Source organism: Nelumbo nucifera, chromosome 4 (assembly GCF_055504915.1).
Source record: "Nelumbo nucifera cultivar China Antique chromosome 4, China Antique-T2T, whole genome shotgun sequence".
NCBI lineage: Eukaryota > Viridiplantae > Streptophyta > Magnoliopsida > Proteales > Nelumbonaceae > Nelumbo > Nelumbo nucifera.
In genome coordinates, this window is record NC_142652.1 from 79,576,027 (window position 1) to 79,648,115 (window position 72,089).

Here is a 72,089-nt window from a genome sequence, read left to right on the forward strand (position 1 = left end):
TTGGTATTTACATAACACATAAAACAATATAAAACTGAAATATAAATAACAACTAGAATAACAGATTGACCATCAGCTAACCCTAGAATGACTAGGTGCATTCTACCCTACGGACAGAGTGGGACCACAGCTGTGGGGCCCACATGAGTGTTCTCTACATTGTAGATGCCACCACTTCCAATTCCTGTAAATGTCTTCAGCTGAGAAGTCTTTAAACAAATCCAAAGTTTTCAACCATTGAATAGTCACAATAATTATCCTTTTTACAATTGCTTCCTTGGATTTCTCCACTCCTTTAAAGATTCTATTGTTCCTTTCTTCCCAAACTGACCATAAGATAGCTACTCTTGTGGCTTTCCACATTAATCTTCCACGTCTCTTCGGTTGCCTGAAAAAGCGGGTGGTGAGGTGGCTCAAGATAGTTTTAATTTAGGAGTAAAGGAGGCTCAAGATAGTTTGAGATCAGCAAGAGCCATTGGGGATGTTGTCAAAGAGGGTAGTGAGGTGGTTGAATTTAAGACTTATGAGAAGAATGCAGTTTTGGAATCTTTTAGTAGCTTTGGTGGGTGGTTGCATGGTTTGTATAATCAATGTTGAGAAACAGTCACATGATGAGATTCTCTATTTGGGAATGATTTACTTTTTTGTTTGGTTGCAGGTGGACTTCCCCAATGAATGTGCAAAGCTTGTTTACTTCCCCTCCCTCCAACTGGTCAACAAAAAGGGTAAGGATGATGTGGAGATGTGTTAGGGCTGCTGTATATTGGACTATTTGGGAAGAAAGAAGTTCAAGGATTTTCTTAGAAAAGGAGAGAAACTTGGAAGCAGTGTTAGATGCGACTCATATAAGGGTACTACATTGGTTGAAAACACTGGATTTGTTGCAGAATTCTCAGTGGACGATTTGCTAAGAAAATAGAAGGAAATTGCAAATTCAGTTTCAGTCAGGAAGGTCTCAAGTTGCTACTGGAACCCTCCACTTCTTGGTTTTATGAAGCTGAACTTTGATGGTAGCAGCATAGGCAATCCAGGGCCCTTGGGTATAGGGGGAGTTATAAGGGACGAAAAAGGAAATGCGTTAGCCATGTTTTCTGGCCCAATTGGAGTGGGAGATTCTTTGAGGGCTGAGATATTAGCAGCTCTTGAAGGGGTACAAAGGGCTAAAGATCTGAAAGTCAATAAACTGATCATAGAAGGAGACTCTGGAACTGCAGTGAGATGGCTAAAAGAAGACAACTCTAGGCTCTGGAACTACAACAATGAAAAGAGGAAATTTAAATGGCTGACTAAGGACATTGAAGTATGATGCACATGGGTAAGGAGAACTGCAAATTCATTTGCAGATAACTTAGTTAGGCAAGGGTGAATAAGAGTTCTATTTTTTGGGTTCAGTTGTAATTGTTCTTTGTTGGCATTTGTGGGGAGTTAAGATATTTTAGCTCCCCTCTGTAATCCTATTCTTAATTAATGAATCTTACTGTTACTGATAAAAAAATCACATGATGAGATTAGTAACTTTGGACGTGAAAAAAAGGGGGTTTCAAATGAAGAGGGGCAAGTGGAGAGGGTGGAAGTTAGGGAGGTTTGGGAGAATGTGGGGGTAGAGAAAGGGAATGTATTAGCAGACAAAGGGAAGATCAAGGGGATGTGGAAAATCAAAGGAAGGGTGATAGGGTTGAAATGCAACTTGTTTTGGATGGAGGCAGGTTAAAAGAGGGGTAGGCTCTAGGGTTGAGAATAAGGTCAGGTGTAAGGATTATATCATAACCTCGACCAACTACGGTTGAAGAATTGTTCTGGAGGGATCTGTCTTTATTTTGGTTTTTGGTGTTTTTGTTTTTGGGAGGTCTCATTTAGTTTGGGAATTGATTGGGGTGTTGAGGGTTTAGAGTTATGATTTGGTTGGGTGGAAGATGATTTTTTCTTCTCTCATGTGCCTTTTTGTCACCTTTCTTGTAATCTTCTTTTTTCTTTTTGCCATCTAAAAAGATTTTCAAGTGTTATTTGTGGACAAGTCTATCCATCCACATGTCTCTTATCATGCTTTGTTGTTCTTAATTTGGAATGTCTGCAGCACTGTTTTAACCTCTTCCCATGTTAATTAATGCTAAATTGATATTTTCATTGATATCTTAGATTTTTAAAAGTTTAGTTCAGATCCTTTTATACAGAACCTAAATACATTGGTTAACATATATTTTCCTTAACATTTTATTTTGCTGATGTATATTTTTAACACTTGCCCTCAAGTTGGAGCATCTATACTTCCTAGCTTGTTGGGGTCAATGCAAGGCTCTAGTGAATAGATATACAAGTTGATTATTTGATTTAACAAATGGGGTCTCTACAGCACAACACCATTTTGAATTATCTCATGAGCAAAATGACAGTCCACCTCAATGTGCTCTTCTTCTCATGAAACATTGAGCTTGATGCAATTTGTGTAGCTACCTAATTATTACAGTGAAGATGCATAGGAAATGTCATTATGATTCCCATCTCTTGCATAGTTGTTAAGGTGCCTAGTGATATTAATTTCATAAAATAAAAAACTAAGATATTCCTTGTTCTCTAGTTTTATATACAATTCAGCATGCATGTTAATTGGAAAATTAGCAATTTTCTTTATTAATAACATTATATTTCCTCTCAAAAATGGAAAATCAACATATCTTGGACAATAATATATCAATTATATTAATTTATACTTTCAAAACTGATAGTAATATGATAAGTATTTAATAAAGCAATTTCATTTACTCATCAAAAAAGCAATTTCATATCAAATCAGCAACTAAAGAACGTTATGTTTTTATATGGTAAAATTTAAGACAGAGAATTATGTAAAAGGGAAAAAGACCACGGTGGAATTACTGTTTTATTTAATACAAGAGAGAGTAGAAAAAACAAAAAAGAAAGAAACTTCTCTATATTTCTATTCCTTTTTTTTCTTTTTATTTTCTCAAAACCGTTGGAAGTCTTAAATTTCAACTGTAAAACTTTTAAACAAAGTATGAATGATTTGTATAGTATATAATAGAATGTAGTAACATGCATATTAGTAAGATGTAACAATATGAATGATATTGTAATTAGGTGCACCCAGCCAAGTGTGCCTCCTAGGTGACACCTTTGACAACATTTCTCTTGTAATAAGCTCTTGAGCTACATCATTTCTCCTATTGCATTCATTGCATAATATTTAGCTTCCACACTAGACTTGGCTACAATGCTCTGATTTTTATTTTCCCAAGAAACCAAGTTTCCACTAAGAAAAGTACTATACTCAGTTGTAGAATCTACAATCTGTAGGTGAACCAGCCCAATTTGCATCAGTGAAACCTGATATAAATAATAGAGGCCTCTAGACTCAAGCCCTCTGTTTCTTAATCTTTAGGTCCTAAAGATACAATAGAAGAGTAAAAAGTGGCTAAGCAATTCTATATGATTTGGTAAGTTTGCTAATAGACATGAAAAAGGAAACTGAGGGACATATAGAACAAATGTCAATTGAATATTAGGGTTAGGACTAACTTGTCCTATCCCATACTCACAAGATGATATACCATTAGCCATAGCCAAGGTGGCATGTTGTGAAGGAGTAGATGAAAAACTAAAATGAGAATATAATGTGGGAGTACTTGTCATGTGGGTCACTCTAAAGTCAACGACTCATAATGACTTGCTATACATCGCTTGTTTGTTGGAGCCAATACCTGAAGGTTGTGCTATAGTAGTAGTAGAGTGGATGCTTATACATCGCTTGTTTGTTGGAGCCAATACCTGAAGGTTGTGCTATAGTAGTAGTAGAGTGGATGCTTATGAAGTGCACATGAGCATCACATATTCCTCCTGAGTGATAGTCATAGTTTGACTATAGAGTGGATGGCTGTGGAACAGATGTGTCATCATGAAGTGATGCGTAGTTAGCATAACTATCCCAACTGTATGGGGTCAGCTACATGAATCCTGTTTTGCTAACTACATCGCTTGTTTGTTGGAGTCAATACCTGAAGGTTGTGCTATAGTAGTAGTAGAGTGGATGCTTATGAAGTGCACATGAGCATCACATATTCCTCCTGAGTGATAGTCATAGTTTGACTATAGAGTGGATGGCTGTGGAACAGATGTGTCATCATGAAGTGATGTGTAGTTAGCATAACTATCCCAATTGTATGGGGTCAGCTTCATGAATCCTGTTTTGCCACACCATTTTGTTTTATGTCATATCCATTGTTAAATTATGAGTGCTTAAATCATTTGTTACTACAATTCATGTCCTTTTTGATCTGCCCTTAGCCCTTTTAGCCCCTTCCCTTCAACTCATTGTTTTAAAAGTGTAAGGGCCAATTTGCACTTGAGGCACAAGGTGCAAAGCGAGGCACGCACCTTTTTAAGCAAGGCGCAAAATTACAAAAAAAAGCAAAAAAATTTAAAAAAATGCAAAAAATAAAAAATATTAAACATAATGTTAATAAAAAATATAAACTTAAATTTTAAAATAAAATGTTTTAAAAAATCTATTATCTAAAATGAAAATACATAAACATAACATGTAAAGCGTATTCAAATGAAAATTTAAAAATAAAAGCAAACATATAAAGCATTTTCAAGCATGTAAAACCGACAATCTCTTTTTTTCCTTAATTGCATTGCTTCAAGTAGCTAATGTGATGTAAAACATATTGCACTCATGATTCTATGATTTGCCTTTGTACCACGCCCCTCGAGGCAAGCCCGAACAAGTCTATGTTAGGGTCTGAAATTCTTATTTCTCACATAAAAAATAATGATTTTATAACTTTCATTACCTTTTAAGAAGGTATTTTATTGCAATGAATTAATGAACAACATTAGCAAATGGGGGGGGGGGGTATCAGAGCTTTGATGAGGCGGAGCCCCCTGCCCAGCCGTTAGACTAAAAAAAAGCAAAAAGCACAAAATTTTAGAAAGGCGCACGCCTGGGCTGAGGTGCAAGGCACAGTGCGCCTAGGATCTGGGTGAGGCACATACTCCAAAATGCGCCTTGCCTGTGCGCCTTTTAAAACACTTCTTCAACTTGCAACAAATTACTTTACCTTGCTTCTTAAGTAATTGGAAATAAACCTCAGTATATCCCTAAGGCTGTGTTTGGTAAGAGCAAATGTAGACCTGAGGAATATTTGTACTCTGGTTTGGTTTTGCAGTTGTTTCTTGTTTGGTAAGAGAATGTCTTTGTACTGAAAATGAAAGTAAATTTTCTTTTTCTGAAATTTGGTAAGAATATGTCTTTGTAAGCAAACCTTGCATTCAAAGTTGGTCAATGTAAAACAGGTAGTAGATTCCAGTCTTGAAATTTGTTTTTGTACTTTGTACCCATCACAACCAAACACAATGCAAAATTTATTAATGCAAAACCAAACTAAGTTTGCATTTGTACCATCAATGCATATTGTTTTTGTACTCTTTCCAAACACAACCTAATGTCCACAATGTGAACACCATGCAAATCTCTACAATATTGAATCATGTTCTATCACAATGAATGCAAATCTAGTATGTTTGTCCTTTATTGAATGACATATACAGGATCTAACATCAATCACCAAGAAAGAGAGTGGGAGGGAGGGAGTGTGTGTGTGCAGGATCAATGCTTTGATTCTATGTACAAATGCTGCAAATGTAAAATGTTATTCAGATTAAAGTATATAGCCATTAGAGTGGTTCACTGGCTAAAATCCATGGAGTTGTTCTCTGATTTTTCGGTGGATGATTTGATGAGGAAGTGGCTCTTGCTTCAACCCTGAAATCAAGAACTAGTAGTTCTTGGCTGCCACTGGAAGATGGGTACATTAAAATTAACTTCGATGGAAGCAGCAAAGGAATCCAACCCCTTCAGGCATCAGAGGCGCTTTCAGAAATGAGTTAAGGCATGTGATGGCACTGTTCTCAGGTCCAATAGGCATTGGTGGTTCCTTGAAGGCTGAAGTTATGGTATGGAAGGGGTGAATAGAGCAAAGGAGCTGAATGTACAAAAACTGATTGTTGAAAGAGATTCACAATTGGTGATCAAAATTATTACTAAACAAGGGGAATGATTTGTAGGTTTACAAAAATGAGTTAAAAGTTTAAAAGGATAACCGGGGGCATGGAGATTACAATTCAATGGGTACGAATAATGGCTATCAGCATGGTTGGTTCTTTGGCAGAGCAAGGGGTTGAGAGAAATCAAATATTTTGGGCTAAGTTGTAATGCTTTGGTTTTGGAGATAAGCTGTTTTATCTCCATTTGTTCTCTATATACTTGTAATTCTCTTAACATTTAATGAATTACCAATTATTGATAAAAAATGGTATTCAGATTAAAATAGCAGAGAAGCAAGGGAGGTTAGAGAGAAAGAGAGCTGCCAATTGAAGAGAAGAGAATTGTCTCCCAAGCAGCCAGGCTAGTAATTTATAATGAATCTTAGAAAAGAAAAATATTACCCTCTCAGACACAAGAAAGAATGACAATACACTATCAACATGTTTGTTTTTTTCTTATTGTTTTTTTTTTCTTCCTGTTGTTCGCCATACCTATGTAATTTCATTAAAGATGATTTGATCATTTTGATTTTATAGGATGAACAAATAAGAATAGTTCATCTAAAATTATTGCATACATCCAAGTTTTTTAATTTTGTTGGTTTTCAATTCTGGAAGAGATCTTTACTCTCTCTCTCTCTCTCCATGTCTCAAAATCCATATATAGGGATCTGGATGCTCTCTGTGCAACATCTGAGAGTTACCAAAAATTTTCAGAGGCTGGAAATCAGATTTGAGGCTATGTTGTCTCCCATCTGTGTTGATTTAATTCAACCAAGCTCGTCCAGTATTGGGATTGAAATTGAGTTAATTCAATTTTGAGATACGTCACCTAGTCCTCTGGTCATCCAAATTAGTCCTTGACATTCATATGCTCAATGATTTGTTCTAGTGTTTTTTTCCCCTGATAAGAAATTTTTGTTCTAGTTAGTACTGGTAAAACAATTTAGTTGGATCAGAGTTGTGATTGATATAATTGCTTTTCTAAATGATCCTATTAAATTGTTTATATTTTGGATATAATATGTTATGTTAATATCTTGAACTGTTACACTCAGGGAATTCGTGCATCAGGCTATTATTCCAGGATTGCCGGATGACTTGGCCTTGAGATGTTTGGCGAAAGTGTCACATGGATATCATGGGCTGCTTGAAACTGTGTCCAAGAGATGGAGAGATGCAATCCACAGCTCAGATTATTCCAACTTAAAAGCTAGAGAAGGATGGTCTGGGAACTGGTTGTTTGTTCTAACGGAAGGGACTGACGTCCATTGGATTGCTTATGATCCAGAAGCTGATAGATGGCATCCTCTGCCTAAGCTTCCAAGTGCCAATCCCAGCTGGCACCACTATGGGTTTTCATGTGTAAGTGTGAATAAAATGTTTCTGGTGATTGGCGGCTCCTATGCACCACATGATCCAGTATTTCCCCCACAGAAACCTTTGGTTACAAATGATGTTATGCAGTTTGATCCATTCAAAAAACAATGGAGTAGGCTAGCCAATATGCGAACGGCAAGGTCTCACTTTGCTTGCAGTGTTGTCTTTGGTAAGGTTTATGTAGCTGGGGGGCGTACCTCATCATGCACTAGAGGATTAGCTCTTTCTGAAGTTTATGATCCATTAAATGATAGGTGTGTTCATGAGACACTGATTGTTACTATATTGCAGTGCATAGAGTGCTTTTATCTAGTTAAAATAATTCTTTAGCAAGCAACTGACATTGCCTTCCATTTATATAGTACCTGGCATGTGTATAAAATCCACCTTCACCAGTTTCCTTTTGATGTTTACAGTTTTGTTTCAGCTCTAGATTGAACATTTTATTTACTATTATTTAGTGTCCAGGTACAATGCCTTCTATACAAGGTTTTGTATCATATAGTACATAATGATTTTACAATTTTCTGACCAAATGTTTCATGACATTGCCATAAATACTATTGTTCAAGTTGTTTCCCTTGCATTCAATGCAGGTAATGCTTTAGGAATTGGGAATTTGAAATTTAAAACCACCCTTGATCAATTTCGTAATTTCTTTTAATTGTTTTTTCATCCATCTTTATACATTCTGTACATCTTCTCAGTCTCTAGTTTATGTTTGCTGAAATTATGTTTTCCCCTTGGTTTGTCATGATTATCAGTATTTCTGCTAATTGCTCCATCTCCACCATCCCATCGGAGGACTGATTTTCAGCACAAATGCTTGCAAAGCTAAACTTTGTTATGTTCTGAAACATGATAACATGATTCTTTTGATGTGCTTCCTATATATGATTATGGTGCTTTGTTGAATAAGTTATCAACATAACAAAATTTTCATCTTCAGTTAATATGCATATGATAGTTGATGTGGTTGTCTTTGTTTTTCTTTTAAGTTTGTCTTTTCTTTCTCCGTACATTTTCTAAAATCAACATATCTTTGATGTTTTGTGTTGTTGGAACACTGGCTGATATTCTCTGACTGATTTAGTTCCTCTTGGTGTTTATCTCGTCTTTCTAATATTTTCTAAAATCTGTTCCATCCAGTGTTGCATGGTCACATGGACTCTCTTCAATGGATGAAGTGTCTGTTACATACATGTTGGCCCGTGACACTCCATCGATTATTGAAGGAAACTTCTATGTAACATTTTTTCTTTTTTTTTCTTGTAGTAGACAACTTACAATGAATGCATTTTTCCTATAAAATTTTATTAACAAATATAACCTTTAAGACCTTTTCCTATGGTTTACAATGTTAGATTCAGCAAAATATGGATTATTATTTTAATGGTTTAACTTTTCTATAGATGTATCCAACAGTCCTTGTTTATTTGTCTTGATGAGTTGGACTTCTACGCGCATCATCCAGCTATGATTCTGATGTTGTCTCTGTGCAACACTGGTTCCATCAGCTTATATTCTTGTAAGACCACTTGTAATTGGATACATCTCATCTAACTAAAATTATTTTGTAATTTTTAAAAGGAACCATACCTATTGATAGAAAAATTGTTAATATAAATTGAATTGATGTCCCTAAAAAATACATTGGCCTTGATGAGCAAGTCGTCAGCCTGGAAGTGCTAAAATATTCACTTTTCTTCAATCAATATAAATATGGTTGTTGACATGCAGTAATGGTATACTGACCAAAAAAATAAGCAATAAGATATTAGATCATGGATGGAAAATTTTCAGTCACATGATGTCTATTGCTTAAAGCAATGTGACATGTAGGAGTTGAAATTATCTGTTTTTATATATATTTAATCTCTTTGGATTGTTTTTCAGCAACATAATGGCTTAAAAACTTCCATCGTTCTTCCATTTGATTATTGCTTTATTTATTAGGCAAGTCTACCTGGTAGTTTCTTGTTGTCAGTGTTATTGTGTAGATGACATTGTCGAATAAGAATATTTTTGATCTCTTTGATTTTATTTTCTGCTTCATTTTCTTTGTTTTTGGGAAGAATTTTTATTTTAGTGTTGACTAAGAATAAGTTGCAGATGGGAAGAACTACCCCCAATGCCCATCCCTCGTATGGATTGCTTGGGCTTATCATGCAAAGGCTGTCTTCATGTTCTGAGTGACCATTTGGGATTTCCAGACCAGAACACTTCTGAAGTTTTCAATCCAGTGGAAGGAACATGGCATACAGTGGAGTCTATTTGGCCTTTCTCAAGGGCAATGCAGTTTGCAGTTACAGTGGTGCAAGATGATCAGGCATATGCCATAGTTGATTGGGGTGAAAGCTCAATCAAAACCAGGGATAGCAATCAAGGAGAGTGGTACAATCTAGGTTCAGTTCCTTCTGTGGTTCTCCCTGACCATTCCCGGCAATTGGAGGCTTTTGGTTATGGTTTTGCTGCAGTCAGCCATCATCTATATGTTATCGGAGGTAAGGTTCTCAAGTGGGTGGAATCAGGCGCAGGGAGATTTGACATAGTTAAGCTGGATTTGGTGAGATTCTGTGACCCCAGAGTTCTTCCATTGAAATGGATGGAGACTCGAGCAATGTGCGGATCAGCACGGGGGGCTATACTAGGTTGTGCTTCCTTGGAAGAATGAACTTTTCCTAATGTCATTTGCAAGGTGATCTAAATTCTAGTCAAAATTAAAGAATCAACATGCCACAGGAAAAAGACAATTGATTTCCATCTGCAGGACTTGCACATGGATGGTGCACATTGAGATAGAATGAAAGGCGTTACTAGATCTCAGCTAATAGTTGACGCAATTCAGTGAGTTTAACCTTGAGTTTGTTTTTTGGAGAATTTCTCAATTATAAGAAGATACGCCAAACGATCAAAGAAAAAGATAAATGATAGATCATGCTGACCAGGGGGGAACAGGGAAAGGAAAAATGAAAGCTGATTGTGATGTTAGTTCCTAGATGTTGGTCGGGTAACCTGGGGCACAGTAGATTGTGCGAATTGGGCTTCATACTTAGATGTTAGATTGGGCGAATTGGGCCATTATCTCTGCTCCGAAATGTTTTATGTATTCTTTGATTCAAATATTGAAAATTGTCTGGATTCTTTGGTGTATAAATCACAACTTGTATTTTGTCATTTACATAGTATCGTTTTATTTATTTACATCTCTATTTCTGTAAACAAAGTTTTTTTTTTTTTTTTCTTGACAGAGTTCATCATTTGAGGGGGGGGGGGGTGCCATTGAATGCTTTTGTTTTCACTTTTTTTTTTTTTAAGTTGCCACGTCAATGAAAAAAAAATCATGTTGGATTTTGTTTCAAAAAACAAATTTTTAGTATGTAAATTATATAATTAATGGAACATGGCATTAAATAATCAGATGAAAACATATTATTTAAACCAAAATTTGTCACAAAACATATTATGGTCTTGCTGCATTAAGCCATCATCTATCATCTATATGTTAATTGGAGGGAAGTTTCTCAAGTGGGAAGAATCAGGCGCTGACTATAGAAATTATATGATTAATGGAGTATGGTATTAAATAACCAGATGAAAACATGTTCTCTAAGCCAGCAATTCAAGAACAGGTTTCTATTTTCAGTTTTCAAAACAAAAAGCACAACCGAAAATGCGCTTTTTATTTATTTTTCTTTTTTTTTTTTGTTTTAGGGTAAAAAACAAAATTTTCCCCTGAAGTTTATGACAATCATAAAAACATCCCCTATAGTTTTATTTTAACAAATATCTTCTTGAACGTTTGAAAAACTCGACAAAAGCCTCCCTTCCGTCACTGAACCAAACAGAAACTGTACAAATTTACAAAATAACTCCTGACTATTTGTCGGAGCATCATTTAAAATGCCAAAATTGCCCTCATTCAAACAAAATCTTCCAGAACAAAAGAAAAGAATGAAAACTCTAACACTTGTAGTGGCGCCATAGTCAGAGAATAATTTCCATTTTTCGGCTACCATTCTTCATTGGCGACTATTCTTGTCAGGCGAATGTTCTTCTATTTCCCTTCTTTGTTTGAAAACTCCTTCACTCCATTCGTTTTGAAGCTTTGGCAAGTGTTCTTCTATTTCCCTTCTTTGTCTGAAAACTCATTCACTCTATTCGTTTTGAAGCTCTCAGTTTCTTCACTGAAACAATTCAACACTTAATTTTTCGAGTGAATCTTAATTGTTGAATGAGACTGAGATTATTGAGCCTTTGATTCCATCAGTTTTCTTCTTCTCGCACTACCAAGTAGCGAAAAATTGAATTAGTAGTAAGATTGTGAAGTAAGGATTTCTGTGGTTTCTCTAATTTAGGGTTTCTACTTTGCCATAGAAGAAGAGGAGGAATGCGTAGGCCTTCTCTAGAAATCGAGCATTCAAACCATGACTAGATGCAGGAGCTTAAGGAGTTCCCAAATGTTCAACAATGCGAAGTTGTTCCAGATCAAATGAATGATTTGCAGCTTGTTGAGGGATCACCCGTTGTTCCAGGTCAAATCAATGATTTGCAGCTTTTCCAACCTCATCAATATGGTTGGAAAAGGGACTATTGTGACTGAAGAAGAAGCTATATTGATGGAAGAGGTGGGGGTTGAGATGGAGATGGACACAGAGGAGGCCGAGGTTACAGGGAGTCAGAGACTACCAAAAGTGGTGGGAAGCACAAGCAAGGACGGAAAGCGAAGGTTCAGCTCAGATATTCATTGAAAAAGGATATACTTAGGGCACTCTCATGCCCAAACCTTGATATCCATAGGAAAATAATTCACATTGCTCTTGAACTAATAACACCAACGAATATTGATGAGGTTGTTCTTACATTGAAAAAAGGAAGTTGTAAATACTCAAGAGTTCAGAGCTTAAGAAGAATGGAGAGCATGGACAAATGCTTGATCAAGCCGTACAACTACTTAGAGAAGAATCTCCAAATAATTATTGTCTGTGATTTCTTCTATAGGTAAGCCATACATGGTTCCTTTAGTTCAATTGGGGGTGGGGGGGAGGGGTTAGGGTTCCTCGATGGAGTTTATGATCTGTTTGGTTGCCGAGAAGGGATGGGATGAGAAGGGAAAATTTTATTTTCTCAATTAGGGTGCTTCTGTTTGTTTGCCGAGACCTTTTATCCCATAGAATTTGATTTCCAGTGTTTGGTTGATGAAAAAAATTTGCAGGATGTTTGATTTAAGCAAAAATATATCCAATTCCACAACACAACCCTATCCTATTTACGGGATGACCTAATATTGTTTGAGTCTTGTCATGGCAGAGCTTTACCACTAGCTTCGGCTACCTAGTTTCTTTGCCAATAATCCAAATATTAAACCAGCAAACCTAAGCATTACAACAATGTGGAGTGACTAGAGTGAGAGGTAGATTTACCGGTGTCAGATTTGGCCTGAGGTCGAGTGGTTCGTCGATGGAGGTATTGTCTCAAATGTTAATGCGTTCCAACGAGGAATATAAGTTTAGGTTGTCTGGTATGAATGATGAATAATAGAGGAATTATGAAAACGGAAGGATTGATGAGGTAGAATGGCCGAGAGAAAGCAGATTGCCGCTGCTGTGAATTGCAACGACGATTGAGAAGAAACAGAGAGGGTGAAAGAGGAAGGGGTAGTCGTTGCCTGCTGCTGGTTCACCGCCTCTGTCAAGAGCCTCGAGATGATGAACAGTTCGGAGAGGGGAGACAATACACCAGAGAGGGAGAAGGTTACCAAGCTGAGAACTGCTGCCGCCGGCTCGTTGTGTCCAGACGAGGAAGATAAACAGTGCCTCTGGTTTTAGTTGGAAGAAAGAGAAGATGAACAGTTGTTTCTTCTCTATTCAAACTCAAATGCCAAAAGATAGATCTGAACGACCAAGTTAAGACGGAACTGGTGATGAGATTTGGAGGGGAACCCATCCAATGGAACAAGTAAAAAATGGTATAGAAATGTACATAAATGACGAGAGAATGCCAAATCGAAACTTACTTGATGATGAAAACGCCGGAGATGCTGGAAGGAAGGAGAAGAAGTCTGGTAGGTCCCTCTTGACAATATTTTCTCACGGTTTGCCTTTCTTAGTGGGGTCTCACCAAAACCTATTGATTTTTGGGAACTCACGACCCTTTTCCCCTGGTTCACTGATGGGAGGGAGTTTTTAGTTGAGTTTTTCAAAAGTTTAGAGGAGATATTTATTAAAATGAAACTATAGGGGAGGTTTTTATGATTCTCAGAAAATTCAAGGGAGGTTTTTTGTATTTAAGAACTAGTTTGTTTTCAAATCAGTTGGATTTTGTTTCTAAAGCTTAGGGTCCTTGGGGTCCTGTCAATGCAATGTCTAGGGAGCGACAGATGTCTATAACCTTACCTTTGTACATACAAAGAGACTCTTTTCAAGATTTGAACTTTGGTCAACCATTGCACCAATGCTAACTTCTAAAGTATGATATTATATTTCATTTCTTATGTTGTGTTTAAAAATAAATAATGTTTTTGAAAAAGATAGGGCTTCAAACAACTCTGAAGGAAGGAGTTATGGGGGATGATAGATTTGAAGTGGACCCTAATAAGTGCCGGTGTTAAGGTTTGAAGTATTGATACGATATACTTACGGAACATTGTATCCATTTCCATAGTGATGGGTACATGGCACAAATGGAATGGTGTTGGTATCTATCTATTCACTTCGCATGGGTCCGTATGGTGGTATGGACTATACTTTTGTTGGTTTCACTTTTCTGACACATTTTCTTACTCCTGGCTCCAAGCCTTTCATTTCCATCCAAGGTTCAAAATATCGATATGCCTGATACTTGTTTTTTTACTTGTTTTTTATTTTTTTTCAAATAAAAAATATCGATATGTTCGGTATGGACTGTAGGGGGCGTATCGGGCGTTATGAAACTTATTTTTTTTACTTTTTTTTTATTTTTTTTCAAAACTGGTTCAGGGGAGATGGTCTAGGACCCCTCTATCCCCTAAACTGGTCAGACCCCCGCCCGATACACCCACTATAGGGGCGTACCAAAAGGGTCCTGGAATGATACGTATCGGCCAATACGGTCCGATACATAATGATACTTTGAACCTTGTTTCCATCCTAGATGTCTAAGGGAGAATTTCTATCTATAAAAAGGACTTGAATCTTGCATTCAAAAAAAAAAAAAGAAAAAATTCATTATAATCAAGAATAAAAAGTAAAATGTATTTTCTTTTCATTTAATTATTCAATGGGAGATCTACATATTTGGGTGTTTGAAATGCATTGATATATTGATATTAATGTTTTTGTATTAGTAGATTTATAAATTTTCCTAGAAAAGGGAAAACGTAGGAATGAACTATAAGATGGATCTATGAAATCCATTTATCATTATGTAAAAAATAATTTTTATTTTTTTGATAATTAGAGAAATAGATATAATAAGAACATAACAATTATTTTAGTAATTAAAATTTATGAATTGCATATGATATGGGAGCCAAGTATATTGGTGGGGTCCTTGGCCCCCCTAAACTTTTTGCTAAAACCATTATTTATATAGTTAATAAGTGGAGGCAGGGTAAAAAAAACATAAGAAAGTGCCCCCTCCCCCCCCAAAAACAAAAAGAAAAGAAAGAAAGAAAGAAAATTTCTGGTTCCACCACTACATGTATCTTAGAATTTCTGATAGCTATGATAATTTTTAAATCAATATCATATATTAGTTAATATAATTTAAAATTATAATAACTAAATAACAACATATTTATTATTTTGGTTTAATCCCATCCTAGTAAAGTTTGGGGCTTAAAAAGATTGTTGTAAGGAATGTTATTATGACTGCTAATAGGTCATTAGTAGGCTGTTAATGGGCCTATTTATGTGTTTTTCTGTTAAGTTATAATTAGGTGCATACTTGTAATATTGTCTTTTATTTGAACACCCTAATATATAAGTCAAGTGGGGTGCCACCCCTATCACCTTTTGACAATCCTTTCTTTATTCTTTGCTATCTTCCTCTCTTCTCTTCTTCTTTTCTATTTTAGATGGAACCAGGGCAGGTTTGACTGCAAGAGGAGCTCTAGTTCATCCTTTCTCTCCTTTCTCTTTCTCAGTGTTCTTTGGAAAAGATGGTGGCCACTCAAATCTGAGAAGGACCTGATCGGGTAAGGGTTTTCTATGCTATGTTCTTTTCTTCTTTGGTTGTGGAATCAAGAGGGTGATTGTTTTGGGTGTTTCACTCGTATCCTATATGGTTGTGCTCTAAGGTCCATTCGACTATAATGTAAACATGTTTTTTTGGACCTCTAGTATTCAGGACTGTTACATTCCATTGTGCTGGTTGAGGCCTATTGCGTTTCCATTCTACAAGACACATGACTGTTATAGTTTTTTGTAAAGTTCGATTGTTGTGTTCTTCTACACTATTTTTTTTTTTTTTATTTTGTTAGTGTTTGGAGGTTTCATACACTACTATTCACTTCTTGTGGGAGGTGTTCAGTGTAGTGTATTACGAAGGAAGGCTGCGGGCAAAGGGTAGGCTAAAGGCTATGGTTGACAGAATGATAGATTGATGTTCTCGTTATGAGTTACACCTCTATTTATAGAGAGAGATCTCAAGGTCCCGAAAGGAAGGAGCTAAAAGTGTTTGATTCCCAATAGGGAAGGGAATCTTTGATTCGGTATCAGTTGTCAGGGAACACCGCTAGGGTTTCACCATGCGTCTTCTGAGATACCTCAAGGAAGAGGTTTCCTTTTGTCTGAGGATTCTTATAATACACGTGGGCTACTTCCTTTTGTGAGTCTCCTAGACTGACGTGGCATGAATGATGTCAATATTAGTCTTACGTGCCTTATCTAATCTTACTGGGCATTTTGTCACGTGCGGCGTTGGTGAAGCACGTGTTTCTTTGCTTGTCTCTGACCTACGATGAACTTGAGCTCTTCATAGACTCACAATAGTTTTGTGCTCATCGCAGGCTTGCAATGGCTCTGATTTTGTCTTTGATATTGTGGCTTTGGGTCTATCGCATGCCTGCAGTAACCTTGAGCTCATCATAAGCTCATTTTAGGCTCTGAGTTCATCGCAAGCTTGTGTAGACTCAGAGCTCATTTGTGGCATTGGTTTAGCACCTTCTGTGCTACTACAATCATGGTGATCAACATGTACTTACAGATTGTTAGTCAAGGAAAAAGGTGGGGGGGGGGGGGGGGAATCAAAACCGATTACTCTCTTGTTAGCGTTGTTATTTGTTTGTTTGACTCAAGGGTTTGTTGGGCTGTTTGAAGTGGATTGTTAATTACAACAATGTTGATTAATGATTCAGCCATGCATGAAGTCACTAGAGGCTAGAATATGGTTAACCCAGGGGCTAAAACTAGGGTTTCCCTATTGCTATTAGTCTATTACAATCCTTGATGGACTGAACTACTTGGAGTGGTCCAAAAGTGTTAAGATGTATGTTGGGTCTAAAGGAAAGTTTGAATACTTGTTTGGTGACATTCTTCAACCCAAAGAGGCTAGTGTAGCCTATGATAAGTGGGTTCAAGAGAATTATTTGATCATGTCCTAGCTTATAACTTCTATTCATCCAATTCTAAGAAAGAATTTTATGGGGCTGAAACCGCAAAAGAGATGTGGGACTAGGCTAAGGCCACTTTCTCTAAGAAAAGACACTAGGCTCGTATTTATCAACTACAAGTTGAGTCCTCCAATTGTAAACCTGGGGAGAAAAGTCTGTCAGGTTGACATTCTTCCCTTACCTCCATGTGGATGGAACTTGATTATTATCAGAGTGTTGACTGGAAGAATGAATCAGATGCAAGAGAGTACTTGTGAATTAATAAAATATTTTTCCTTTTTAGTAAGTCTTAATCTTAGTTATGAGCCCATTTGGGTTCATATTTTAGGGAGAAAAGAGCTCCCATCACTTCAATAAGTGTACTCATTGGTGTAGTCTGAGGAGAGTAGGAGGATAGCCATGAATAATTTAGAGGGGGAGTAGCAAGAGCTCAATTTGCCAAGGGAGGTAGTGCAAATAAGGGTGGTGCAGGGATAAAGAAGGCTGAGGAAGTTGATAAAAACAAGTTAAAATGTACTCATTATGGTAGACCCAGACACACCAAGGAGACATGTTGGGAAGTAAAAAAATTTCTAGTCCTTCCAAAAGAAGCCACCACAACATTCTGGGAAGAATTATAGCTCGATTAATGTTGCTTCTGGTGGTTTATCTCAAGAGGGTGTCTCTACTGGTTCTATCCCTAAGGAGGGACTATTGAATAGTGAATACGTTACGTAATCAATTAGAAGAATATGGTAGGACTCTTCGTTAACTTGAGGAGACTTTTATCACTCCTACCTTACATGTGTCCACTTAAGGTAAGCAAGCTTCTGCATTTCACGTGTCTACTTCATCCTCTAAACCTTGGACTATTGATTCTAGGGTAATCAACCATAGGAATGATAAGCCTAATTTGTTTTTAGTATATCATTTACTTTCTGGTAGAGATAAAATTAGGCTAGTTGATGGTTTACACACCACCATTGCTAGCTAAGGTGTAGTGCCCTTACAGAATGGGGTTCTTCTTCATTCAGTTTATCATGTTCCCAAATTTCCTACTAGTCTTTTGTTTGTTAGTTATATTACCAGATCCTTGAATTATAGTGTAACATTTTTTCCCGATTTCTATGTTCCCTAGGATTTGACTTCTGAGAGAACAATTGGTAAGGGTTGTGTGGTTGATGGCCTCTACATTCTAGATGATGTTGCAGCTTCAGATTCGAATAATACAACATGTTTTGTGAATCAGTATGACAGTCCTTGTAATGATGCCTAGATTTTGCTTGAGTCATTTGTCTTTTTTGTCTTTAAGGGTCTTGTTTCCAATTCTGTTTAAATTAGTATATGAGTCTTCATTTTAGTGTCCAACTTGTCTTTTAAGAAAACATTGTAGAACAAGTTTTCTTCCAAGAAATAAAATTGTTGAATTTCCTTTTCAAATTCTTTAGTTTGATGTGTGGGGTCCTATTAGTATATGAGTTTTCATTTCACTTAGTTTCATGTGAAGTGCAAAATTTTCATTCAGACAATGCTCGAGAATACTTTAGAGATGATTAGAATTAGATTTTTCTAACATGGTACTATTCATCTGAGTACTTGTCCCAAGACCTTGCAACAGAATGACATTGTTAAAAGAAAGAAGAGACATCTCCCTGAAGAGTTCTGAAGTTTGATGTTACACATGTATATTCGTAAGAGGTTTTGGGCTAATGTTGTGTTGAAAGCTACATTTTTTATCAACCGTATCCCTATTTGTGTTCTTACGTTCAAGGATTCACACCAACTCTCGTTTCCTAAGTCCACAATGTTCTTTATTCTTGTTTATACCTTTGGATGTCTATGTTTTGTCTAGGATTTGTCTTTGTCTCATGGTAAGCTTGATCTACATTTTATTCATTGTATTTTTTTTTTGGGTATCCCACCTCTTAAAAGGGATACAAGTGTTATGATCCCTCTTTCCATCGCACCTTTGTCTCCATGGATGACTTTCGTTGAACACCAGCCTTCCTTCCTGGTTTCTCCCCAAGGGGAGAATAGTATGTTGGAGGAGAAGCGTATTCTGGTTCCCACCTCCACACGTAAGTCTTCTATTTCCCTTATTGCTTTGCATCATTCTCATTCTCCTATTTGTGCTCCTGTTCATTATGTTTACTCCTGTTCTAGTTCTGGTTCCTATCCTCCGGAGCAATATACGCCACCATATGAAGAGGATCTTGAAACTATTGTACTAGTGGATTATTAGGAGGCAAACTTGAAGAGTAGTGTATGTCCTTCTAAACTAGGTAATGTTTTTTCTTATGACCTTATTTGTGATCTTGATCTTCCTATAGTTGTTCAAAAAGGTACCCATTCATGCACTACTTAGCATTCCATTAGCTGTTTTACCACTTGTAGCAACTTATCCTCTTCTTATCGATCTTTTCTATCTGCTATTTCTAGTGTATTTGTTCCTAGTCTGTTGTAGAGCCCTGAATTCTCCTGAGTGGAAAAAGACAATGCTAGAGGAACTTGACGCTCTTCATAAGAATTGCACATGGGAAAAATATTGGAGATGCAAATGGGTGTTTACTGTTAAGCATCATGCTGATGGTTTAGTGGAAAGATATAAGACAAGGTTGATGTCAAAAGGTTTTTTCTTAGACATATGGAGTTGATTACACGGAAATGTTTACTCTAGTTACCAAAATGAACTCCATTCGTCTCCTCCAATCCCTTGCTGCAAGTTTGATTGCACCAATTAGATGTAAAAAATGCTTTCCTAAATGGTGACATCGAGGAGGAGGTCTAGATGGTTCAACCTCCAGGTTTTTCTTTAGAGGAAATAGAAGGCAAGGTTTGCTACCTCAAGAAGTCATTGTATGGTTCGAAGTAGTGTCCAAGGGCTTGGTTCGTCAGATTTAATAATGCAATCAAGTGGGTTGGTTTTAGATAATCACAATTGCCTACAATCATGTGATGTATGAAAGAACAAAACATATCGAAGTCAACAAACATTTCATTCATGAAAAACTTTAAGTTGGTGAAGTCTGCATTTCTTATGTAAATTCTATGGATTAGTTGGATGGCATTTTCACCAAAGGTGTTTTAGGTACCCGACATATGGATATCTGTACAAAGTTGGGGATGATAGATATATATAACCCAACTTAAGGGGGAGTCTTGTAAGGAATGTTATTAAGACTGTTAATGGGTCATTAGTGGGCCTGTTTATGTATTTTTTTTTTCTGTTAAGTTGTAATCAAGTGGGGGCTGCCCTTATCACTTTTTGGCAATCATTTCTTTCCTCTTTCCTCTCTTCTTCTCTTCTCTTCTTCTTTCTATTCTAGAAAGATTATTTATACAAAATAAAAAATATTATTTAGATAATTGATTGGATTTGCATTATTAAGAAGTTAAACCAATTGCTTAATTTTTATGACAGTTTATCAAATTAAAAAGAATAAAATATAAAAAAATGATTAAATAATAAAATATAATTGCTTTTTGATTTGTTTATTGGACTCTTTGATTTATGAATCTTGTATATTTACATTTGATGGATCTAGTATGTCTTTAGATTAGTTATATAATACACTAACCTATATATTGAAAATAAATTTGTTGTATGATATCAACATGTTCTAGATTCTTGGACCTTGGTATTGTTGATTGCAAGGTATTTCTTCATATAAACTATTAAAGTATGCATTTCTTATGTGGTTATATTTTATTTATTCATGGTTATATAAACCTTAGGTTTAGTGTTACTAATGTATTCATTGGTGTTTCCCTAATGTATCAAAGTGTACTTATATCTTCTAATTGTGTCTATGCATTTTTAAAGGGTATCACAATATGTAGCCAAGTTTATTGATACAATATGCAATGCCAATCTTTTGAATCTAAATATGGTGCCATGCTTATATGGTCATCTATTTTAGATGAGTTAAAGGCTTATGTTTTTGGGTTTGGGGCTAGGTTTGGGCCAAAAAAGTTGAGTTCAACCTAAACTTGGATTAGGCTTGGGATGATGCCTAAGTAACATGAGATTGCCTGAACCTCAAGTAGCACTTACTATGCCACCAACTGCTTATTTATTTATTTTTGGGTAAATTTCTTAAACTATTCTTATGGTTTAGCTAATTGACTAAGTATATCCCTACAGTTTGACTATTGTCTAATGCTACTCTGATTATTTCGGAAAATTACCATTTCCGTTAAAATATTGACGAAAGGGTTGAAATGTCCATTTTGCCCTAAAGTCAAATTGGAAGCTCCTCCGATTCTTCTCATGTCAAAATTATCCCTACCCTACGTTTCGGAAAGATGTGGATGGGTTCTTCTCATCTAACTCCCTTAGTTGAGATTGTACACTTTACACTCTCGGTCTCAGTAGTAGCAGGTGACACAGCAAGAGTAAGCTTGTGAGTTGTGACTAAAAGATACGTTGAAATTTCTCTCAACACTCGATCAAAATCACCACCGCCGCTACAACTTCCAACAACGGTAGTGATCCTCTTCCTTCACCCGTCCCCTCTTTGTTCTCCCAAGCCTTCTTGTTGAATCGTCGGTGCTAGGCCACCAGGGTAAATATCATGTCGTCTTCAAGCTCGTGACACCGAACAGAGCCGGCAATGAGCTTGCTCTGATCTCTCTCTCTCTCTCTCTCTCTCTCCTTTCTTCCCTCTTCTTCTTCCTCCTCTTCTCTCTTCTTCCTCTCCTTCCCCTCTCTTTCAGTCTAATCCTCTACCTTGTTCAAAATAGAGTTTCACCACCTCACTCCCACTCCTCTGAGGGTCACCCAGTCAATGTCACAACGAGTAGCAATAGTGGTCTCAATCTAGATGAATGACACTTAAAAGAGCTTCAGGTACATATTTCTCAACCGAGGCGAATGCTACTCATAAGAGTTTCGTAGCCTAGGTGAATGCTTGGATCTCTTCCTTCCTCATTACGATCTCTTTCCTTTCGGTGATGGGTTTTGGCACTGATATAGTCGTTGTTGCTAGTGAGAATGATCACCGCTGACAGATTAAATATGAGAGTTGGTTCACCCCCTCAGTCCCATTCCTCTGTTGGTCGTTCAATTAATGCCACGACAGTCCTTACCTGTTACAATCTCTCTCCTTTCAGTTCTAGATCACATATTCTCTCTCTCTCCCCCCATCTCTCCTTTCGATTCTGATTCTAGATCACATATTCTCTCTCTCTCTCTAACTGTAACTCATTTGCACTGAATCTCAGATACTTCGTCTCCTTTGCATTGCTTCCTCTGAATAACGAAAATGAGTTGTCTCTGAGATCAGAACATTAGTGGCATGCTCGCGGTGGTCGAAAGTGGTAGTAACATTAGTGGTAATAGGTGATGGTACTAATACCAATGGATCGAACCTCAACATCCTCGTTCAAACAGGTTTGTCAATGAGTAAGTCCATTTTGGAAGAATCTGCTACTGCTTCTTTTTCTTCTTCCTATCTTCGACTCTTAACAATCCACATGTTGGCAAGTTTGGTGTTTATGCATCTGAAGCATCATGGCGGGTTGGTTCTCTTCTGCCTCCTCCGTTGGCCACTTGGAATTGATCCCCTTGACTCTGAATAAAGTGATTTTGTTCCCGGAGGTCAACCGATCTGAGGAGTAGAGGAAACAATGATTTGGTTGTGCTACCTTTGGTTAAGGACCGAGCTAGCTCGGTTTACTGGTAAAATTGGGGTTTAAAAGAATTATTAAGTCATGTGTGTATGATTTTTTATGGAATATTAATAGATGTTAACAGTAAAGGTAGAGCTAGTCAATTGTTAAAAACAGTAGGAATAGTATTAGATAATAGTCAAACAGCATGGATATACTTAGTCAATTAACTAAATCATAAGGGTAATTTAAGAAATTTACCCTTTATTTTTTTCAAACTTTTCAAAAGAAAGGTTCAGATTCAAAACCTCATCGACCATTGTACGATTAAACCATCAAATTGCTAAACCCACAGCAACGAGTCTAACCCTTAACCTCTCAAATCTTATCATTAATAGGCATCAACCTATTCCAATTAATCTTGTGTCCGTTCCGCTAATTTGAATGCTTAATCTTTCCATCAGTGTTTTAAAAACAAACCCAAAGGTTCAACCCTTTTTGCCTCCCGGGTCATTGGTTTGACTATTTAGGTTGGACGGATTAGACTGTAACATAGCATCCTATGTAAAAGAGTAAATCATTGTCCCATTTGTAAATTTTAATTCCATGGTTTGAGTGTTTTCTCTTTTGAATTTTGTTTTTTTGATAATTGGGTGTTTGTGTGGTTATCTCGCGAGGGGTAATTGACCAACTTACTCGAATTCTTGCCCTACTATTATGGGTTTCTTATCTACTCATTAAAAACATAATCCGTTCCTGCTTTGCACCTTACCTGGATAAGTGCTGTTGTAGAAGAAAATTTTATTGAAGGGGGCGTTCTTTTTTGTTTTTTTTTTTTTTTTGGATTTTGATAGAGGGAAAATTGGTCAATGGGATTTTGGTTCTCATTAACTAAGAATCCCATTTTCCTTTTTTATATTTATGTGGGGATCAAGGAAAGTTCATTTTCCTAGGTATCACTTACCCTCCTACGTGGGTAAATAACTTTTCCACCTGGGGGAAGTTGCTAATTTGAATGGGACAAAAATACCCATTTTAATAATGAAAATTTATGGCTAAAATGGTCATTGGCTTATTTACGTGGGAAATAAAAGAATATGGACAAATGTACTTACTCGGATAAATAACTTATGGAAAAGCGAATGGGGCTTAAAAGTTATCTAACAACTTTTGAGAAAGCACAGACCCAGGTAGGCCTGTAAACGGAGTGAATTCAAATCGAATCAGACTATGTTCGAATTCGATTTCGATTACAAAATAAGTGATTTGAATTCGATTTGAAATTCGTCAGATATTCATAAATCCCAACCGAATTTGATTTTGATTAAAATATCAAATATCAAATCTATTCGAATTCGACTGATTCTATAAATATTAGAAATCCTAAATCTAGAAATCATATTACACAAGAAGGAACCCTTTTGTTGTGTCTTGTGAGCAAAAAAGAAAAAACCTCAAAAGACTAGAATAAGAAGAAAATAATACCAAAAAACACCTGAAAAATCTAAAAATAAAAAAGAGATATGAAGAAGTAATAGAGAAAGCTATGATTTGAATGGAAGAAGTTAGAACGCCATGAAGCTCATTTGTCTTCGACAAAACCTAGTGCTCGCTCCTTTTTTTTTACTCCTACCTCTGGTTGCAAGTTTAAAAGCAGTGAAAATGAAGAATGATAACACGACTAGGGGAGAGGGAGATGAGGCGGAGATAAGAATGGGTCGATAGGTTAGAAACACTGAGAGTTGTAGGTTGGGAGATGAGGAGAAGAAAAGTCGGTCAAAGTGAAAGAGTTGCAAGTTAGGAGATGGGGAGAAGAAAAGTCTTGTCAAAGTGAAGTGGGGAGAGGGATGGCTAATGTCTCGATGAAGACATGGGGGTTATATCTTGATGAAAAAAATAATATAATAATCAATTGACTGATGTATCATTAATTATTTTTTTGTCAGTTTTCTGGACTGTGTATCTTTAATTGTCTCCATAGTACTCTTACAGTTTTTCAGAAAGTGGTGTAAGAGTATTAAGAGTATAAGACATAATCTTATATTACAGTATATTTATATATATATATATATATTATATTATAATATATTATATTTATATTTAATCAAATTTGAATATCTATCAAATCGAATCAACCTATATTTGAATTCGATCTGATAAATTAATTGGTATTAAAATTTAATTCGAATTCAATCATTAAATTAATCGAATAATCTGAATTCGATTCGTTTACATTGAATGTCGAATTCAAAATCGGATACTCGAATACCATTTATGCCCCTAGACCCACGGAAGCATGTTACCTAGGTATCAAAAAATGAAAGGCCTAAATAGCTGGAAAGAAGCCTTAGTGAGAAAAATAGCTAGAAAGAAAGATTAAAATTAAAATCAAGATGCACTTTGTGTTTTTCTGGAGACCCTTTGAGCTATGTATCGTGTGTTACTTTCCCAATTAAAACTCCACTTCAATGATTCCTACAAATTGAAAAGTAAGCACTCAAAAGATTAAATTCAAGAATAATTTTGGATGGGATGAACATGGGCCTGTTAATGATATTTGAAAATCTGAGGCCTGGTTCGATATCCAATCTGATTATCTTAGATTTGGATAATGTATTTATGTAATTCGATTGGATTTGAATGTTACATTTATTAATTTTAATATATAAATTTTATATAATTATTTTTGGAATTATTAAAATTTATTCTATATATTATATCATATATGAATATATATATATATATAATAAATTTAGTATGTTTTATTTATATTAATTTATTATATATAAAAATTGAAATTTGACTATTTAAATCTGATCGAATTTTGGATCAAATTCGGATATAGGTCCTATAATCGAATCAGATGCGGATTTTATTACATCCAATCCGAATCCGATCCTAGATGAACATCCTCTTCCCTCCATGCCAAGTCCAGATGCGGATTTCCCATTCAGTTTTTCAACGGTTTTGATTGGTTATAGTGATTTTTCAAAAGGGTTTGACTATGATATGGAAAAGATATGATACATGAAAAACTTTTGACCAGTCAACTGGAATCATAAACGTGGTAGTCAATCAGGTGTTATTTATCAAAATTCATGGGGGGTTTTGATTGGTCAAAACTCTTCCCATATCATATCTTTTCCACATCATAGATTTTCCCTTTTCAAAAATTTAAACCCTGAGGTTCTGAAAACTCGAAATGGGCTTCGGTTCCTGAGTTCAACAGTCTGACTGTTCGGTCTGATCCGGGTTTTAAAACATTGGGCTGAATAATAAGTCTTTCCATTCCCAGTTGCGTCCTCAGGATGGACAAAAGATGTTACACCCACTAAGTCCATCCACTCCACCTGGTTGGTATGGATGACAATGTCCCTACACACTAATTAAAAAAAAAAAAAACTTAAAAAGGATAAAATATTTAAAACTAACCTCTAAACAAATGGATATATATATATATATATATATATGGCATCTTGATCCTGCTTCATTTTGCTGGTTAATGCTGTTTGTGTAGAGAAAATTAAAACTTCATATTAGTGAAGTATACCGAGAGAGAGGTCAGAGGCCGGAGTAAGGAAATTGGATTGGATCGGATGGTTGGACTATTTAACCTGGGAGTCAATCAAGTAATCGGTTCTGTTTCACCTTAAAACTGCTTTTTGGCCAAAAATGGTTGATTCGATCAATGATTCATTGACTCAGGCGATCGAATTGTTGACCAATTGACCTGAACAACGATTTTTGGCCACTTTTTTATTTGTATTTGTATTTGTTTTTTATTTTTTAAGTCAGAATGGGCCGTCTATTTAAATCGGATGGTCGGACCATTTGACTCAAGAACCAGTCTCTAGAACGGTTCCATATCCGGTCCGATTTTTAAAACCTTGGTGTAGATCCCAGGAGAACAAATAGTAGTGGGGAGTGGGGACCCTCTTGGTCCTAGGCCACTTGATATGATCAATGGGTATCTGTCAGATGCAAAATTTCAGACCTGAAAATTTGGATATATTGGACGTTTTAGAGGGGACCAGATCTAATAAGCACAACATAGTAAGTGCATTCAATGAACGCTTAATAAATATTTTGACAACTGTCAAAAGTTGTTTTTAATCTTTTTAAGGATAAGCTAAGTGTTCACTGAACATGCTTACAATGATGTGTGTAATAACTTAATATGATCAATATTGATCATATTAAGCTAATCAATGTTTTGCATCCAAAATGACATATTGATCATATTCATATTAGAAATGCTATTGAGTTTCTGAATTGTAGCCTTGGTCATATTTACTTGTAATATAGAAATGCTTTCGAGTTTTTGAACTCCCTGTTAAAATTTAAGGTTGCGTTTGTTTGCAGGGTAAATACCAGACAAGTATAATTAAACATTCTGGTTTTGTAGCTGTTTAGATGGAGTATGAGTAAACACTGAAATCAATGTAAAATTCCACTCACATTGATAATCGATGTAAACTACAACTTCGATAAAAGTGATATCAACATTTACATCCATAATTCTATTGTCCATTTACAACTAAGGCTGTGTTTGATTGCAATGCAAATAAATTTATACTGATGCAAAACTATGGTAGTGCAAATGATTTGAATGTAAATTCTTACCTATTTTTGTTTTAAATTTTAGCTTATTTTGTTTGATTTCAGTATAAATGAAGTAAATTAAGACATAGAACAGAATAAAATAAAATCCAAAACAAAATTAAATAAGAATTTACATTCTTTTACATTTTCTCTTCCGTGCATTTATACTAGTGCAAATAAAATCGCACTACAACCAAACACAGCCTAAAAGTCAAAACTATTACCCGTCTCTCTTTCTCTCTCTTCTATAAGTGCAGAATGAAAAGCTTACTTGGATAAGTGTTATTGTAGAAGGGGGCGTTCTTTTTTTTTTTTTGGATTTTGATAGGGGGGAAAATTGGTCAATGGGATTTTGGTTCTCATTGACCAAGAATCCCATTTTCCTTTTTCATATTTATGTGGGGACCAAGGAAAGTTTATTTTCCTAAGTATCACTTACCCTCCTACATGGGTAAATAACTTTTCCACCTGGTGGGAAATTGCCAATTTGAATGGGACAAAAATACCCCTTTTAATAATGAAAATTTATGGCTAAAATGGTCATTACCTTATTTACCCGGGAAATAAAAGAATATGGACAAATGTACTTACCCGGATAAATAACTTATGGAAAAGCGAATGGGGCCTAAAAGTTATCTAACAACTTTTGGGAAAGCACAGACCCAGGTAGGCCTATAAACGGAGTGAATTCAAATCAAATCAGACTATGTTCGAATTCGATTCCGATTACAAAATAAGTGATTTGAATTTGATTTGAAATCCGTCAGATATTCATAAATCCCAACTGAATTCGATTTTGATTAAAATATCAAATATTCAAATCTATTTGAATTCGACTGATTCTATAAATATTAGAAATCCTAAATCTAGAAATCATATTACACAAGAAGAAACCCTTTTGTTGTGGCTTGTGAGCAAAAAAGAAAAAACCTCAAAAGAGTAGAATAAGAAGAAAATAATACCAAAAAAACCTGAAAAATCTAAAAATAAAAAAGAGATCTAAAGAAGTAACAGAGAAAGCTATGATTTGAATGGAAGAAGTTAGAACACCATGAAGCTCATTTGTCTTTGACAAAACCTGGTGCTCTTGCATGATTAACAAGATCCTCCTCCAACTTTCAGATCGATTTCAATACTTTTCCTCTTGCATGATTAACAAGCCTGTTGGTAAAAGTAAAATATCTGTAACCTTAGTATTGGTTGTAGTGAGAGAACTTGTTTAGCAATTACCTTTTGGTTTACTTAGAATTTCCTATTATTTTTATCTAATCAATGAATTCTATTTTGGTTGTTGTATGAGGTTTTCTGTATTTTTCAGTTTTTCTTTTGGGATTTTTTGTGGTTTTCTTCTTTCTATATTTTCTATTTTTGCAATTTTTGTATTTTTATGTATTTCCTCAAATTTTTGTACTTTTAGTTTTCTTATATAAATCACAATTTTTTCTGTATTTTCTTATTTTTCTTTCTTGTATTTTCTGCATTGTTATACTTTCCTCTTTTTCTTGGGTACTTTTAAATTTCTTACATTTTTTTTTTATTTGAAATGTTTTCTAAAGCTAATGCTAGTGGTGATGATGAAAAATACTAATGCTAACATAATGTGGGAAGAGTGCCGAAATCTGAAAATTCATGATTAGTCTATCTTGCAAATAAAGATTAAAATATCGATATTGGGCATATTATATGTATATCATTACACCCAAATATGCATGGATATATACATCAATATTTTAAAACATTTGGAAGCATGGGATTATAGATGTTGTAAGTACATGTTGTTCACCATGATTGCGATGGCAATGAAGGTATCAAACCATAGATATAGAAACACCTGCGACGAGTTCACGACTCGGCACGAACCTACGATGAGCTCAAAGTTACTACAAATATGTGATGAGCTCAAAGCTACCATAGACTTGCGATGAGCTCAATGCCACAACAAACCTACGATGAGCTCAAGGACACCATGAACTTGCGATGAGCTCAAAGCTATCGCGAACTTGCGACGAGCTCAAAGCCCCCATGGATTGGCGATGAACGAAAATACAACGATGTAACACACACGTATTATGAGAATCCTTAGACGAAAGGAAATCTCGTCTTGGAGAGATCTCATAAGACACGTGGCGAACCCTAACAATGTCCCCTTGGCAACCGACACCGAATTAAAGATTTCGTTTCCAAATAGGAATCAAATCCTTTTGGCTCCTTTCCTTTAGGGCATCAGGATCTCTTCTTATAAAAGGAGGCGTAAATCATAATGAAGACACGACTCTGTCAATAGAAGCTAATAACCTACCCTTGCTCCCATCCTTCCTTCATCCTTCAAGGAGACCACCACACTTAGCTTTACCACACCACTCACAGATCTCATGCTTCTAAAGCTTATAAAATAAAAAATATATATATGAGTATAGGTCATATTATTGATATGCATTGATACCCAACTGTGGGTATCAGACATATTTATATTTTAATCCTTAATTGTAAAAAAAAAAAAACAAGATAGCTTAGTGGTTTAAGGATGTATTTAGGATTTGGGTTTGCTAGGTGCTAATATAAAAAAAAAGAAAAAAAAAAGCCTTGGTTGCAAATAAAAGTTTAGGGGGCTAAATGCCACTATTCCTAAAATACAGGGTTGATAGTCTACAATTTACCTTTATTTATTTAGGGTAAATTGCAAATAGGTAAGGGTGAGCATTTGGTTTATTCAGTTAAAAACCGAATCGAATAAACCAAATTTTTGAAACCGAACTTATAAAATATAAAACTGAATAATTAAAAAAAAACTGAAACTGAAATTTTTGGTTTGGTTTTCGGTTAAAATCGTATTTTATTAATATTATACTAATACATATTATATATTATATATATTAATATATTTATGTATATTATAATATATGCATATGTTAATGTATATTATATACATATTATAATATATTATGTTTTACATATTAATAATATATATTATATTATGTATATAATAAATTTCGGTTAATTCGATTTTTTCAATTAACCAAATTTCTAATCCTGAAAACCAAAATCGAAATTGAAAATTTTTAAAATCAAATTAACCAAACTGAAAAACCGAAAACTAAACCAAATAAACCAAAACCAAACATTTCGATTCAGTTTTTCGATTTTAACCAAACAATGCTCACCCTTACAAATAGGTGCCTTGTATTTTAGGGATAATTTCATTTTAGGACCTGAATTTTCAAATGTCCCATTTGAGTACCTAAACTTTTAGAAATATACATTTAAGTCCAAAGGTGGAAGAAAGATGAATTATATTTACAAGTGGTCAAACGGGTCTATAGGGTAGGGTCCATGGGGACTGACGGAAATTAAATTTGGATTTGTTAAGCATCGTTGCTCTTCAGCGGGCTGCCCCACACCACTGAAAAAATACGTGAATACTGAATCTGAATCCCATGGGGTAAACTTCTGAAACATCCCCTGAAATTCTCACATTTGTTAAAACCTCTTCTGAACTTTATGTAGAGACCTCCTTTATTAAAATTCTCTAATAAGAGATATGAAAATATTCAAAATATCCATACAGTTAATATTGTGTCTGATTTTTACAAAAAAGTTTAAATTTTATGAACAACAGAAAAAAAAAAAGAGTTTAAAGTTTTAGTTTTGCCTTTGAGTGATTGTTATGAAAGGTAAATTTGAAAAATAAATCAATTTTGGAAAAGAGATTAAAGATGCTTGGGATAATGATTGATATGAAGAATTTGGAAAATAAACCTTTTAGTCAAAAGTAACTGCATGAATATTTTAGACATTTCAAGACTCGTATTAGAATTTTAACTAAGGGAGGTGAATGGATACTTTGAACTGTATAAAAAATTTAGGGGAGATGATTGCAATTACCAAATTTCAGAGGCTTCACCAACCAATCACCAAAAGTTTTAAAGGAGGTTTCAGAAATTTACCCTAAAAAATTAAATACCATGCATTTTATGAATGCCATGTTTATTCAGCACCAGAATTGAAACCAAACGCCAGTAATAAATTCATAATCCCCACCATAAAAAAAAATGAAACTCCCAATTATTTTACGGAAACTTTTTGCCCTTAATATCAATAAAAATAATATTTTTCATATATAGCTTTTTCAAAAAAATTCAAATAAGGGCATTGGATACTATTACTCGTCTTCCTCATTCGAACGTAACTTTCACCAGAAACGAGCTTTTGCAAACAGACTGAAAATCGAAGACAGAAAGTTCATAAAAACCAACTTCTAGAATTCAGCTACCGACTTCTCTCTCTTGGAGAAAATTGCTGCAGAACATAAAAGTCGAAGATGGAAAGAAAAAACATGAGGAAGTACTATACCGTATGCCTCCAGAGGCAGCGATCGCTGTGGAACTAAATATACGGCTATTTGGTGCCGCCTCAAACAGCTCACGGCCTAACCCCGCCCCACTCACGAGGAGGGCTCCTCTACTTTTCAATCGACAAGTTTTGCTTTCTTCTCTTCAAAACGTAAGTTCAACGAGTCACTGAGCCTCGTCCTCTATGAGTCTGTGACCTCCAAAATTAAACAAACGAATCTCTCCTGATGTTACCGGAGATGCTGATCAGTCTTACCGGAGATGACAAGTTTTGCTTTCTTATCTAATGTCCTTCAAGCTAAGATTTACCAGAGACGCTGACAAGTTTTGCTTTCTTATTTATTTATTTATTTTTCTTCTTGACAGTTGATGGGGTTGTAGCCTTCTACCTAATTTGTCTTGATATTACCATAGTCCGGACCTGCTAGAAAAAGGGGTGGACTGAATCTGAAGTGAAGTGGCTGAACCTGAAAGAGTTACCGTTTTCTTTAATGGCTAAAATGGTTATATGCAAAAAGAATCATTCAGTTACCCACTCATTTTTCCGGTTCAGTTTAATGGTCGCAGAAAAGAATCATTTTTCCGGCAGCTTGTTGCAATACAGAGAGGAGGAAGACGATTAAACAGTATCCAATGCCCTTATTTGAAATTAAAAAAAAAAAAAGTATCTCATTTTACTTATTATATAAAAAGGAGAAATTGTCTAAAACTCACAATGAGTTTTCAGCATTTCTCTTAAACTCATCACAATTTTTAAAAACGTCTAAAACTCACCATGTAAGATTTTATTTTCCAAAACTCCTTGCATCATTAATGTTTCTTAACAGAGATGTCCACATAAATAACATTTTTCTATTTTCTACAACTTATAAAATTTTCTGTATTTTTTGTTATTTATTTGTAATTTCTGTGTTTTTCTATAATTTTTGGTGTTTTTTGTACAATTTTGTTTTTCAATTTCTATAGTTTCTATAATTTGAAAATAACTTTTTCTTTTGTGTGCAATTTCTATAAATTTTTGTACTTTTTACAATTTCTGTGTTTTTATGTATTTTATATTTAAAAAATATTATTTGAACTTTTTCTTTTTTTTCATATCTAAATATTAATATATATATATATATATATATAATATAATTTTATATTTTTTCTGTAATTTTAACAGTCATTAATCTTTTAACATCTAATTAGTAACATGGTAAGTTTTAGACATTTTGAAAAATTGTGATAAATTTAAAAAAAATACTAAAAACTCATAATGAATTTTTGACAATTTTCCTATAAAAAATATTATTTTTATTGAACAGCCATTACGTTCGGCTAAACCTTATGAATCACCGGCAATTACTGGTCAGCTAAACCTTGCTTGTATAGTTGTATTTCAGTTAATCCTTACTGTCCATAAACAGGGCGGTAGGCTACATAAAATCTGATCCTACTCTTCTAATTTAATGGGTCCCACCAGTCCAAGATTTAAATAAGAAGCACGCAGTACCTTTCCCTATTCAAACTTTCAAACAGACGACCCATTCACCATTCTCTCACGCAGAGAACGACTCACACTCAAAAAGCCCGCAGCTGAAACCTGAAAACAAAATAAAATTTTGGGTTGTTGTAATTGTTTTAACTTTTAAGAAAGAAATAAATAAAAAATACAGCCTCCATAACACTGTATTTCTCTCATTACGCGTTTGACGTTTCGCGTTTCTTCTTTCTCTGTTCTTTCCTTCCCAGACTGTCTGTTCATCAAGTGTTCATACTTCTTCCGGTATACATATATAATCTATCTTTCAGATCGCTTTCTCTTCTTCAATTCGAAACCCCAAGAGCCAAACATGGCCTTCTACCACCATCACTACCTCTTCTTCTTCGCCTTTGTCTCCATCTCTCTCCCAATCTCCATCGCCCAAACGGCGGCCCCTGCACCTGTCTCCGATGTTTGCAACGGTATTTTCTTGTCCTACGAATACATCAAGGGATCTCGCCTTCCTCCGGTTGTCTCCGACCCTTCTAATCAGCCTTACAAGTTCGAATCCACCCTCACCATCCTCAACAATGGTCTCGAGGACCTCAAATCCTGGAACATCTTCGTTGGTTTTCAACACAACGAGCTCCTCGTCTCTGCTTCCAATGCCGTCTTGGCCAATGGCACCACTCTCCCCACCCGCGTCGGCAATGGAATTACCTTTGCTGGATTTCCCACCACTGATCTCAAGACGGCTGTCGAGACCGCCGGAGATGAAACCCAGATGCAGGTCCAGATTCAATTGGTCGGTACCCAGTTTGGCGTTAATATTACCAACACTATTGACGTTCCTATGCCCTCCAACATTTCTCTTGTCAACGAAGGCTACACCTGTCCTAAACCCACTAATCAAGGTAATTCTATATGCATCTCTCTCTCTCTCGTGATTTTAATTGCCTTTTTCTGTTTCTGCATAGATGTGTGTATGGATTTTGGTTTACAAAGGACCAATTTCAGAGAACCAGAGTGCCTTCTCAGTTTTCTATTGTGTTCTTAGGGATAACCTGTGCAGATTTAGGGTTCTTTTTTTAGTTCAGAATCGACTACTGAGAGTAGTCTGAAGAAAATTGAAGATGGTATTATGGTATAATTCGTTCTGTTTATGGTGACCACGGAGAGATAATTTTGACTTACAGAAGAATGGTGCTACGATTGGGGGGGGGGGGGGGAGGGGAGCGTTATAGATTCGAGCCTTTGAATTCTAATCCTTCCATCTTCACCCATTAGCTTGGTCTATTCATTCTATGCAATTTCTGAGGTTAAATTTTGGAGAAAACTGGATGTTTTCTATTCAATCTTTGTGTGAATTCGTCTTTTCTTTTACAGATTTAAGTGGACCAAAAAGATGAAAAGAAAAATTAAAATACTGAATAGGGAGGAAGTAGATTTCATATAAGTTGAAAATATGTGATGAAAGGAACTGTATTTTCGTCCATTCTTGGATATTTATATTGATTTGCAGACAAGTCTATTTCTGATTAATAATCTCATTGTTTTTAGACCTTGAATGGTTTGATTCTCCAAGTCTTGGTATTTGTAAATATTAAAGAGTGACGAAATGAAGTGAAATAGGTAAAGGTTCTTGTGGTTAAAGAAAGAAGAATCAAAGAAAATATAACTATATGTCCTTTGTTAAAAGGGATATATGGGGTGCAAGTAAGTAAAAGAGAGATTGTTATTATTGTTGTTGATGATGATAATACTGAGGAGGGGATTTAGAAGGAGAAATGTTGGGGTTGTTTGGGCACTTATTTTTCGATGTAAGTTTAGGCATTTCTGAGGACCAAGGGAACAGAAATTCTAATACCAACGCCTAATGTGGTTCTTGTTTCTTATTGATGTAGTAGTATGCGTTTATGCAATGTTCTTGCAGGGATAAATAAGATGTATGTGTGTTGCAGTAAAGACCCAAACTTTGTATCAAACGTCACCAAAGAAGACCAAGGGAACAGAAATTCTAATACCAACGCCTTATGTGGTTCTTGTTTCTTATTGATATAGTAATATGCATATATGCAATGTTCTTGCAGGATAAGATGTATGTGTGTTGCAATTAAGACCCAAACTTTGTATCAAACGTCACCAAAGAAGACTAAGGGAACAGAAATTCTAATACCAACGCCTTACGTGGTTCTTGTCTCTTATTGATATAGTAATATGCGTATATGCAATGTTCTTGCAGGGAAACGTAAGATGTATGCGTGTTGCAATAAAGACCCAAACTTTGTATCAAACGTCACCAAAGAAGAGTTCTTGCCCCGAAGAAGTGGTGATCTCACAATTACCTATGATGTGGTTAGTGCATATGACACAGATTATTGGGCTCAGGTCACAATCACAAATAACAACCCTCTTGGTCGTCTTGATAATTGGAAGCTGAAGTGGCAGTGGACGGGAGACGAATTCATTGCAGCCATGAAGGGTGCTTATCCATCTGTTGTTGATACAACAGACTGCATTTATGGTCGACAAGGGGTGTTCTACAAGGGTCTAGATTTCTCCACTGTCTTGAATTGTGAGAAAACACCGACCATCATTGACCTTCCTCCCACAAAGGCCAATGATTCAAAGGTGGGATTGATCCCTTTCTGTTGCCGGAATGGAACAATCTTGCCTGCATCCATGGATCCAAGCAAGTCAGTTTCTGTTTTCCAGATTCACGTCTATAAAATGCCACCATATCTCAACCGGACTAAACTCGTCCCACCACAATACTGGAATATAAGTGGCACGCTCAACCCAGATTATCAGTGCGAGCCTCCCATTCGTGTCAGTCCTAGCCTATTTCCAGACCCAAGTGGGTTGCCATCAAGTTCATCAGCGATCGCTAGCTGGCAGGTGGTCTGCAACATTATACAGCCCAAGGAAAAGGAACAACGTTCACCTTCAGGATGCTGTGTTTCATTCTCTGCATTCAACAATGATTCTGTGATCCCTTGCCCGACCTGTGCCTGTTGCCAAAGTAATAATCCTAGCAATACATGTAATGCTACTGCACCAGCACTTCTCCTGCCATCTGAGGCTCTTCTTGTCCCATTTGAGAATCGAACAAAGCTGGCTTTGGCTTGGGCAAATTTGAAACACCTAACTGTGCCAAATCCATTACCCTGTGGGGATAACTGTGGAGTGAGCATCAATTGGCACCTATATACAGACTACAGAAATGGTTGGAGTGCAAGAATAACACTCTTCAATTGGGATCAGACCAATTTTGCTGATTGGTTTGCCGCAGTACAGTTTGGGAAGGCAGCTCCTGGTTTTGAAGCAATGTATTCCTTCAATGCAAGTATGGTGGTGGTGGATGGCGTTAACAACACCATATTTATGCAGGGTTTTCCAGGATTTAACTATCTTGTAGCAGAAAAAGAGGGAGCTAACCCAAGGACTGATCCCAGAGTACCGGGGAAACTGCAGTCAATTATCTCATTTACTAAAATGAACACCCCTGGTATCAATGTGGCAGGTGGAGATGGTTTCCCTACCAAAGTCTTCTTTAACGGGGAGGAATGTTCTCTCCCCACAGTTCTTCCAACAAGCATCGGTCATAAGATGGTGGCATCTAAGAGCATTTTGAGTTTCCTTCTATCTATTGTAGCTCTCATGTTGATGCAGCTATAGATGTGGCTTCAGTGCATGACGAAGGATTGTTTTGTAGCCGATGCAGATTCTTTGATTCTTTTGGTTATTTGATTGGTCATAGCTGGATCCATGTTTGGCAGAATGAGGAAGAAACCACCAATTAGAGGTGTGTATAGGGAGATCTGAGAATTTGTTGCAGCTGGTAGTTACCTTTGTAAGGTTGCAGAAACGTTCAGATTCAGAGGGAGGACTGCGAGTTTCAACTTTCAACACAAATCATTTATGTGATGTATTTCGTTTCCTTTTACATGTATAATCATGTCATGTTTTAATAGAAAATTTATTTACATAAAAAACAGATGTTAACTTCTGATGATCTTATCTAGATCTGTTAATGTACGTTAGTTGACTGGAATCTGGATCACCTCCCAAATGAGAAGATGACCTGGTCTCGGGCTCTCAGCTTCATGCAGTTTCGCTGAGAACAGTTACTTGCCTTCGGAATCAAATCTGGCCACAGCTTTCGTCAATTAAAAAAAAGGTGTGGAATGGGTCTTAAAACTGTTTCTTTTTTCGTTTGTGTCTCAAGTTCTTTTTATCAGAGAGCATTTCAATGCGCATTTAGAGTCCGGATCTGCTCCTCTTCGCACATCAAGAATATCTCCTGTACTTCTCTATTTATTATTTATGGGAAGATGTTCCCAGTATAGGGTGGGATGTGGCTGTGCCTGTGAGGCACACTCCGTGAGGAACAGATCCCAATTTGTTTAAGAGGGCTTTCGTTACGTGGCTTCTGACATCATACCAGAACACTATTTGGTGAAAATCTAGAAAGTCGATTACTGTTCCAAATGCATCAATTTTTATTAGAATAAGAAGCTAAAACATGGGTGTTCAACCACCATGACTGAATCAATGCATTTCACCTCCAATGCAAACCCCTCCCAAATGGGCCTTCAATATACCGCACGTAGTGTTACGAGAAACATGAAAGAACTTTGAAGCATTGAATGAGTTAGATGCGGACAGTTGTTCATTGACTTTGTAACCAGATAGAATGGAACCAACGACTAATTGGATCGGAACTATTTTTAGGGTCTGTTTGGTTTACAATTAGAATTGGAATTAAAATCTTTCGGAATTAGAATCAGAATGAATCTTCAATTCTTCCGAATGAGATTTCATTCCCAAGGAAAAAACAGAAAATGGCTATTCCCTCAAATGGGAGAATATACACCTCCAAACAGCTGGAGTCACCGAGTCCAAACCCCTATTCTTATGAATCAAACGGGGCCTTAATTGTTCTGAGTCAATTAAGACCGGAACCTACTATTACTACATATGATCATACACTCCTAATCTATCCTTCGAAAATATACACCTAGTCTAGTGCCTATTTTTCTCATGGTAAATATATTATTATTATAACTCCAGATGTGTCAATGTAGGACCAGGTCTACCCTAATTCGAACCACCCGGTCCAATAACAGCATTAGTTTGAATGCCAAAAATGGTGGAATTACACATGCCATGATGGAAAGGGTCGTTAAATTGTTTGTCCACCGTCATTTATATCACTATACCCTTTTATAATAAACTAATAAAAGCCATCCTCAAAAAGAGGAAAAGAAAAATCCCGGAGATTTCTTTTCTCCCCAAAGTACCTTAATTCTCAACCACTACAGAAGTATTCTCAGGTTTAGGCACCTCTGCAAGTCAGTATACCATTCATGAAGATTTCAGATCCAAGAGTCAATTTAGAATAAAAGTTCAACAACAGTGCATTAATAACGGATATAGAAAACCAATTCTCTGAAGCAATTTAACAAGAAACTGTTTGGTCCAGTTTTCCCTGTTTAACTAACAGAAGTACTGCTCTAAAACAGCAAGCCGGTGAAGTTGACTGTTTCCCAGCTTTTCTGTTTCAACCGAGCAGTCTGGCTGCATTTCCAGAACATCACGAAGAGTCTGCCCACGGCAGTCCATGATAACTCGTTGAATGAGTGAAAGGACGATTCACGATTAAGTCAATGTAACAACAACAAAAGGGAAATTCGCAGAAAAAAAGGGATTGCGACTTGAGAGATTAGTAGTCACAACATCTATAATTAGAGATAAGAGGCTAACACAGAATAATGGCCAAACAAAGAAGATCCACATTTATGTCTTGAACAATCAAATGAAATTTGTACAAAAAAAAAAAGTCAGTTCCTACTTCCTAGAGAGCAGACTGGATGTTGCATTACAGTTAAACTACCTCCTTCCTTGAATGATGTCTTCTCTGCATCGAACTTCCAAATAGTCCATCATCCGTGCCCTCACATCTTCATAGCCCTCTCTCTAGAACCAGATGTTTCTCGTCAGCCTATGCTACTAAAAGCAGTCAAAACTTTGCATGTACACCTTTGCATATCATGCAACTGTATCTTACAATATTTCTACTTGAGACCCAGGTTATTGAATCTGCACCCAACAAGCTTTTAATTAACGCCTTATGCACAGCCTTTGCTTTCTTTAAATTCGATTTTACCAGCAAATAGCTTATCTGTAACAGCAAGACATGGCCTATGGGAAATTGAGCAACCTGAGCTCCTGGAGTGGGATATAAACTTCAAACATCCTCCTCCCAACTGAAAAATAGATAGAATTTTTTATATGTTTAAAGAACTATGCAGATTAAATATACTGCCAACATGGAGATAATTGTGCCACCGCCTATACTGGAATATTATCCATGGTATATCCATCAAAATTGCACTCACTTTCAAGGGATCCGGTGCCTTCTTGCTGCTAGAAAATAAACACACATGTAAGAAGAGTTGGCATGTAGACTGTTGTAAGTTTTGAACGTCTGAAAATCGCAACAATATGAATCACAAATAAACTTACCTGCTTGAAAAGTGCACTCATAAGATCATCCTGACCGTAGCGTTGCGGAATGAGCAAATTGTCACAGCTAAAATCAGATATTGTTTCAGGCTTTACCCTAAAGGAATTGTTAAGAAGGGGGTTGATAGGGCGCTGAACACTGGCTTCTATCTTTCCATGTTCATTTTCTTGTCGCTGGGGGACCACTGCCTTGCCAACAACAGATGCGTTCCTATTCAGTAAGTTCTTTTGACTAGAAGCAAAGCCTTGATTGCCCAAAACTGCTTGTGTAAGGTCCACATTCCCCTGTACAGAGGTGATAGGTTGAGATGCTTCAAATGTAAGACCCACATTTTGTAATTCCCAGTCTTGGGGTTTGCTCTGGCAAATCTCACTAAATATGTCACAAACAGGAGCAAAGCCTCTTGGTCCTTTTGTGTCCACATTTCCTCCTTGAAACATCCCTGTGGATGTCAGAGTAGAAGAAGATGTGAGAGTATTTCCAATAGGCAAACCATTTCCAGGCAATTCTGCAATGTGGTTCAAAGGAAAATCAGCCATTGGGGAGGCTTGGGAAACCAGATTGTAAGCTGCACCTTTACCATTTAGAATAACTCCATTTCTTCCCAACACCTGACCTGCTATCTCATTTGAGAATATTTGCTGTACCATGGATGATTGAAGCCCAGAAGAATGGCTTCCTGTGATGTCATTCAATAAGTGGCCCCTTGACTGGGGTTGGGCCATCTGAATCATTAAAGAACTATTCTGGCTACCAAGGACACTATCTACATGGGATGAGCTTGTTCTTAGTGATGTTGCTGGTATGTTTAGAAAACTCGAAACTCCCTCACTGACTTGCAAACCCATGGTACCAAATGACTGGACAGATTGGTGCAGATGGGACAACTGTTTTGGCTCCATGTTGGTAGGGAGTCCATGGATTAAGTTCACCTGTTTGCTACTACTGTTCACTGATTGTTGCCCAGCTCCAACTCTCAATTTTGATGCGTCAGAGGTAAAAATGTTTCTCTGATCAACAAGAGGCATGCTTATGCTGGCGTTTGCAGTTGACCTTCCAAGTCCCCCTGCCTGTAGCGTGGCTAAGCTCTGAGGTGCTAGTTGACCTGATACGGCAAGAGCTTGTAGGTCAAGCCCATCAAGAGTAGACATTGGTCCAAAGCTTGCTTCTTGTGGACCCATGAAAGGTGTGTTCAGTCCATTCTGATGCTGTGATACTCCACTCAGCCTTCTAAGATACAAGCGGTATTTCTATACCATATGAACATGAAAATGAGTATTCATACAGAACTGCTTAGTCATAGCAAAGAGAGTAATACATGAATTTTTCCACCAAGCAGAATTGCAGCCATACCTGAAGGTGGCTGGCAACATTTTCCCTAGTGAGTCCAGGGACATTCATCAGCTCAAGAATTTTCTTAGGAACAGCCTCTGCATAACATTTAAAGTCCAAAAGGATGAATAAAACCAGTACAAATTTGTAAATTTGTGGTTGTGTGTGCGGGGGGAGTCTGCATGTTACAGAATCTTCAACTAAGCACAAAAACTTTTTGAAGGGAGATAATGAAGGCTTAAGATGCTTTTAAAATTTTAGGACACAAATATTTTAGAAGAAGAGAAAGTAAGGCTCGGTTTGGAAGGAGTACAAATGCAAATATGTACAATGCAAATCCTCGGATTTTGTATTATTTTGTATGTATTTGCACTGTAAATATTTGTATTTGTACTCCTTACAAACTGAGCCTAAAGATAAATTCATCTTAAAAATTATTAATGGTCCTACATTGGCTTTTGCAATTTCACATCATCTAATAAGATACATGGAACCTAAAATGCATTAGCATTTGCACTGTAAATATTTGTATTTGTACTCCTTACAAACTGAGCCTAAAGATAAATTCATCTTAAAAATTATTAATGGTCCTACATTGGCTTTTGCAATTTCACATCATCTAATAAGATACATGGAACCTAAAAAGCATTAGCATTTGCACTGTAAATATTTGTATTTGTACTCCTTACAAACTGAGCCTAAAGATAAATTCATCTTAAAAATTATTAATGGTCCTACATTGGCTTTTGCAATTTCACATCATCTAATAAGATACATGGAACCTAAAAAGCATTACCATTTAGCAAGTACTTGTCTTCACCCTATTCTCTCCAAGCTCAGACTAAACATGCTAATCTCAAATAGGATCTGACCTATGTACATTTTGCCAATGCATCCAAACCATAGATAGATTCTAATATAGTTAGAAACAAAGATTACATTATCACTTGTGACTAAAACAAAGAACATTCTGTGCAGCTCAAAAAATGTAAGACACAGTGACACACATAATTGCCTGAATAATGCAAAGTTAAAACAAAACAAACCAATGATAACCTAAGCATCTTAAAGGTTTTCTCTTTCTGCAGAAAGGGATCCATGAATATGGATTCTAGCAAGGAGATGGAGGGCTTAAAAAGAAAATCAACAGAGTGCAAGGAACGGGTATGGGATCCATACTGTCAATGCCTAATTGGTTGACAGCTGCAACAAACTGCTGATGGAGCTCGACTGACCAGACCACCCGTGGTTTCTTCAATGTGGATGTGTCATCCCTCTCCTCCCCTTCTTCTTCCTCATCTTTCCTTCTCTTTGAGTTTCTCCAATTACCATCATTCACTGAGGATGCATAATCCCCATCTTCAGATGGCTTCCGATGTCTGTCACTATCTTCCATACTCCCTGATTGCTCCAATTCCTTCAAGTCATTCCTTCTCTTTCGAACCACATGCTGCCAAATGTTCTTGAGTGCCTCAATCCGAACGGGTTTAATAAGGTAATCGCATGCCCCATGTGTAACACCCTTCATGACAACGTCTTTTCCATCATCAGCAGACATCACTGGATAATACAATAGAGGTCAGAGATAATGTGGATAAAATGCATTGAGATGGTCAAGTTTTATTCAATATGGATAAATGTCATCCAAAATTGCCCATATAAAAAAAGTCATCTGAAATCATCAAGCACCAATACTTACTGATAACAGGAAGGTCCATCTCCAGCCCAATGTGCTCGAGGAGCTTAAACCCGTCCATGTCAGGCATGTGGACATCACTGATAACGATATCAAACCCAGATTTGCTCTCTCGAAGCAAAGATAATGCAACCTCTGCTCGGTCACAGATGGTAACTGTAAATAACCGAAGCCACCGAATCAATCAGCCAAATAACCATGGATTTGGATATTCTCCAAACTCTAAACGACATAAATCATAATCAACTAGATTACCAATAAGAATCGCGTTATCGTCTAGCTTACTATTCAAATGGGAGATGTTATCCCAAACGGGTCTCCTGCTTAAAATTTCAATCACCTGACATCTACTGGTATCTTATGATATGATACTGTAGCCAAATCCTAATATCTTCTTATCCTTTCTCTTTTTCCTTTTTTTTTCAAATTCAGATTCCCAAACCCATTAACACTCTCATAAAAGTATTAATCAATAATAACAGAGGCTGAAAACATATATAATCGTTAACAGATATGTGTACAGACTACTAGTGCTGTAAAAGAATTAGCTAAAATAATTAAAAAGAGTTTGCACAGTTCGGATTGAAGAGAACTCCAAGTGAAAAATAGAAAAAGTTTCCTTTTCTTTACCATCTGTTCCTTCACCAAAAGAAAGCAAAAGATGGATTGAACTCAATATAGGAATACCTTCGTATAGACAGTTCCGAAGCATCTTATCCAGGATTCTGAGACACGTCGGGTCATCATCAACAACCAGAACCCGAAGACCAGCCGGGAACTGATCGGAAATCGCATCAGCCGCCTTCTTGGTCAGGATCGAATTCGCCAAAGAAACCGATCCTCCTCCGCTATCCATGTTCATTTCCTGAGACCGCCTTGCCCGTGAAAAATCAGACCCAACCCGTCGATTCTTCTCTTCTCTCTGAACTAAGCAAGCGAACTCCCCATCCAAAAAGAAAACCCAATTCGATAACCAGAGGACCCAAGCAAACCAAACGCACAATGGTTCAGTTTCACGCCCTGTACAGTCTCAACCGATACTCTCTTTCCCCATACGATCTCGACAGAGATTACAGGGTAATCCGTAAATTTCAGGAAGAGGAAATGATGAACAGCCAAAATCCAACATATCTTTTCTTTTTTCTTTTTCCCAACTTTATATATCTAAATCACCCCCACAACAACAACAGATGTAAAAACCAAAAAAGATAGATAGAGAGAAGTGATTGTTTATGGGAAGAAGGGATAGATTACTGAGAGAGAGAGAGAGAGAGGGTACTGGGTATGCGGTCTGGTATCTGCTCTTCGTTACTCTCCTTTCCACTGTACTCTCCGATAAGAGTGGATGCGGCTCAACACTAACAAACTCCACGCCACCCAACCAAACACATCTCATTCCCTTCTCTTTTCTTTCCTCTTTGGTTTTTTTTTTTTTTTTTCATTTTCTTTAACTTTTTACTACCATTTTCATTTATCGGCTCGACAAATTCACCGAGGTTTCAGTTTAGAAGCGTGCAGAATTTTAATTCCAAAAAGCCATCTTTTAATATTTTAATCAACGAATTAATTAATCCTTAAAAAAAAGCTACTGGTATTTGGGTTTCTTTATTCTTGTCAAAAGCTAAAACAAACAGGCGTTGAAGGATTCTAATATTCTATCTATTACCGGCGATTTCCTCAATAATCTTTTCCTTCATCTCTCTTTACTCTTCTTTTTAAGCAACTGACGGAATCTCTCGACGTTACTCTTCTGTCAAGTTTACTCTCCGTCCATCTAAGGGCGCTAAAGTAGGGATATTCTTCTTATCCTCGCATTGCTTGACACGTGCTGCCATCTAGCCACGTCATCGTCATATTCTACTGTTTATCCTCTATTTTGTGTTGTCATTAAAATACGCAGCGAGGACTGGACTGAGGAGGAGATGCTTTTAAGGAAAAAGAATATCTTGTAACTGCCAGCTTGTTTTCACGCGCAAATTAAACAATTTGCAGGTGGGTTTCAGGTGATGGGGGGTTATACCACGTGGCGCCCAATGAGAGTTGTAAAAAAACATGAAATTTTCGATAACTTTTTCCCACCCGCTTTTATGAATTTCAAGGTGGCGCCCTCGAATGATGAGACCAAATCTTGGATCACATGTCTTCCGAGCGGAATTAGTTTCGAATTCCGGGGGTTTTTCTGTAATTTGATGTCTCCTATAATTGGTGAAAACTTTGCTTCTGCTTCAATGTTCATTGTTCAATCCCATTACTCTCACTACTATTGTGGTGATGGATTGGATTGGATTGGTTGTATTATTGTTGTGACTTGTGAGCGACCTGGGTCCCACAATTGCGCGTGGGTCCCGCCGACTCTGGGCCTCACTGACTCCTTGTAACGTTATGTGCCAAAAAGAAATTAGAACCGTTAATCACAACGAATCAAGTAAATAGCTTAATCATGGATTGGTATTGATTGTCGAAAAAAAAGGTCAGTGAGGAGATGGTCCTTTTGGGTTCTTAGAAAATCTCGATTCTAACCTAAAATGGACGGTCGATGACCGATGATGCTTATTGAAGTCAATTTTCCCTAAGTAGATATTACAAATTCCCATATAACTAATAAAATTAATTATCTATAGAGATAGAGAGGGATGAAGGGGGGCTGATAATTGATGTGGCTATTGTTTGATTTGACTAGTTATATGACCAGGTTTTCAAGTTTCTCGTGGCCTCACATGTGAAATTTGATTTTGTTTTGTTTTATCATACGGTGGATAAATCACTTTTCTTGGGTGGCGTTATCCTTAGTTCCTTATTCCTTTTAAGGTGGACGGGCGGCAGACACTGTACTTCAAGGGTTTGAGTAGAATTTCTGCAAACTTTTTCACTCACCGGATTGATAAACAAAGATATTCACTTATTCAGTACAACTCAACTCACACTAAATAATAAGAAAAAATTCATAAATTCCGTCCATCTACAAAATTGCTAATCAAAGGATGAAAGCCACTATAACCTTCTTTTTCGGTAATGGATGGGAAGTTGGGAAACAACTACTGAAAGTCTGAAACTGCCCTAAAAGTAGAAGGACAACCAGGGCCTCCTAGACCCTCAGATGGGAATCTTCATTCTCGATAGGAATCTTTTTTTCTATCAAATCATTATTTAAACTTTTAAGCTGCATTGGCGACGGATGGTTCATGATACCACGTCGATGGAGATCCAGAAGACACAGACATAGACACTCCATCTTTTAAAGCACAAAAAATATATTAAAAATACAATAGTGCAACGCCTGCCTGCTCCTCCTTTTCTGCCTTTCTGTTTTCTGAACTTACGGTTTAGACCATTAAAACTGAGCATAAGCTATATTTTATATTATGTGCCATACACATAATGTTGACATGTGTTGTACGACACTTGTTTAGTGGGTCCCCAACTACCACGACAGATGGGCCCATGCTTCAACGTTGCAGATGTCTGTTGGGAGAGTGCTACCGACAACAGAAATGCTACTCCAGTTAATTAAAAAACAAGTTTTTTTTTTTTCCTTCTAAAAACTTAGTTAGATTAATCAATCAATTAATTTATTCCTATCAAATCAGAAAGTCACATCTTTTTAACGTTTTGCAGCGCATTTTTATTTCTTAATATGATAGCTCGCGTTATACACAAGGGCTTCCCCTTATTTATCTATTTTTATTTTTAGTTTTTGTTCCCTTTCTTTTTTTTTGGCAAATGAATTCACAGCGAGGATCCAGCTAGCTGTTGCCAGTTGCCAGACGCCTCCAAGAAAAAGGACCGACCCACTTACCGTCAGTCCATGATCAGCAACAAAGAACGGCCATAGACGTGACGTGTTGGACGACCTCAACAATGAATTAGCCGGACACGTGGGCATGTCGCTAGCGTCCCTGTGGGGACCACAACCTGATAAGTCATTACAAGCCAATGAATTACGGAGTGGGCGGACCCAACATTAAGGCGGTTTGTGGGTCCTCACTCATCTCAAATATGGGCCCCGGCCCATGTATGTACCTACGAGCTTCTTTCAATGCCCATCTCCGTCAAAGTACCAATCATAAAAGAGGGTTCTATTTTTTTTTAAATCTCTTATTTTAATATATTATGGTGATGAATGAAGATGGGAAAGTTGGTGGTTATTAGGTTGAACTGGGACATTATTAGGCTTTAGGTGATGAGTTGCTTTCCTTCTCTTTTTTTTTTTTTTAATTTCATTTACATTTATTTTTTTCTTCATTTTCTTATTGTCTTATATTTATGCCTATTTATGGGAAAATGTTGAATTTGAAGCATGTGTTGTTTTATCATGCTTCCCGACATGAGATCCGCTTCATCAATGGTTGATGGACGCAGATCTGGGGCCCTTTCGGGCAGGAAGCTGACAACTGGATGGATGTGTGAACCCAAACAGTAGTCTCCTTTACTTGTACTGTACACGTGGCTCATATGCAAAGGACTGAGATTATACCTTACTTCCAATTAGACTGATTTAGTGATATAATAGTGGTGTCCCTTTTTATAAGGCTGTTTGGCAAGTATTTTCAGATAGATCTTTCAACAACTCAATAAATGAGAAGACGTACTGAATTTTTGGGGATAGATCAAAGACTAGTTTATCGAGCTGTTAAAAGAAGTTGGGAAGGCTATTTTCAGCATGGAAAAATCAAAAGTTTCATTTCAAGTTTCCTGATTTTTGCCTTTCCTTTGGTCTTTCTGTACATTCATCTTTGATATTTCGATCTTTATAATACCAAATGGAAAAAAATACCATTTTTCAGTCTTTTGAGCTTTCCGCAAATTGAAAGATATGCCAAACACCGCCCTAATAATCTCATCAAATGAGAGGGAAATTCATGATGTATGCTTCGTACTCATAATGGGTCGGGTCGGGTCGGGTTACAAAATTTCCCACCCAACAACATAGATGCTTGAAAAAAATGCCGAAAGACATGATACTAAAAGAATATATATTTTAGGTTTGACTATGATGTCAGAAAAACTTACAACCAAAATTAATTGGCATCATAAAAGTAGGAACCAATCAGGTAGGTTTTCACTAGGGGTGCAAGTCGGGCGGGTTGGGTCGGGTTTATTATCAATCCGGCTTGGTCTTAAAATTTGCGCTTAAGGCCTGAGCCCGAGGTTAAGCCCGATTTTTCCAATTCGAGCCCAGCCCGTCTTATAATTTGATTCACTCGGAATTGGCTCAGGCCCAAGTTGGGATCGGATTGGTCAATAAACCTACTTTAAAATTATACATATATAAATGTATTTATGCTATGTATGTATGTATGTATGTATGTATGTATGTATGTATGTATGTATGTATGTATGTATAAATGTATATAATTCGGTTGGGCTTGGGTAGAGTTCGGGCTACCAAAGGGCTAGGACCAAGCTCGGCCCAAAATCCGACTTCTTGAGCCCAAACCCAACTTGAGGACTGAAAATCCAAGCCCAACTCATGTAAAATTCTGGATTTGACCGATTCAGATTCGAGTTGAACCCGCCCTAGTTGCACCCCTAATTTTCACCAAAAATTACATTGGATTGTGATTGGTCAAAGCCGTTCTGGTATGATGTCTTTGCAGCATCATAGATTTTCCCATTTTGATCTAATCCGGTTCATTTTTTTACCCGAATTTGGATTACCCAGATGCCCCAAGTTCCAATCCACTAGGGGGCAAGTTCTGCGTCTGTATAGCTTTTCATATAATAATGGATCAACGTTTTCATTTAATTAGGTGAATCAACATTATTTTGTATTCTATACATTAAAGAGTTTTCATTTGGTAAGGTCATCATCATCATCTAAGCTTTATCCCACTTATACGTGGTCAGCTATATAAATCATATTTTGCCATTCCATTCTGATTAGTCTAATATCAATTATTAAATTATGAGTGTTCAAATAATTTTTAACTGTTTCAATTCATGTCCTTTTAGGTTCGCTCCCAGTCTTTTTAGTCCATACAATTGTAAAGGACAATTTAGTATCCATTATCATAAGGATTTGACCAAAGTTCAATGCTGGCTGCCAATTTAATGCAACCCTCCACTTTTGTCCAGGCTCGAAAGTTAGGACTAGCAATAAAATAAGTTCACACTGGAGTTTTTAGGATATAAATAATTAATATTGTGTATGAATCAGACCTCATCCCAATTGCAACAAAGAGTTCTCCCTTCAATCATAATCAGTCTTCTACAACCCGATTAAAAAATAAGTAGGCTTCCTTCTTAGGTAATTGTTCATGGGCTTAACTCTTTAGGTTGAATCATTTTGCCTATAACATCATATTTACCATGGTTTAATCGGACCGGATCAGAAAAATTGGGAACCGGTTAGGTGATTGGTTTCTGTTTTCCCCAAAATCGAAAATTTTGTCAAAACCGTTGATTTTGGTCAGTAAACCGCTGGCCTGAGCGGTTAATCGTTCGAACGGTTTTGACGTTTATTGTTTTTTTTTTTTATTTTTTTTGTCAGAATGGGCCAACCATTCGACCCGATAACCAGACCCTTAACCCGTTTGATCACAGGGTCATTTTTAAAAACCATGATATTTACTATATAATGCTAACACTTATTAATAGTAATTTGAAACAAGGGCTTAAGATGGTACCTAATACGACCCCAACAATTCCTATTATTAATTAAGTCCTCTTTTGTTTTCCATAAAGCCTTGAACTTATTTGTTTTCGTTTGATCCTCAAATAAATTATGCAACTGATTCTCCATAAAAAGTCAATCTTAGAATGGACAAAATTGTTCCAACATGTCTTGTCAATTTTTCCCCTACTAAAATTATTTACCCACGTGAAAAATGGGTATCACTTATTTGAGTAAATGATACCTACTTTTCCTTGGATCCTACTTGAACGTGAAAAAATTTCTATTTGCATTCTTCCCAAACAGAGCCTATAATTTTGGAGTAAAGGCTCATTTTGGAAGGAGTACAAATGCAAATATGCAAGCGCAACACCTTCTAATTTGTATTATTTTGTATGCATTTGTTGATGGTGCGCAATCCGGCCGGTCCTAGCTGTCAACGATCTTGCCTCGGGCTAGAGCACAAGGTGCCTGAAACGGGGGAGAAAGTGAGTAATCTCTGGGAAAGAACTCGGTGAGAATGCTACGAAGCTCAAGTTAGTATTTCCTCAAAGGCAAGATAAAACCAGATGGAAAAAAGTTCACACACCTTGTTCTTGGGGGGTAGAGAGCCTTTTATAACCACTTCGCGCACTCACTCCTAAGCTTCTGTCAGGTCGGGTATGATTACCCCTGCGCTTCTGCCAGTTCGGGTGTCACCACCTCTGCTGGGGCAGAACCGCCACTGCTCTCTTTGTCGGAGCCGTCTCTGTAACTGGAGATGGCGGTTGGCAGGTGGCCGTTGAAGTGCAGTTGTCAAGCGTCAGATTCCAAGTCAGTCAGGTGCGCCGCCCCTGGATATGGACTCCTTCAGTGTCAGGTATGGTGCGGTTGTTCAGTTCGGCGTCCTGGAGGCGAAGTGCTAGAGTGGTGTGCGAGGTGAAGTCTTGAGTTCGGATAGAGGTGTAGCCCGAACTGCCATGGGGCAGGCTATTTCAGGTTGTTGCCCTTTGTGTTTGTAAGGTTCGAGGTTCAAGGGAGAGCTCGGGCTCCTTTCGGGGAGTTCGGGCTCCTTGTAGGGAGTTCGAACCGCTGGTTCCTCCTTTCGGAGCTCGCGCCTTGGGCGTGCTGTTGTGCCGAGCTGTTGCCTTTGCCACGTGTTGAGTGGTTACGAGGTCGAGCCAAATCTTCATTCATCAATAGCTCCCCACTCCTCGCGCAAAGGGACTTGCCCTGGTGCGGGGAGTTCGTGAGGTGGTGGGTGGATTTGTCCCGTGCTTCGAACTGGTTTCGACTGATAGCACGAAGTGTGCGTTCGTCAGGATTTTTCTGGGCTTCTCGAACGCCAAAAAGTTGAGAAATGCGCCAATCCGTTTATAAATGCTGACAGACGTGACAATGCGTGCTTATTTCAAAATTTAAAAACGTGCCGCTGGGAGACGTGACAGCGGGCGTCTTTTCAAATTTGAAAAAATGCGCCGCTGCCGCCTTTAATGCGGGGAGACGTGCGCTGGCGCTCTGTCAGTTTCAAAAGACATGCGGCCAGTCACGTCTCGGTCTCAGGAGATGTGCGGTCAGCACGACTGCGGGCCGTTGGATTTGCTTTGATCAGAACCGTTGATTTTTGGTTACTGTGGGTATAAATAGTGGGGGACCCCAGTTGCTTTGTCATTCTTCTGCGTTTTGCTTCTTGAGCTCGCATCCAAGTCTTTAGCTCGCATTCAAGTTCCCATAGTCCGCTTGCTTTTTCTGGGTGAGTACTTTCCTGGAATCCTTCTTCTCCTCCTGATGTCTAGCTCGGATAGCTCTGATAATTTTTCGGGGGGGTCAGATGCAGGTTCTACGAACCGAGTTGCATCCCCCGACAGTCCTAGTGAACCCGAGGTAGAGTTCGATGAAGAGTTCGAACCCATAGGCCGAGTCGCCTCGGGTAGTTTGGCATCCTCCTCCCGTCGAGGTCGGACGTTAGACAATTTTGGGCCCTCGACCATGATGCCTGAGGGGCTTCACTCCCTTATTGCTCAGTTTAACTTGCCTAGGGAGTACACCTACTTCATACCCTCGGGCAGTTTCCCTTGGGAACACAGTCCTAATGAGATCGTGATATTCCGGGAGCAGCTCGTTGCTGGGTTGCGCCTGCCTTTCCACCCCCTCATTGTCGAGGTTATGAACCACTTCGGCGTTACTGTCGGCCAGCTTCACTCGAATTCTATTCGTAACTTGGTGGGGATAATCTCCCTATTTTGCGAACAGATATTGCCCTTAGACTTGGAGATTTTTTCTTCCATTCTAATGCTTAAGAAGCAAGCGGGTCCCCTTCCCGGGCGTAGGCGGGCGTATTACCTGTCTCCTCGCCCGGGTTTTAAGCTTTTACACGATCTTCCCAACAAAGTCCCGGCATGGAAACGGGACTACTTCGGGGTGCGAAGTGCTTTGGGGTGGCCATTCCAAACCGGGTGGGGGATGGCTGCCCCTGATGCCGGTGTTACGCTCGATAGGGAGACGGCGAAGGGCCTCTGGGAATGGGCACGGCTTGGGCTAAAATGCCACCATTATCTGACAAAGGCCAAGCTCATCGAGGCCGGTCTGAGTTCGGGTAGGTTCCTTACTTAGAGGCTTACCTTTTGTTTTGTTTTGTTCTTTCGTTTTCTTGATGCCAAGCTCCTTTTGCAGGTGTGATAGACTCAGAGAAGACTCGTGGTGGGAACCTGTTTCATGCCATGAAGAGGAGGAAGCGAGTCGCCAAGCGTACTCGTGCCGAGCTGCCCCGAGATGCAGACCCTGAGGTACCAGATGGCCCTTCCAGTACAAGAAGCGGCAGGGGCCCCTTATGCCGAGGCTACTTACACGGGGGCTCCCGCTTACTCTGAGTCTACTTATACGCGAGCTGGGCCTTCAGGCTCGGGATACCAAGGCGAGTTCAGGAGCGTGTTGTTGCCGAACTACGCTCTTCAGAAGAGTAGGGAGGCCATTTATCCTGAGGAGGTCGCGGCATGGACCGAGCTCCCTCTAAACCAAGTAGCTTGTCGTGCTGCCACTCATGCCATGGTGGTAAGTCAGCGATTTTCTTGTCGGGCTCTTTGCTTTTATCTTTCTCATTCTTTTGATCATTTGTTATTTTTCCTTTTGGTAGGTGAATTCTTCTATCCATGCCTTGGCGGCCCAAGTGGAAAGGAACTCGAGGCAGGCGCGAGCTGCCGAAGAGGCTTCCCGTGCTGCCTCGGCGGCTTCTCAAGCTGCTGAGGCGGCTTCTCACGCTGCTCAGGCCAGGCTGGCGAGGTCTCAGAGAGATATCGAGGCCATGGGAGTTGTGGTGAAAAGCATATGGCGGACCTGAGGCTGGATTTGTAGCATCAGGTTGAATACCTTCAAGAGGACATAGATCTTTTCTCAAGGCATCGAGGATGCCAAGAAGAAGGCCGTTGATTAATACATCGCCTCGTCACGCTTTGACGACCTGATGATGGGCTCGTATAGAAGGGGCTTTAAACTAAGCCGGTGGATGATCCGGAATACGTACCCCGAGCTTGATATTAGCGCTATAACCACTTCGCGCATTACTCAGGAGATGGCCAACGCTGCAGACGGTGAACCGGACTCTGAGGATGAGACAGGGCCTTCGGGTATCGTTGAAGTGCCTTCAGATGGTGAAGAAGTACCTCCGGGCCTGTGAGCTCGATATTGTATATATATATATATATATATATTTTGAAATGTACACTCCCTTATTTTGCAATGGAATGACTTTCTTTTGGTTAAGTGTTGGTTGCTCTCTCTCCCGAACTAACCGTATTTGCTGAACTGATCATATGCCCGATCTGTTTTGCCCGGGTTACTGCGCTCGTGCAACCTGTTTTGCCTTCGTTTGCCTATGCCGAGGTCCTTGTTAACTCGACATTCTAGCCTTAAGGCTCTGGTAGCGACTTAGTCCACTTCACTTGGTGATTTATAGATAGTATTGTCTCAAGTTAACGATGTTCCTTGCTCGGGGTACTTGTTTGCCCTCTAAAGTTTCGAGCTCGTATGCTCTCCTCGAGCGCTCTCTTTACTCGGTAGGGCCCTTCCCAATTCGGTCCATGTTTGCCCACGCCAGGCTCGGGTGCCATGATCTTACGGAGAACCAGGTCGTCGACGCGGAAGTTCCGCTTCTTTACTCTGGCATTGTAGTACCGAGCTACTCTTTGCTGGTAGGCTGCGGTCCGGATGTACGCGAGGTCTCTTACCTCGTCCAGTAGGTCAAGGTTGGTGCGTAACTCATCTCCGTTTGTCTGATTGTCATATGCTTCAATTCGTAGTGTAGGTATTTCAATCTCCGCCGGGATTACCGCTTCAGTGTCATAGGTGAGGTTAAAGGGGGTTTCTCCTGTGGCGGTTTTTTCCATGGTTCGGTGAGCCCATAGAACACTTGATAGCTCATCCGCCCACAACCCTTTAGCTTGGTCTAGTCGCGGCTTTCAGTCCACGGATGATAGCTCTGTTCATTACTTCTGTCTGGCCGTTTGCCTGCGGGTGTGCGACCGATGTGAAGTTCTGCCGAATTCCCATATCTTGGCACCATTCCTGAAACTTGATATCCTCGAACTGCTTGCCATTGTCGGAGATCAGTACCCGAGGTAACCCGAAGCGACATACTATGTTCTTCCAAAAGAAGTTCTGTACGTTTCGGGCTGTAACTGTTGCTAGAGGTTCAGCTTCTATCCACTTTGTGAAGTAATCTACCGCCACCACTAGGAACTTCCTCCCACCTGTTGCTGGCGGGAATGGCCCTAGGAGGTCGATGCCCCATTGCGCAAAGGGCCATGGACTGGTGAGGTACTTGAGGTCGGCGGCAGGCTGATGGTGGATATTGGCATGCTTCTGACACTTGTCGCATTTTCTGATAAGCTCGACGGCCTCTGCCTTCATCGTTGGCCAATAGTACCCTTGTTGAAGTGCCTTTTGGGTGAGGACTCTGCCTCCCAAGTGTCCGCCGCACAGACCTTCATGAGTGTCGCGGAGTACGAGCTCGGCTTCGGCAAGTTGCAAGCAACGCAGGTAGGGAAGTGTGTAGGACCGTCGGTTCAGTCGTTCGTCTATTATGACGTATTTGGCTGTCTGGCACTGCACCCTCCTGGCTGCATTGCGGTCCGCAGGGAGGGTTTCATCTAGCAAGAAACTCGCGAGTGGGTCGATCCAGCTCGGCTCTGCTTCAAGGACGGGAGCGACCTCCTCGGCCCCACCGAGAATGCTAGGCCGAGGTAAGTCCTCTATGTACACGGTTCTCATGGTGTTGTGACTCGTGTTGGCTAATCGGGACAGGCCGTTGGCCTAAGTGTTCTTTGACCTCGGGATTTGCCTGATGAAGTGTGACTGGAAGTTGAGCAGAGCCTCCTTTACTTTTGCCAAGTAGACGATCATAGTCAGCTCGTGTGCTTCGTATTCGCCCGTAACCTGGTTGACCACAAACTGGGAATCGCTGCAGATAACTATGTGTTTTGCTCTTACCTTTTGCGCTAGGTTCAGCCCAGCTATCAATGCCTCATACTCCGCCTCGTTGTTGGATGCCGCGAACTCAAAGCGTAGTGCGTATTCCAATTTCGTGCCACCCGGGCCGCGCAGCACTATTCCAGCCCCGCTGCCCTACTGGTTCGAGGAGCCATCTACGTGAAAGATCCAAGGCTCCTCATCCTAGTTCGCATCTAGCCTTACCAGGAGAGATGCCACACTGGCTGCTACTTCACGGGGTTCAGACTCTATTGGTTTGGGTGCTCCAGGCTCACCCGAACTGGAGATCTTGGGCTCAACCGGCCTAGGGACTTCGAGGTTGAACGTGCACTCAACGATAAAATCTGCTAAGGCTTGGGCCTTAATAGCAGTTCGTGGCTTATACTGGAGGTCGTACTCGCTGAGCTCGATGGCCCACTTCGTCAGCCGACCGGAAACCTCGGGCTTGAGTAAGACTTGCCTTAGAGGTTTGTCAGTCAAGACGATGACAGTGTGAGCCTGGAAATATGGGCGGAGTTTCCGAGCTGAAATTACCAGTGCGTATGCTAGCTTTTATTTGTGGGTATCTCGTCTCTACTCCCTGCAGAATTTTACTAACATAATAGATGGGTCATTGGACCCGATCTACTTCTTTTATTAGTACCGAACTGACCACCTCGGCGCTTGCCGAGAGATATAGTTCTAAGACCTCACCCTCCTCGGGCCTGGTTAAGATCGACACACTAGCGAGGTAGTTTTTTAGCTCGTCGAACATGAGCTGGCAGTCTCGGGTCCATTCGAACCTTTTGCCTTTGATTGCTTTAAAGAAAGGCAGACAGCGGTCTGCCGATTTGGACATGAAGCGACTCAGAGCGGCTATGTGGCCATTTAGCCTCTGAACCTCTTTTACTTTTCGGGGTGGTCTCATATCTAGGATGGCCTTTATCTTGTCTGGGTTGGCCTCAATACCGCGCCAGTTGACAATGTACCCTAGGAACTTACCCGAGGTGACATCGAAGACACACTTGTTTGTGTTCAGTTTCATGCTAAATTGACACAGAATTTGGAAGACAGAATCTAAGTCTTGTTTTAATTCCTGTGAAAACTGTGTCTTGACGACCATGTCGTCTACATAACATTCTATTTTCGTACCAATTAAGGGCCGAAACAACTTTTTCACAAGTCTTTGGAAGGTTGCCCCAGCATTCTCTAATCCGAAGGGCATGACCTTGTAGTAGTGCAGGCCGAACTCGGTTATGAAGCTGGTTTTTTCCTCATCGAACTGGTCCATCCTGACTTGGTTGTAGCCCGAGTAGGCGTCCAAGAAGCTTAGCAACTCATGTCCCCAGGTCGCGTCCACTAGGCGGTCAATTCTGGGGAGGGGGAAGCAGTCTTTCGGGCAAGCTCGGTTCAGGTCGGTGTAGTCGACGCACATGCGCCACTTGCCGTTTGCCTTTTTCACCAGCACTGAGTTGGCTACCCAGCTCGGGTAATGAACTTCCCTTATGAAGTTTGCTACGAGGAGTTTTTCGACCTCCTCTAACGCTTTGGGGCTAAGTTACATTTCTTCTGTCTAATGGGTCTAACTACAGGGTCAGTATTAAGTTTGTGAGTTATAAGGTTGGGGTCAATACCGGGCATATCGGCCACGGACCATGCAAAGATATCTAAATTTTAAAGTAAGAAACTCACCAGTTTGGTTCGTAGAGGTTCCTTGACGGAAGCACTGATCTGTAGCGTCCGAGCCGGGTCCACAGCCGAAGTTGGGAGTGCGACAGTTTCCTCTATGGGCGAAGCTCGTTCCTCGCCCTGCTCCGTAGGCCGCTCCAGTTCGAGCTCATCGGCCGCCTTGGTTTTTCCCTTCAGAGTGGCAACATAACACTTGCGGGACTCAAGCTGGTCGCCCTGCGCTACCCCCACACCGAAGTCTGTAGGGAACTTCATTGCCAAATAGTTGGTGGAGACTACTGCCCGTAGGACATCGTGGTTGAGTCTGACAGCACAAGGCCATGTGCCGACTTCCACAGGTACTGTTATTTTCTCAAGGGGCCTGGCTTCCTCTCCGCTGAAGCCCACCAGAGGAGTGTTCGCAGGCTTCAACTCGCTTCTCTGCAACTGAAGTTGGTCGAACGCCGACTTGAAGAGGATGTTCGACGAGCTGCCTGAATCCACAAGCACGCGCCTGACTTCGAAGTCGCTGATCCTTAGTTTTATGACAAGCGTGTCATCGTGGGGGTAGTGGACCCCTCGCGCATTGTCTTCTGTGAAGAAGATTGGTTCTTCCGTCTTCGGCCTCTTTGGAGGGTTCTGTTCTTCTCGGGCCGCTTCGTGAACTGACGTCCGGGCCGTTGCCGAAGTACAACCTGCTACCACCGAACCTCCCACTATCACGTGGATGGTTCCCCGAACTGGCCTCTCTTCCGGAGGCTGTCTTTGCGACGGTTCGGCTGGCCTGCTGCTGGATTAGGGGCATCCCTTCCGTGCTCCCCTTGCCGACCTGTCTTATTATTATTATTATTATGCTGTACAAAATTTCTCAAGTACCCGCGACGGATGAGTCCCTCTATCTCGTCCCGTAGATTATTACACTGTTCGGTACTATGACCGTGATCCCTATGGAAACTGCAGTATAAGTTTTTATTTCTCTCGTTTGGGTTTCCTTTTAGGCGAGGTGGCCATTTTACGTATGGGGCGTCTTTGATCGTCATCAGGATCTCGGTTCACCTCGTGTTTAAGGGTGTGTAGTTCGTCTGAGCTGCTAAGGGAGTTCGGAACGGCTGGCTCGGCTTCATCTCCCGGGCCGGGTTTTTTCTTCTGTCAACTGGGTTGGAGGGCTCGCCTTCCCTCTTCCTTTTCTTGACCCCGCTTTCGGTCTTTTGGTTGATCTCTTCCTCTGTTCTCATGAACTTATCCGTGAGCTTAAGGAATTTGGCTACGGTCGCGGGTTGGTTAGCTACCGTGTGCCATTTGAACTCCTTGTGTGTTACTCCTCTCTTGGCCGCCGCGAGCTGCACCGTGGGGTCCAGTCGCGGTATCTGCAAGCATGCGTCATTGAACCGTTTGACGTGGTCATTGGGGTCGAAGGACCCATCATACTTGTCTAAAGGGGGGAGCTTGAAGTCTCTAGGCATGGGGACTGCAAGGAGTTCTGATGAGAGGGGGGGGGGAGGAACTGAGAGAATAAGGGCAGCTTTTACCTCGTCCGAGCTTGTCTCTTCTTTACCTCTGAGCTCGGGCAGGACACGGGTGGCAATTCGGCGACTTCGCCGGCACCTTCATTGCTGAGTGGGCCTGGTATTGGCACTGCTGGCCTCTGTGTTGCCGAGCTCGATGGGTCTGGACTGTTGGTAGTCTGCCGCTAGGATGCTGAATCGATTCTTTGTCAGTGGGAGCTCAGACTTGGAGTGCCGAGATACTGACTTGGCGGGCGAGGTTCCCGACCCACCAGCAAGCTCGAGGCGGGGGTGATTTTTCTTTCCCTTCGGCCCGGGGATGAGGCCTTGCTCTTGGGGGGGTTCTGAAGTTGGGAGGTTTCTCCTCGGTGATGGCGTCCACCCTGAGGGGAGGGCTTAACCGGCTTTGGAGCAGGGTGCCAAGGTGGAAGCTGTGGTTGGTTTAGAGGCAATTGGGGGAACTGGTGCTGATAGTGATACTGAGAGATGTGGTGCAGTACTTGGTGCTGCTAAAGCTGATGTTGCTGGAATTGTTGCATTTGAGCTTGCATTGCCCACATGCATTGCATCAGGTCATCAAACTAGTTCTGACTGGTCGCCAGGGGGACAACAGTTGGTTCGGTAAAGGTTGTTTCGACAAGGAGAGGAAAGGGGACGTTCATGGCGGGAAGGTTTACGGGCACCACTGTTCGTAGCGCATTCAGGTCGGGGATCCCATCCACCGGAAGGGGGATGGTGAACTGTCCGATGCACACCACGGGGACTTGAAGTTGTTCCCCGGTGGTGTTCATCTCCGTGCCACGTCCGGCATTGCTGGAAGAAGCCATGAGTGTTGGGGTTTTTTGGAAAAAAGAGGTTATGAGAGTTTTAGAGGGAGGCTTTTAGAAGCTTTCCCACAGACGGCGCCAATTGATGGTGCGCAATCCGGTTGGTCCTAGCTGTCAACGATCTTGCCTCGGGCTGGAGCACAAGGTGCCTGAAATGGGGGAGAAAGCGAGTAATCTCCGGGGAAGAACCTGGTGAGAATGCTTCGAAGCTCAATTTAGTATTTCCTCAAAGGCAAGATAAAACCAGATGGCGCAAAGTTCACATACCTTGTTCTTGGGGGGTAGAGAGCCTTTTATAACCACTTCGCGCACTCACTCCTAAGCTTCTGTCAGATCGGGTATGATTATCCCTGCGCTTTTGCCAGTTCGGGTGTCATCAGCTCTATTGGGGCAGAACTGCCACTGCTCTCTTTGTCGGAGCCGTCTCTGTAACTGGGGATGGCGGTTGGTAGGTGGCGGTGGCAGGTGGCCGTTGAAGTGCGATTGTCAAGCGTCAGATCCCAAGTCAGTCAGGTGCGCCTCCCCTGGATACGGACTCCTTCGGTGTCAGGTACGGTGCGGTTGTTCAGTTCGGCGTCCTGGAGGTGAAGTGCTGGAGTGGTGTGCGAGGTGAAGTCTTGAGTTCAGATAGAGGTGTGGCCCGAACTGCCATGGGGCAGGCCAGTTCGGGTTGTTGCTTTTTGTGTTTGTAAGGCTCGGGGTCCAAGGGAGAGCTCGGGCTCCTTTTGGGGAGTTCGGGCTCCTTGTAGGGAGTTCGGACCGCTGATTCCTCCTTTGCCATGTGTTGAGTGGTTACGAGGTCGGGCCAAATCTTCCTTCATCATTTGTATTGCACATATTTGTAATTTGTACTTCTTCCAAACTGAGCGGAAGATTCAAAATGCATTAATCTCTCTTCTTCCCTTTTTAAATAAACTTTATCTTATTGCTTTTTGTCTTTATCTCTTGCATGATGCCTCTTAGAGCATATGAAAACACTTTATCCCACATTGTTTGGAAAAAAAAGATGAAGTTCATAAGTTAATTAACTCTTTATGGGTAGTTATCATGAGAGAAGGATTCACCCTACATTGTTCTCACATGCTTGGGGGTTGAGGGATCTTTTCATATATGGGCATACCATTGTTTCCAACAATGCACCATAGTTCCCAACAACTCTTCCTCTTCATGATAGAGCTGAAATGAGATGATTAGACTTTCAACAAGTTGGTTCCTTACACCTGATTATGATCTTTAAGGATATAGTGATGTTCAACAAGCTTCCTCATAAAGGTATAAAGCAAACAAGAGGTACAATAAAACCTCCCTAGTGTAATTAATGCTATAATGCTGGAGCAAGGCAAAGAGGTTTTAATTTTGCTAAAAAGTATTGTTTGAATTGAACTATGGAATATGATGATGATGAAAGAAAAGAATGATTGATTGTTGCCTAGACCTAATGTGGGGAACCTAGTTCTTGGTTTGGACATTCTACTTGGCAGTTGCAACTTAGTAGAGAAAAGGAAATGATACTCAAGACCTAGTGAAGATTACAGAGAAGAGGGAAGAAGAGGAAATGGAATAGAGCATAATGCTTGCTGATTGGTTTGGTTTCCCTTGCAAAAGAGAAGAAAAAAAAGAACAAGAGAAGAAGAGAGAGAAAGAAAGGAGAAAGATGAAGAGAAAGGGAGAAGAAAATGAGAGAAAAGGCAATGAAGAGGAGATTGTTGGATGGTCAAGTTTGGTTGTTTACCTATTGTTTTCAATGAATAGAAAGAAAGGTAAAATAAGGAGAGGCCAAGAAGAACAAGAAAGAGAACAAAGATAGGGGAAGTGAGAGATGATGATGCATATTGGACTCCAAAGTAGAAAAAAGTGTTGGTTCCAATGAATATTTGGCATATGTGAGATATTTCCCAATGTAATGAGCATGTAGCACGCTGAGATTGTGTCAGGAGAATTGTTGGAAGTGTTGGATAGTTTTGTATGCCCTTAGCTTCAATCAGAATGATGAAATTTATGAGTTTATTGTAAATGAATAAAAGTGCATATTTGATTCATGTTCCCTTGGTATGTTTTTGTGTAATACCCTTAAACTGGACACCTAATGAGACTCGTGTTAGTTTAGAATGTTCACAGCCAGTGGGTCGGTCTAGAGAGACCTATCCTGATAAGGCTGACACTGTTGTGCCACCAAGTCGATTGGGGTGGCCTGTCTCAGCTACCAGGGTGAGACCCTAGGCACATACAGTGTAGGATTAATTGAATCTTTGAACTAGACCAGATTCCTAGTATTGCCTTGAACCTTGGAGATTAATGGGCAAAACTGGAAAGTTACACCCGACCCCTAGACTCGATTATGATACTGCACTAGGTGTCGGATTGGGCTGTCTTTGATGTACCAATCAGTGAGATCCTTAGCGGGGGTCAAAACCTGGGTATGTTGGGACAGTCTGAGAATTCATCTAAGTGGGTGATCATAGTGATAGGATCAGCCCCTTTGTCGGACAAAGGTAATGATCGGGGATGCGCTCTCACTGATGGAAACCAAGACTGCTGGCAGCCGATTTCAATCTTTGAGATTTGTTTTGCAAAGTATATTTTATATGAGATATAAAAGCATATATATTATGGTTTCTAAAATGTTTGCAAAAGGTTTTAATTCCCGGGATCCATATAAGTAGAGAGGTTAAGTGTAAGACCATTGAGGATAATACCTAATGGGCTAATCTTACATCTGCCCACAGTTCCTGGGTGTTACAAAGTGGATTGGCCCAGGGACCACTTAGGGTAAGTGTTGGGCCAATAGAGCCCATTTGATGGGTTTCAGGGGGTGCACTGTCCATAGCAGTGTATTCGCCCAGGCCTTGTAACAAAGGCTGGGCTGAACCCATGTGACTGATGTGTAGATCAATGCTTGGGTCCCACGGCACACAAGGAAGCCCAACTAGGCAGCAGTTAGGAAGGCTAAGTGAGCACATAAGCTTAAAGGGCCTAAAGCCCATTTCGAACTGGACTTATTTAATAAGTTAAATATGGGCGAATTCTGAGATGGATCAGTAGATAGGATAGGGACTTAACCCTATCCACTCAGAGAGTATAGATCTAAATGTGATTTGGATCTGGAAAGCTCCTAATTAGATTAGGAGAAGGTTGATCCAATCTGCAGACAAGATAAAGGTTTATCCTTATCACCTAAAGAGATGTTTTAATCCAAATAAGATTTGGATCAGCAACTCCTAATAGGATTAGGAGCTGATCCTTTGGGATTACAAAAAAAGGAGGGGGCAGCAGCCTTTAGAGAAGACAGATAATCACATCCTCTTCAGAGCTGAAATCGCAGAAGAAAGATTTATGCAATCCCTGCAAAGATCTTTCTTGCCGCCTCCTTCCTGCAGCCGCCAGACATACAGTTCGATCTCCGGTTGTGGGAGAAGTCAAGATTCGATCTTGACATCAATTCTTTGAGAAAGAATTGGTAGGAAGTTGTGCTCATGTGTCATCCTGCTGTTTTTTGCGAATGACAGAATTCTTGGAGAAGAATACTGTTGATTCTGCTCCATCCTGCACTGTGCCATTTTTAGTGGGAGCAGTCTTTGGATCCTTCCTTGGACGTGAACACCTTCGTTGGGAGATATTATTTCTCCGTATCAGGTATAATCCTCTCCTACTCCTTTTGGTTCAGATCTGGTTCAGTTTATGGTTCAAGATTGATCCTTAAAAATATGATTTTCTAAATAGGGAATGCGATTCCCAGTTGAAGGGAGAGAAATTTTTTTTTAAAATTCGCCCCTTATTCCGCAAGATTTGGGCGTCCATACGATGGATTCCTCATCCCTTCAGTGGGAAATTTGTTCCCAAAATTATGGGCGAATAATCTAAAATTAATTTTTATATAAATCTGATTATTGTTTAGAATTGTTTTTTATGATTTTCTTGATTTATAGGATGTTTGTACAAGAGGAGATCGAAATCTTGATTTGCGTAGGGAACCTGCGTTTTTGCAGATTATGGACTATTTTGTTACATTTGGTCTGTAAAATAATTTTTTTTTAGACTGAATGTATAGGTATTCAATCTAATGTAATTATTAATAGAAATTAGGATTTCTATTTATTTTATTTTGGATCAAAGAAGGTGGCGCAGAGAACGAGATTTCGCATATGGGAGAATTGCAATCTGCGATTTGCAGTTTATGAAACTGCAAACTGCGATCTAACATTTGTTTTGCAGGATGAATTGTGCGAACAACCTTGTTTGACTGATTATTGTTTTTCTATTATCAGTGTTTAATTTCATATTATTTTCTTGAATTAAAGATTTGATTAAAGATCAAACCCTAGACTCATTCGAACCAAGATTGGTTCAAATTGTTTGGACCAAATCTAGGGTTCGATCAAGGCTGAAAGTCAGCCCTATTTTTTTTTTCCACTAATGGGCCTAAGGATTGATATTTAATTAAATGGTTAATTCGGCCCAACCTGTAAAGGCCCAGTTTTAAATGGTTAAAACTGCTAAAAGCCTACTCTGCGGATAAAGCTATATGTGCCGAACCCATTAACCCTAATTCGGCCCATATACCTAGATAATATTAATGGTTAATATTATGGATTTAAAATGGGCTTCAAATGGGCCTTACAGATAATTAATTGATTGGATCAATTTATCCTTGCATGTGATGTATGGATGTGTGATGTGCTACGTACATGGGCCATAAGTACTTGGCCCATACTCGATCGTCAGTGGCTCTTGCGCACACCATGGCTGAATGCACATCATTGCCATGGTGTCCCTTTTGGTCATTGGATGACCTCCCTCAGTGGTGGGCCCCACACCTCATCAAGAGGTTACGTGCGGAACCCTAGCCGATTTAGTTCCACCGAAATCTAGCTTTATAAAAGTCTGTGGGAGCCACTTTGGTTTGACCTAGATCAAACTAGGGCGTAATTAATTGTTCCCTCCAGCTAATATGAGTGCATGTGATAGGGAGATTCATATGATGAACCCTCTAAAGGCCTTCCATCATTAGCATGAGGATGGGTCCTTCAGTAATGAGGAAATGCACCAGAAAATGGGCTATCCGTTTGCTGTTGGGCTTGTCTGAGTGTTTCATAAGATGATAGGGGTGTCACAGACCGATGTGGGAGGGGCTTCACCAGAAAATGATAACTCTCTCACGGTACCTTGGCGTTCACGAATTTGATGGGTAAGCACTCACTGGACAGAAAGGTTTACCTGAAAACGGCTCTGAACCTTGTCTGACAGAGGCCAAAGGAAAAACTCATATGATGAGTGGATATGATCCTTCATAGAAAGGTGGTGGGGTTATGCAGCTGAAACAGTTGGCTCCATGCACCCTATGTGATTTCCCACATTTCTAGAGACAACCCGTAGTCTCTGTCACTGAGAAAGGAGGGAAATCTCAGAGATGAATAAATTGAAATGGAACGTAGATTAAAATCCATATCTATGTAATGAACATGAATCAAATTAGGTTGTGGACTGATTTTTGCTCTTTTATCAGAAAATGGCAAATGGACAATTTACAAAGTTGCTTGATGACAACAAGTTGAAGGGCCCAAACTATGCCGACTGGTACAGGAACCTTATGTTGGTCTTAACCTTTGAGAAATTGGATAAGGTAGCCAAGAATCCTGCCCCTGATCATCAGGGAGATAGGGCTTCTGAGGCCCGGAGAAGAGAATACCAAGAATGGGAGGAGAAAAACTCCCTTGCCCGCTGCTATATCATTGCTTCCTTGGACAACCCAATTCAGAGGCAGCTCGATCAGATCGAACTTGCAAAGGACGTATTGGACAGTCTCAAGACAATGTACGACGAGCAGAATCGTTCTACTCGGCAGAAGGTCTTGAAATAGTTCATGACCACGCAGATGTCCAAGGGCCAACAGGTTCACGACCATTGTCTCCGGATGATGGGCTATATCAACGAATTGGAGGCTCTTGGATCCGGGCTAGATCCGATAAAGCAGATTGATGCTATTCTCAACTCTCTACCTCCATCCTTTAATCCATTCATCATGAATTACAACATGAACAAGCTGAACGTCAGCTTGTAGGAACTCAGCAATATGTTGCAGAGGGCCGAAGAATTGATTAAAAATGATGAGCCCATTGCTATGCTTGTTGAAACTGGCAAATTGGGCAAGAAAAGAAAGGCAAAGAGAAAGCCCCAGAAGAAGGCTGCCAAATCCAAGAAACAGAGGAAGGACAAGGCATCAGATGCCTGTCAAGAAGACTAGCCACTAGAAAAGGAACTGTCCTACCTACCTGGAATCCAAGAAAGGTAATCTCGAAACTTGTGTTATAGAAACCAACTTATATGTAGCTTCTGCGCCCTGGTGCATTGATTCCGGGGCTTCAACTCATGCGTGTAACTCACTGTAGGGGTTCAAGGTAAGCAGAAGGCTGAGTGAAGGAGAAGTCACGCTCTACTTGGGGACTACTGCAACTGTTGCAGCCGCGGCCATCGGAACCGTGGAGTTATTTTTTAGAGAATGAACAATTGTACTGTAAGATTGTCTTTATGTACAAAATTTAAGGAGAAATTTGATTTCTGTCTCAAAACTATGTGCATATGGTTATTCTGTCTTCTTTAGTAATACAATTACTATTAAAAGAAATAACAGATTCATCACATACGGGGAACTGGAGAACGGTCTCTATGTTCTACATTATTCTCTAGAAACTAACATAACCGAAACTACGTTGGCTGAAATCCCCAAGAAAGGATGGTCCTTTGGATTACCGACTTGGCCACATCGGTATTGACCGAATCACAAGGTTGATAAAGGATGGTCCTTTGGATTTTCTAACTGTAGAAGATCTTCCCACCTGTGAGCCTTGCCTACAAGGCAAGATGACGAAACGGCCATTTAATGGTAAGCCTGAAAGATGTACAGGCACACTTGACCTTATACATACTGATGTATGTGGTCCCCTGAGTGTTAGGACACGGAATCAACACGTGTATTTCATCACCTTCACCGATGATTTTTCATGATATGGTTACGTGTACCTAATGAGACACAAGTCTGAATCCTTTGAAAAGTTCAAAGAGTTCAAACAAGAGGTCGAGAAACAATTAGGGAGAGAAATTAAAACCCTTCGATCAGATCGAGGTGGCGAGTATCTCTTTGACGAATTCAGGGACTACTTAAAGGACAATGGGATAGTATCACAGTTAGCTCATCCTGCTACACCACAACTTAACGGTGTTTCAGAGAGGAGGAATAGGACCTTATTGGATATGGTCTGGTCGCTTCTCATACACTCAGAGTTACCCACATCCTTTTGGGGCTACGCATTAAAGACTACGACTTACGTGCTGAATCAGGTTCCAACCAAATCAGTTCCGAACACTCCATATGAACTTTGGACCGGAAAGAAACCAAGTGTTAGACACTTGAAGATTTGGGGTTGTCCAGCACATGATAAAAGAACAAGTGCAGACAAGTTGGAATCTAAGACCAGCCATTGCCTATTTGTAGGCTACCCAAAAGGCTCTATGGGTTACCTATTCTATGACCCAAGTGAGCAGAAAGTGTTATGTAGCCGAAATGCACAATTCTTGGAAACAGATTACATCCTAGACACCCATCGTCAGGAAGTAGTTCTTGATGAGGAGAGCTCAGGAGCAGTGGGAGATGTCCCACAAGTTCCAGGTAGTGACCAACCTAGAAGATCCACTCGGGTATCCAAGCCACCAGTCCGTTATAGTTATGACCAGGATAGTTTCCTGGGGGAAACCTTGACTAGTGAGGAAGATCCCGTGACTTACGCGGAAGGTATGTTGGACATAGACTCCCAGAAGTGGGTGGAGGCCATGAGAGCAGAGATGGACTCAATGGTGACCAATGGAGTTTAGACTCTGGTAGATCCGCCCTCCGGGGTAAAAGCAATCGGTTGCAAATGGATTTACAAGAGAAAGAAGGTCCCCGATGGTAGGGTTGAGACCTTCAAAGCTTGTCTGGTGGCGAAAGGGTACACTCAGAAAGAGGGCATCGACTATGAGGAAACATTTTCGCCTGTGGCCATGCTTAAATCCATTAGGATCCTGCTAGTTGTAGCAGCATACCATGATTATGAGATTTGGCAGATGGATGTCAAAACCACATTCCTGAATGGAGATCTTACTAAAGATATCTATATGCAGCAGTCGCAAGGCTTCATTGTTGTAGGTTAGGAAAACATGTATGTAAACTTAATAGATCCATTTATGGACTTAAGCAAGCTTCTAAAAGTTGGAACATCCGTTTTGACTCTGCTATCAAATCGTTTGACTTCAATTAGAATCCGGGTGAACCCTATGTTTACAGGAAGTACAGTGGAGATAAGGTTACCTTCTTGGTTCTGTATGTAGATGACATTCTACTCATTGGGAATGATGTAGGAATGTTAACTATGGTGAAAGTATGGCTTTCACAGCAATTCTCCATGAAAGATCTTGGAGAAGCATTCATTATACTGGGTCTTCGACTCTATAGAGATAGATCAAAGCGGATAATAGGATTATCCCAATCTGCTTACATTGACAAAATAGTCAAAAGATACAGCATGGAGGACTCCAAGAAAGGAAATGTTCCTTTCAGGCATGAAGTCTCACCCTCCAAGAAGATGTCTCCAAAGACTTCTGAGGAGATTGAGGGCATGAAGGACGTTCCCTATGCCTCTGTCGTAGGGAGCATCATGTATGCCATGTTGTGCACTCATCCTAACATTGCTCAGGCAGTGAGTGTAGTAAGTAGATTCCAGGCCAACCCAGGACAGGAGCACTAGATTGCTGTGAAAAACATGCTTAAGTACCTTCGAAGGACAAAAGAGTTTTGTCTAGTATTCGATGGTAGCTCACTACAGATCCAAGGGTATACAAATGTCGATTTCCAGTCGGATCCAGATGATAGAAAGTCTACATCTAGATCTGTTTTCATGATAGGATTGTGTGTTGTTTCCTGAATGTTAGCAAACAGGGGTCCTTAGTAGCAAATTAACAGTCCACAACCCAAACCGAACACATTGCCGTAAGTGAGGCTTCCTTATGAATGAAGGTGTTCATTCCTGAATTTGAAATTCAGCACATCACCCATTCCACTGTTGTATTACAACGCTGGACCTACGGGATGATGATGTTAAGAGGTAGCATCAGTGGAGAATATGGTAGACCCATTGACTAAGCCACTAACACAGAAAGTGTTTATGAAACACATGAAAAGCATGGGACTCCGGCTTGTACCTGATTGGATCTAAGTGCAAGTGGGAGCTGTTGGACAGTTTTGTATGCCCTTAGCTTCAATCAGAATGATGTACTTTATGAGTTTATTGTAAATGAATAAAAGTGCATATTCGATTCATGTTCCCTTGGTATGTTTCTGTGTAATACCCTTAAATTGGACACCTAATGAGACTCGTGTTAGTTTAGAATGTTCACAGCCAGTGGGTCGGTCTGGGGAGACCTATCCTAATAAGGCTGACACTGTTGTGCCACCAAGTCGGTTGGGGTGGCCTGTCTCAGCTGCCAGGGTGAGACCCTAGGCACATACAGTGTAGGATTAATTGAATCTTTGAACTGGACCAGATTTCCAGTATTGCCCTGGACTTTGGAGATTAATGGGCAAAACTGGAAAGTTACACCTGACCCCTAGACTTGATTATGATACTGCACTAGGTGTCGGATTGGGCTGTCTTTGATGTACCAATCAATGAGATCCTTAGCCGGGGTCAAAACCTGAGTATGTTGGGACAGTCTGAGAATTCATCTGAGTGGGTGATCATAGTGACAGGATCAACCCTTTGTCGGACAAAGGTAATGATCGGGGATGCGCTCTCACTGATGAAAACCAAGACTGCCGGCAGCCGATTTCAATCGTTGACATTTGTTTTGCAAAGTATATTTTATATGAGATATAAAAGCATATATATTATGGTTTCTAAAATGTTTGCAAAAGGTTTTAATTCCCAGGATCCATATAAGTAGAGAGTGCAACATTGTTCCTTGCAGCCGAGGGAGAGGTCCTCTCTTGTCGGGCAGTGTTTGATCATTATGGGCTGAGAGGTTAAGTGTAAGACCATTGAGGATAATACCTGATGGGCTAATCTTGCATCTGCCCACAGTCCCTGGGTGTCACAAGGTGGCTTGGCCCAGGGACCACTTAGGGTAAGTGTTGGGCCCATAGAGCCCATTTGATGGATTTCAGGGGGTGCACTGTCCATAGCAGTGTATTCGCCCAGGCCTTGTAACAAAGGCTGGGTTGAACCCATGTGACTGATGTGTAGATCAATGTTTGGGTCCCACACCACACAAGGAAGCCCAACTAGGCAGCAGTTAGGAAGGCTAAGTGAGCACATAAGCTTAAAGGGCCTAAAGCCCATTTCGAACTGGACTTATTTAATAAGTTAAATATGGGCGAATTCTGAGATGAATCAGTAGATAGGATAGGGACTTAACCCTATCCACTCAGAGAGTACAGATCTAAATGTGATTTGGATCTGGAAAGCTCCTAATTAGATTAGGAGAAGGTTGATCCAATCTGCAGACAAGATAAAGGTTTATCCTTATCACCTAAATAGATGTTTTGATCCAAATAAGATTTGGATCAGCAACTCCTAATAGGATTAGGAGCTGATCCTTTGGGATTACAAAAAAATGAGGGGGCAGCAGCCTTTAGAGAAGACAGATAATCACATCCTCTTCAGAGCTGAAATCACAGAAGAAAGATTTATGCAATCCCTGCAAAGATCTTTCTTGCCGCCTCCTTCCTGTAGCCGCTAGACATACAGTTCGATCTCCGGTTGTGGGAGAAGTCAAGATTCGATCTTGACATCAGTTCTTTGAGAAAGAATTGGTAGGAAGTTGTGCTCACGTGTCATCCTGCTGTTTCTTGCGAATGACAGAATTCTTGGAGAAGAATACTGTTGATTCTGCTCCATCCTGCACTGTGCCATCTTTAGTGGGAGCAGTCTTTGGATCCTTCCTTGGGCGTGAACACCTTCATTGGGAGATATTATTTCTCCGTATCAGGTATAATCCTCTCCTACTCCTTTTGGTTCAGATCTGGTTCAGTTTATGGTTCAAGATTGATCCTTAAAAATATGATTTTCTGAATAGGGAATGTGATTCCCAGTTGAAGGGAGAGAAATTTTTTTTTGAAATTCGCCCCTTATTCCGCAAGATTTGGGCGTCCATACGATGGATCCCTCATCCCTTCAGGAAGTGTTTTGTTGGGATCAAGGTTCAAATTTTCACAATGTGTGATTTCACCCCATTCCTGATACCTAGAACACTACAAAAAGGTCTTTGTATGTTTCTATAACATATCAGCCTCATATTAGGTCATTTCATGTCTGTTTCAGCCTATACACATCCAAAATAGACTGATACATACCACTATAAATTGATTTTGTAATTCTCTTCCAAATTCTTTCATTAATTAATCCCTTATAATTACTCCTTAGCTCCTTTCTTTAATAACTATCATATTTATGACAACTTTTCAAATTCAAATTTATCTTACTCCTATTTTTTGGTGGATATATGTCAATAAATGATAAATGTAATTAGGGTAAAAGACTTAAACATACCCTAAGGTTTCTTAAATTGACATAAACTTACTTGAAGTTTTAAAAAAGACTTAAAGATACCTTATGACTCTTTTATCCTTCGTTTTCTTTAAAATTTTTAAAATCTACCCTGAAATTTTTACCCCTATACCTCTCTTCTTTCTCTCCTCTCCCCACGATTTAACCCAAATTTCTAATTTGCTTTCTCGTGGTAAGTGACCTGATTGACCCCAAAACCCAAGAGTGGAATGCTCAAAAGACTACAGATCTCTCTGACTCAGAGACTGCCTCTTGTACTTGCGTGTTAGAATTGCCAAGGTTTGAAGGTGATGACAAACTAGTCTAGACTCCTGATTCTAATGGTTAGTTCTCTATCAAGTTAGCATATTTTGTGGCCTTAAACCTGCTAAGTTGTCTTAATAGTATAGTTGTTAAATAAGTGTTGGTTAAAAGGGGAATGGGAATTAAGGCAATCTGTCTTGTGTGTGAAAGGTCTAAAGAAAGCATTATGCATGCCATGTTTCTCTATGATCATGTTCGAGAGCAAACAGACTGATGAAGGTAGTGAAGATAGTTTCCCATCTAGAGTTAATAGACTGTTATCAAACTAAAGTAGATCATTCTCATGTATTTTTGGACCAGTAGCCTATCTTTTGCTGCAAAGCTAGCACTGATGGTAGCTATTCTGCTTCAAGTTTTAGTGGTTTTGGTTTTGTTTTAAGTTCTAGTGCATACTCTTTTTGGTAGTAAGTTGTAGACCTGGTAGGGTTGTTTCAGTTGAATTTGTTGAATTATATGCAATTAAGGAATGTTGTTTGGTAGCTAAAGGACTGGGCTTAGAGGTATAAATCGGGCTCATAGGCAGCCCATGCTTGCTACCTTTGGGATACTTCAGAGGTCTGTCCTAGCACAGGCCAGGCCAAGCCAAGAGAGGTATCTTTTTAAAAAATATATATATATTGAAAAAACAAAACAAAAAATTAAAAAGAAACTTAAAATTTTATTTTATATGAATTTTGATGTATACATGAAATTAAAAAAAATACAATACAATTGGAATAAAATAGTATAATAAATTTTAATATATATATCAAGTCGTATTGTACCATCCCAACCCATAGGCAGCACGGCATGGCTCGCAAACAGCACGGCCAGATTTACAGCTCTAACTAGGCTTTTGTGACATATATTTTTTATATTATATAATATATATTTTTATATGTGACATATATTAAAAATATATAAAAATACATATAAATATATATACCGATCGATTAAGTTAATCGTCGATTCTTTTAAGGTTAATTAAAAATTAAACCGGTCCTTCGGTTTTTCAAAAATACCAAACTGATCAATTCCGTTTGGTTTTTCATTTTTTTGGCTTTTTATGGGCACCCCTAAGAAGGGTTTTGTTGAAGATACTTGGATCCCTAAACCCCAACCCTCCATTAGGAATGGCAACGAGGTGAGGCGAGGCCGGGTCTTGTCTGCCTCGTACCCAACCCCGAATTGAAATTCCCCGCCCGTCCCTGCCCCGAACCCCAACAGGGCTAAAAATCTTAACCTCATCCCTGTCCCTACAGAAAACGGGTATCCCCAACTTTGCCCTGCCTTGCACCAGTCATTCTTACTTGTATACTTATAAATTCAATTTTTTTTTATTTTGTTGAAACCTACCTGGAACTATTTTATATTATGTAATATAATATATAATAATATAATATGATATAATATACATTAGCATATATTAACAATTTTATATGTATTATGTTATATAATATAGTCGGGGTGGGGTGGACAAATACTGTCCCTGCCCCGTCCCCAACCCCCAAAGTATTGGGTTTTCCCCGAACCCCGACAAGTGGTCAAAAAACCCGCTTTG

General features: G+C 39.4%; 3 protein-coding genes and 1 long non-coding RNA gene across 9 annotated transcripts in view; 3 read left to right on the top strand and 1 right to left on the bottom strand.

Moving 5' to 3' along the window:
- LOC104605146 (Galactose oxidase/kelch repeat superfamily protein) overlaps positions 1-10,684 on the top strand; it is a 25,406-nt gene extending 14,722 nt beyond the window's left edge. For all 5 annotated transcript variants that reach the window (XM_010269786.3, XM_010269781.3, XM_010269782.3 and 2 more), the window contains exons 3-4: positions 7,122-7,697; positions 9,556-10,684. In XM_010269786.3, the coding sequence (XP_010268088.1) occupies positions 7,122-7,697; positions 9,556-10,117 (1,138 nt within the window). In that variant the 3' untranslated portion in view covers positions 10,118-10,684. The remainder of the gene's footprint in view (positions 1-7,121; positions 7,698-9,555) is intronic.
- A 1,770-nt stretch (positions 10,685-12,454) lies between these two features.
- Positions 12,455-22,231, top strand: LOC148800763 (uncharacterized). Its single transcript, XR_016085198.1, has 3 exons — positions 12,455-19,092; positions 19,178-19,296; positions 19,454-22,231. It is a non-coding gene; the product is annotated as an uncharacterized LOC148800763 (long non-coding RNA).
- Positions 22,232-33,252: 11,021 nt separating this feature from the next.
- Positions 33,253-37,049, top strand: LOC104605148 (COBRA-like protein 7). Its single transcript, XM_010269787.3, has 2 exons — positions 33,253-33,954; positions 35,283-37,049. Exons 1-2 carry the CDS (start codon positions 33,411-33,413, stop codon positions 36,716-36,718), a joined length of 1,980 nt encoding a protein of 659 aa, XP_010268089.1. The 5' UTR covers positions 33,253-33,410; the 3' UTR covers positions 36,719-37,049.
- Positions 37,050-38,814: 1,765 nt separating this feature from the next.
- On the bottom strand, positions 38,815-44,041 carry LOC104605149 (two-component response regulator ARR2-like). 2 transcript variants are annotated; one of them, XM_010269789.3, is made up of 6 exons: positions 43,285-44,041; positions 42,601-42,753; positions 42,081-42,461; positions 40,923-40,999; positions 39,569-40,819; positions 38,815-39,466 (listed from the first exon to the last, which is right to left on the bottom strand). In XM_010269789.3, exons 1-6 carry the CDS (start codon positions 43,457-43,459, stop codon positions 39,395-39,397), a joined length of 2,109 nt encoding a protein of 702 aa, XP_010268091.1. In that variant the 5' UTR covers positions 43,460-44,041; the 3' UTR covers positions 38,815-39,394. The 2 variants fall into 2 exon arrangements, with proteins under 2 accessions (XP_010268091.1, XP_010268090.1); XM_010269788.3 differs by having other exon boundaries at positions 38,815-39,469.
- Positions 44,042-72,089: the final 28,048 nt, after the last annotated feature.

Excerpts from the sequence above, each read along its gene's own strand:
- LOC104605148 (XM_010269787.3), top strand. The coding sequence starts at position 33,411 with ATGGCCTTCTACCACCATCACTACCTCTTCTTCTTCGCCTTTGTCTCC. Across the intron at positions 33,955-35,282 it reads TCCTAAACCCACTAATCAAG|GGAAACGTAAGATGTATGCG; the intron begins GTAATTCTATAT and ends ATGTTCTTGCAG.
- LOC104605149 (XM_010269788.3), bottom strand. The coding sequence starts at position 43,459 with ATGAACATGGATAGCGGAGGAGGATCGGTTTCTTTGGCGAATTCGATC. Across the intron at positions 42,462-42,600 it reads GATGGACCTTCCTGTTATCA|TGATGTCTGCTGATGATGGA; the intron begins GTAAGTATTGGT and ends TGTATTATCCAG. Across the intron at positions 41,000-42,080 it reads CAACCAATTAGGCATTGACA|AGGCTGTTCCTAAGAAAATT; the intron begins GTATGGATCCCA and ends AATGTTATGCAG.